Here is a 67,888-nt window from a genome sequence, read left to right as displayed (position 1 = left end):
ACGGAGCCTAATGTAAAAACGGCCACGGGAGGAGCCCCACAAGAAATTACTAAGAATACTTCTGTGTTACTTTAAGTTGCCTTCTTCCTACCCTTTTTGGCGATAGTCACTAGTCACTTTAAGTTGGAAAAAGCTCTAACTGCTCTTACTCCTCTTTTTGTTAAAATTTGTTTAAGGGGACCCTGTAGTTAAAGCCAGAATTAATGGACTACTATACTTGTAAAAGATACCTATATCTAAAAATATTTGAGATCAAAAGCCTTATTAAGACCTAGACTACGTGAAGCTCAAGGGGTGAGGGAATAGGAATAAAATGAAACCCCCCCCAAAGTAAAGACTCTTAGTAATCAGTAGTTAGACTACACTAACAGGAAATGACACTTGAAAAAGTCTCACTCAGCTAAAGTATATTTTGTCAAGCCAGCATGTAGATTTCTCAGTTTTAGTAACCATATAAATAAAATGTTCCAGTTATTGAATACAGTCAGCAATAATCAACCTCAATCCAAAGGACTAGTGACGCATCAAAAATCCAGTCTTCCTACAAAGAAAGGAAATTTCTCCATGGACAGAAAAACATGCACATTCCATTTAACATGACAAGTGTAAAAAGAAGTTGCTTGTTCACTGAGAAAGCAAATAAGTGAAGAATTCAGGTAACAGTTTTGGAAAGCATAAGGACAGAGGGAGAAGAAAAATGATGAGAAGAAGCAGAACTATGAAATAAAAAGACTGTGACAGCAGAGATATTGTTTCAGCAACTTGATCTACAAGAACAGATTTGAGCAAAGACGTTACCTTCATTAGCAAGACATGATTTGAAAATAAGAGAGTCACTGCAAGTTACTGTAAGAAAGCACAACTTTGTTGTACAGTAACTAAGGACAACACCGCTCTTGGGGTGCTGACAAGCAAGATGGGAAGCTCAGGGCTACATCCACGGGCATCATCTTTAAGCAACACAAATTTATAAAGCATTCCTTTCTCTGAAGTAAGATGCTATCAATTCTTTCAGAACCTGGCCCACGACAAACCAATCACGTGGCCAGCTATGTGGCCTCAATGTACTACATGAAAATAATAACTTCTACAGTTACCTAGTTTAACTTCCCTCATTATCACAGAAGCTTTTATCTGGCATATTTCATCTCTGTTTCAACTACTACAGAAGCAAGACAAGAGTAAAAGCTGATCTGCAACATACAAGCACTGCAGAAAGAAATACATTTTAAAAGAGCAATGGGCAAAAATTAGGTTTTTTGTTCTTGTTGTTTCATTAATACATTAGGAGATACTTAGTTAATATTCTGGCTGCCTATCCAATTAAAAATTACAGCACGGACATGGACATAAGGACTACCTATAAATATACCCACCCGAGCAGCGCTGAAGAGAGGAAAACAATGGAGTTAGAAGCCTAACAGAATAAGCGTCTTGAAATGCAAATTAAGGGAATATCATAAAGAAAAAAACCCCACAAACAAACAAAAATAAAACACGCCTAAAAAACAAGCAAAACCAAACAAAATCCCAACCTTTAAACCACTCTGCAAAACAGAGAAGCAAAAAATTCAGCTAATCTCAACTGTGCTGATAGAAAACATTCTGTGGAGCCAGTCTAAAATCATCTGGGGGATTAAGCTGCAAGCCCCTTGGGTGGTATGGTTTAGTGTGACGTGTCCCTGCCCATAACAGGGGGGTTGGAACTAGATGATCTTAAGGTCCTTTCCAACCCTAACCATTCTATGATTCTAAGAAAATTTTCAGGCAGCCAGAGAAACGTATTAATCACTTATCTTGCATTCTCCAAATGTAAAACTTTGCTAATCACATCACATCCGGCCATACTCATAACAATTTCAGATGCATCAGAATACATTTAAAAACTCCAGTGTTAAGCAGAGGACAAGGCACTGAGAAGAGAGACTAATGCTATAAAGCTGTTCACTAGCATACAAGAAGCATGATGATGTTTTTATGCTGCTTCATAGAAAATGTAATTTTCCTACACCATTTGCTTACTGCGGAAAAACCCACAGCGCTTCAGGCTGCTATGAGAAAGCGAAAGGATAATCCCTTAATTTTTTTTCTAGGCTGTCATACATAACTTCAGCCTTGAAAGGTAAAGTAATGCAAGCACAGTAAACCTGGTGAAAGCATACTGAACAACCTGGTACTCTGGAGCTAAAAGAGACAGGACATTCACCAGAGCTCCTCTGGCTCTTAGCATTGGAAGCTGGAGGTAGGAGTCCCAGAGCTCTGGACAGTTCTCAGCACTGACTTAATACTACCATGGACATTAGATTTCTTGCATGGCATAGATAAAAATGCCTATGTACAACTCATTTTCAAATTCATTAACCACTGCACAACAAAGAAGTCTTATATTCTGCAAGATGCACAGCAATATCTCTTCATAAAACCCAACAGAAGCCTTCGCCATTAAAAACAACAAATAAATCATCAACTTACTTTAATGGCTCAAAGAAACTCAGAATTTATGACTTAACTTGAAACTACAGCTGCTGAACAGTAGTTATAAGCAAATTCAAGGCTTTGGTCAGACAACCAAATCAGTTGTAAATTGCACTACTTAAAATGTTTACTTACTCAGCTAAAAAGCTTTAGAGTGTATAATCTGGGAATCTGAAAGTATTTTTCTGGAATGAGAAGTGGGGAGGAATCTTAGATTGGTTTTTTTCACTCTTCTCACGCGTGCTGTGATTCAGTGATACGAAAATCTTTATATATAAGCTTACAGGTAGTAGTGCCTATCGTTTTTACGGTGTAAGGACAAAGCAACTAATCGAAGGAATACTCTGGAGATTTCAGCAGGTTTCTCCAGCCCAGCTTGCACCTATCTCAGATTGAAACCCAATCATGTTGCTTACCAGTGTACACATTCCACTTTACAGTAAGAAGTTAAAACACTTGCAGAGATTTTAAAACGCCCAAGCAACGTAAGGCTCTGAGCTCTATTTCCTGAAGTAGAATCTCATGAATACAAACTCGTCCAGAACAACGATAAAAAAATGGCAAGGAAGAATTAATGCCAGATGTCATCGTGTACCAATTGCACAAATGCATTCATTGTTTCAATCTGATAGTACAGCTACAATTTTCATTAGAATTTAGATTAGTTTTGCCAGAGATGCCAAGAGAATTCTCCGGTGCACAACAGTTTGGTCAGTGAAGATGCACAGCTGTTTCCAGTTTCACACCTACAGAGATAAAAGCACTTTCAAATCTAAAAATACTTATGTGAAAGTCTGAAGCTTCTTCTGGTTTAGGAAGATGTCTGTTACTATTAACCTTTCACTGAAAGGGACCCTCATCCTCCTCCCCCAGGAGGACAGAAGACGACAAAAACGGGTTGGAGGTAAAAAAACCCTTTCACCTTTCCCCATGCAAAAATCAACAAGCAGGTATGTTTCATTAAATTCCTCTTCTTCACAGTTAATGAACTGAAAAAGTGACTGGCACAGATCATATGAGAGTGACAGCCTACTACTCAATTACCCAGATGATTTGCCATCTGACTACTGGATAAAGTTAGGTTGTAGGGGTTAAAACAAATTGTCCAAGTATTCCTGGGACAAAATGTAAGTATCTGACCTATGTTTGACTCAAAGCAAATACATAGTGTTAAAATACCAAAGACTCTGTAAACAGAAAGAATACAAAAGCAGGAAGCATTACTATCACTCTTGCCTCGTCCTAAAATGAAGAGCTGAACATAAGCCATGCCGAGTTCTCTGGCTTTGGGTAGCCTACACTTATCAGCTGAGACTACATCTTTCTTTTGAGACTCTCTGGAGGCTGCATTGTTCCCTCTCCTGCCCTTAGCCTTTTCCCAACAATACTGCACCAAGGCAGAAGCAGCATCTCGCAACTTAAGTCCTTCTTCCCCGTGGCTCTTAACAGTGCTATGAGAGTACTAAACCCTTTCAGTTCAGAGTTTCAAGCATTGCTGCCTCCCACATTGAAGCCTTCTCCCCAGCCGTATTTGTTACATCTATAAAACATCTACCTCCTCATTTTGTACATAAACTACACTGTTTAGATACACTGCAGCATTGCTCTAACATATAGCAATATTAAAAAAGCTGACTATATAAACCGATTACGTCTCACTTGGCAATGTAAACAAAGATCAATTCCTGATCTGAACTGGTAAAAATTAAGATAAAAATAATTCTTTCCCATTTTAAAAAGTAAAGCACTTTAAATTTATTGTCTTTTCCATTTCATCTATACCTTTAAAACCAAAAAGGCTTTTTTTGCATCAACAAACTTATTCTCTTATTTGAATCTTGACTTAACAGTTCTCTTTCTGCAACCACAGACAGAGAATTCAACGACATCTCTTCTCACAGGAGCTTCAGTCACATTCTTCCACCTAAGACAAGAATAATTTCTGGGGCTCAGCCCACAGTGTTAGAGACCTGCTCAGCTCCCACCACAAAACACTTCAGTCAAAAGCTCTGTACACGTAGCAGCTGACATGTAACTGACTCTTGCCAGCATTCAATGCTGTATTAGGGGCTTTAACGCAAGTAAATCTAGATAGACTTCAGCAAGCAACAGTCCTAAGAGATGTCATTTTAAGCAAGAAATCTGACGAACGCATAGCCCACTTGTTCTTTATGGGCTATAGAACACAATTAGTTCTAACTAGCAGTTTCAGCAAACAGGAAATGTAAATGTAATCCTCCTTTTAGATCGCTACAGTGATGTACGTTCTTTATTTCCAGAAAATGAAACACAGCTTTTAGTTCATAATTACAGAGAATTAAGTGGGGTGTAACCTATGGGGCCCACATAGCAGAAAATCCCTTCCACGGCTGCACGTGAATGCGGGAGTCTGAGCTAGACAAACCAAGGGCTCCCCCCAGAACTGTGTCTTAAAGCAAAACAACTGATCATGTACTTTATGAAAGTTATCAAGTGAAAAACCTTAGCAGTTACAACAGCTTGACACAAGGCTTCAGTCTCCAGAAGCCAATGATATCGAGGTAAAAAGTTTTAGTCCTTTGCTACCAAGTCAGGTGGACACTGGAATTTATAAGTTCCTCCTTGCTGTGCAAGCAGGTTTTGGACTGTACCCCTTCAAAAGAAGAGGCAGGATAAGATATGAACCACTGCAGAGCAGGTGAAAGAGTCAGAGGTAATGTTACTCTTTCCTTGTTGCTGGATATGGAGAGAAGAGGCCCAGAAGCACCTTGCCCCAATAAGATGCAAGCACATGGTAAATGGTTTAGCTCAGAGCCCTGAAACCTTCTCATTTTGGAGCAAGCTAATGATATCAGTTACATTTTGCATTTATTGAGAAGAAAAATAACGTTGAAATCAGAGGTCAAAAGTGATTTGTCACAAACTGTTTGGAAAAAAGATGCCTGAAAATATGGAAGGCCTGCATGGAATTTTCCTTCTGTACACAGATGCAGAAGACAGTTGATCAGACCCTTTTGACTTCAGGAGACTATTGCTATGCAGCAAGAAACAATGCAACAGAGCAGATGCTCTTGAGAGTCACCTGCTGCTCACCTAGGAAACTCCTTCATTAATGACAAACTTGACTCATCATATCAGTAATCCATGTTTTTAATACCACCTTTAAGCACCTCTTACCCAGCTTTTAAGGATGACTTTACAAACTGCCACTATCCAAGGATGATGTGAACAAAGATTTTTACATTCCAAGGGCTGGACCCATGTATGCACTACCTCCTCTCAGACACACCCAAAGGCTGCAGCTTAACTCAGTGCTAAAATTACACAGACTACTGTATTAATAGATGAAGGGGAGACTTTTAATTCCCCAATCTAATAAAAAAACCAACCAACGAACCAAGCAGAAACCCAACAACCAGCAAACAAACACACACACACCAACCAAGCCCAGCACCTCTTACCTAGGGAGCTATCCATAGAGCACTAGAAGATACCAGATCAGCAACTGATTTCACTTCAGAGAACCAAAGCAAACATCGTGACTATTTTGTGATGAGCTCTACATTACCACAACATAACACCAGTAACATGTCAGGGTTTAGCACTAGATACTTAAAAACAAAGATTGTTTCAACATTCTTCTTCAGATTATTTTGCTAAAGTCATGACCTTCAAGAACACTGTAGATAGCAATCAGGCAGACATATTTGCCTGAGTACTGCTGCCTGTCAGAGGCCTGGCATAAGCACCTTATATTTAGTTTTTCATTAAGTCTCAATCCTGCAAATATTGATTTTTCATTCTATTCGTCAACTTCATCTAACTCTACTCAGACAATTAATTCCTAAGTCCAGAAACTGAAGAAAGGCTCATTAAGCATCTGCTGAACATTAAGGAAGGCTTCTCATCCTGCATTAAGTCTTATTCTCTCCCATTTTTTTTTTACTTTTCAACATCCACTCAGTTAGCAATTACATATTATTGTGAAAGCAATAACACACACAATTCCTGAAGATGCAACGGACATCAAACTGAAGGCTGTAGAAGTGAACAAGTAAGATACTGTACCTGAACAGAATGAAACCAAGCAACTCAGCAGCTGCCCGCCTCACATGATCATTCACATCACTCAGCTACAAAAGGGAAAACAGGACATTCAGAATGTAGTTAAAACACTTGAGGACTTTGCAACATTTTGAGCCAGGTTAAACATTTCAAGGCAAGTTAATCAGGAAGATAGAATAATTAACAAGTTCATCAGGAAGATACAACCCAAAGAGCGACTTACTAATTCTGATTTTAAATCTGCTCCACTTCGGGCCTGGAATCTGCAAAAAAAGGTAGCCTGGTTGCTTAATAGTTTACTAGGGATGAGTTACAAGACAGCCACCAAAGCAGGGCTGTCATTACCGACTTCAGGGGGACAGGAATTGCCACACGACAGGCTGCCAAAGACAGTATCTGGTAGATGTGTTATTTTCCTTCTTATTCAATATCTGCTATTGAACCACTACTGAACCCTCAAGAACGAACCACCATCCATTTTTAATCATTACAATCTGCTCTGCTCCTTGTTACTGCTCACAGAACTATAGAGAGTAAGCATGAGACTAAAAAATACACAACTAAGCACTTTTGTTCTTGTACTGTTGAAGGTCATATGTGTAACAGAAGGGCGGGATTAATTCACAACTAAACTGACCTTATCTCTGCACAGACTCTCAATGAGAGCATCTGCCTCCTCCATTCTCCCATACATGACCAGAGCAATCCCAACTGCAAGGCCTCGCAAAACCTTCTCATGCTGGGTTTCCTGTGCATAGCCAACCATGTCCTCAATAGCTTGAGCATTTTTAGATCACAACATATCCAGTTCCAGTGCCAAGCCAGCTGTCTCAGCTGCGCAGCACAGAAAAGAAAAAAAAAAAAAAAATCAAGCAAACTCTGTTCCCAAAAGCTGTAAATATTCTATCTAGAAAATCACACAAGAAGTAGGCCAACAGATCAAATAGGAGACTGCTTAAAGACATAGCATGTCTCCCCAATATTGGGTATAATGCCACAGACCAGTCCTGACAGGACCTCTGAATATTAGTGCCATATAACTAAAGAACCATGCTGATCAGGAAAAGGCAAGTAAATAAAACACAGCTAAGGCAACCTATGCTGCTAATAGGAAACCTGAAAAAAACCAAACAAACCTGCACCAAAAAAACCCAGATGCCTGATAAGGCCTCAGATGGTTATTTGCTTTGAAAGCAGAATATTGACCTGTCACTGCATCATCCTGGCATAGATTTGTTTTCAGCAAATCGTACACATCTGGACCTGCTGTCCCCATGGCAGCCAGACCAAAACCCAGGCTGCCACCATGTCAGACAATCTAGAGAAGCATATGCAAGTTTAGTCATCATAAAACCAGGAAAAATACGGCTTCAGCTGAAGTAGACATTTTTCCATCAACATAACGCTGCAAACTTCCAGTCTCAAACCACCCAAAATTCGAAACCATCTGTTAGAAATACCACTTACACCATCTCAGGCAGTAATTCTGATGAAAGAGGCAGAAAACTATAGAAATAGTGGTTCAAAAGCCCATAAACAATGAGTACCACAAGCTTCACACATAGCACAAGACACTTTCTAGCATCTTCAAAGTCTTTCCCCACTGAGTGATTTACGTAAAACCCTAAAACTCTGCCATGTGTAAAAACTGCTGCCCAATAATACTTTTTAAGTAGAAAGGTAAATCAGTAACCCACTTGAACTGTCTACATCCTCTTTTTCCTAACAATGGATACAGGAAATACAATACATTTGCAATAAGATGAGTGGAATCCTTTCACAGAATTTTTAAAGCAGTGTGAAATTCCCCAAAGAGAAGAAGGGAACATGCTGGGAAAATACTAATTTGTTCCTAACTTGAAAATGAGACTTTTTTAGAGATTTACAAACAGTGAGTGCTGAAGTAAAATGATTTTTTTAACAAGTTGCATTAAACCTATTGGGCAGCAGAAGCATTTTGTGGCTTATTCTTTTGACAGCTAAGCCGTAAGAAGTAACAGTCCCTGAATAATGCAGGTCTACTAGCAAAACTAAGTGGATACACAAGGAGTAAGAAAGATGAAGCTAGATTGACTGTCAACTGTTTCCTAAATTGAAAGAATTTCCTAAAAATCTTACCTAACCGTTGAGCAATAGGTTGTTAAAACCAAGCTTTATATTTAAGGCCCAAAAGAAGTGTAAGTACCATACTACTGCCATGGTCTTAGCCACCTCTAACCCTAAACAAGCTGGATACTCCCAACAAAACAAAGGTTCATCACTGAACCCAGTACGTACATAAATACTGGCTTTCTTCAGCTGGTTCAGCAAATAACCAGTGATGTCCCCACCATGGCTATCATGAATGAGAGCCAAGGCATACAGGCCCCCACCTTCCTGGTATGCTGACCCTGGCGAGGTCTCCTTGGGTAGGTCAGCTGCCATTAGCTGCAATGCTTCTTTCTCATGACCCTCTGTCTCCAGCATCCAGCAGGAAGAGGAGATAGTGGGAAGTGAAAGGTGAAAAAGGAGCATATGCACATATTTCACAATGATATTTAAACATATCAGGAGAAAGCAAGTTATAGCCTTTACTTTCTCCACAAATATCAGCCTTTCAGTGCTGCACAGGCAGAAAAGAATCCTTCTGTACTAGGGTTTCATTAACCACGATACACAAGTATTCACCAACCACTTGGTCACTGATTCATGACAAATTTGGCCTGAAGCTACACTAGTTCATTCACTAGACCACCTTAATGAGGGCTGAGACACACAACACAAAGACTTCTTGCTATTTCAAAACAGCTCTAAATATGCCATCTCTGTGCATGAATTTGAAGAAAATGACTACTCAGGTCACGATTCAAACTTATTGAAGCTTACTACAGTAAGGACAGTATTGTCCTAATACCACATAAGAAATATACACCTGCAGTTTTAATAGCTAGGAACTATTGACTCTGTTCAACTCACAAAGGAAGAGAGGATCTAGGAAGAGCCCTTGAGCTGTGTTAGACTACCACCTTTTTGATGCTCAGTAAAACATGCCATAAACCACACCGGGTATCAGAGAAGATAGACTAGATAAAGCACAGCTTTTCCTTTAGTGCAGACACCAGCTTTGTTACAGCCGCATCTTGCAATAGACTCGGTAAACTGGAGTGCAGGCATCTTTCCAAAACCCTATTTCAATGTTTTCAGCACTCACAAGTCAAGCATTTATACTCTACAGAGAGCAATGAACACATTACCCTGTGTATAACACCCAAGCTGGCAACAGCAGTAAACTTAGCCCAGTTAGTGGCCCTGGCCAGCCGCTCCAAATCATCTCTGGAAGATGACAAGAGAAAAGTTCCATACAGTTTTTCATACAGCCTGTTCCTTGTCCTGAAAGAAAGGTTTCCCAGCACTGAAAACATCTTTCAGATCAGAAAAGCAGCTCCAGAAGGCAAGAAAATAACCACATTTCCACTTCACACCTCTCTTCTGTTCACCAGCCCTGATTTTTGGGTGGTCATAATCAACCTCCATGATACTGGTCATCTCAGTGAAAGATGAGAACAACTGCCCAAAATGCAGCCCATCAATTCTCTGGGAGAAACCCTAGTGGAGTTTCTGAAGCTTTCCTCAAATGCCTGATAAGGTTAACCCTGGCATCTGCCTTCCAAGAGTCATTCAGCATTGTCAGTCTCTACCAAAAACAAAAATACATCATCTCCGAAATACTCCAGCTAGCAAACAGAACAAACATTCCTGATCTCTACCCTCCAAACTGCTCACACGGTTAGCAGTCAAATCAAGGCAGTTTGTCAAGAGAGAGAAAGCCAAACAACTCCAGCTTCTTCCCTCTGCCTGCACATTCATTTTCAGATCCTTTGTGTACTCCTGTGTAAGCCTAGTGTTTCACTGACACCCTTTTAACGGTATCAAGCAGAGCAACAATGTTCTTCGAAGACCTCTAAATGACATTAGAGCTTCCTTGCCTAAATTTACCTAAGAGGCTGGTCCCTGGTTGTACCACAATGCATAAAGGAGTTTGCTATAACTGTTGCTGTATGAAACACAGAATTCTGAACTGCATCCTGAAAGAACAAAAACAATCAGTATCACCAATCAGCAAAAGGTATGCCCTCGGCCACTTTGCATGCTTGCCAGTGCACCAGAAAAATGGATTATAATTGTGTTTAATTTAACTGCCAATTTACCTTTAATCAAACTACTAGATAGTTAATACTTTTTAACATATCCTCAACCCATCTTTCCAGTGCAAACCAATCCTTTTGACGAGTTTCTGTTAGAGATGCCATTACTTCAACTGCAGCTTAACTGGAACCCCTCCTTCTGGTTCCCACAACTGAGCACTGCAGTGTGTGTGCTGCTGACATTTTCAAGCCACCCCTGGAACACCATGCAGGATCACTTCCAAGCAGGATCATTCCTAAGACTTAACCAGTAAATGCAAAAATATTTCCCAATACATTTGAAATGCCTCCTGCAATAGATGAGCCTGTTGACAAGCACCCCACCCCCTAACATTTTTGCTGACAATGCGCATCTCTTTTCACATATAAAAAACTTGTCCTATGGTTTCTAATAATCATTTAGCTTAAAAGAGTCTAATTTACCTGTAAGGTTTCATTTACCCACCCTTGAGTAACAACTTACAAAACAAAACGACTTACTCAGTTCACTTAGCACTGCCTACAGTAGTTGATCAGTTTTGTCTTCAATAAGTCAGTATTAGTCTCTCAGCATGCATAAGGATTTCTTCAGCCAAGCTCAAAGTATAGTCTCATGAACACCTCAACCAAGATACCAAGGTACTGTAACCTAGAGTCCTGGCTGACTCAAACACCCCCCAACCAGCAGCATTTGCAACGGATCAGTTGTGGACATAGAGGGTGAGTTCATCTATCTTACTGTCCAGATGAAAATAAACCCACCAAAACAAAAAACAAAAAAGGGATGACTGTGAAGAAAAGGATTAGTTTCTATACCAATAGGAAGAAAAAAAAAAGAAAAACAAAAGAAAACAACATGATAACAGCAGCCTGTCACAAGATCATGCTAACTGTCAGTTCAAACAATGATTATATGGCCTTCTTTGGGTGCAGTCAGCTCTTCTTCAGCCACACATGTTCAAGTTTTACATGTACCCAGGGAGGTCATGCTAAAACATAAGATGATGATGTAAAAGTAGCAACATGGTCAAAACAAACACAGGATGAAACAGATGAATCCAAGACAACTATACCCAAAAAAGCTCTTATCTTTGTGTTTTTGAGAATCACAAGGCCTGTATTGTTGTTGTGTATTAAAAACAAAAGAAGTAACTCAATGGCCATTTCCCCACTTAAAATTTTTAATCATTTTTGAGATCTGGTCCTTCGGCTCTGGGTTCTTTACATACAAGCAAAAAGAAAAAGCATGAGAAACCAACTATGGCTATGTTACAGTTCAGTTCATGAGAAGCCACTCTGGTATGTTCCCATCTCCATAGTCTAAAATCTATTAGGTTTTATGACTAAAAGGACATACTTTCTGCCCTTGCTGCACAATCCCAAACTTCCCAAGCCCCTTTGTGCACAACAGCGCAGGTGGGAGAAGAGAGTCTTTGAAGTAAATGTGTTGTTTCACTGAAAGCAGAAGGATCCGAGCGACATCCAATGTTCTGCAGGCTGATGTTTGGCCCTATAGATACATGCAAGACACAACCAGTTTTGTAGATGTGAACCTGTATTTCGATGGGAGTTTTAATGGAGAGGACCACAAAGCCACAACACTTCACATGACCCCACTGAGCTGCAGCACCATTCTTATGAGCTATAGACTTTATTTAAAACAGCACCTAGTAGAACTAAGTATCTCCAATACATCGATATTTCAAAGCTCTTTGAGAAAGCCTCCTTTTTCTTCATGATAAACAGTTTCCACAGATTAAGTTCCAATTTAAATCCCTTCTGAGCAGGGTGAAAAGTACACTGTAGCATTTTGTACTGACACTCTTAGCCGGTTAGATATCAGCCAAGCATGAGTAGTTCAGCCCTCAAATTGATCCCCTCAATTATTTCTTTATAATCAGCATTCTGAATAGTGGAAGATTAAGCTCAAGAACACTTTCGATCACAGAGTTGTTTCTATGTACTGGTCCCTTGGCACAGTTACCAATGCCAGTGCAGCAGAAACTGATTTAAGACCTTTCCTGTACAAAACCACTGTTTACAAGTTCTTTAATGGGGCAAGAAATTAATATGCATGTTAGAAATGAACTCACTTCCTCCACTACTCAGGGAAAGAAACTAAATAAAAAGCTTCTAACTAGCTGGAGCAGCAATACAGCCACCATGTTAGCTCAAAACAAACTATGTTACTTCAGCATTCCCTCCTGCCATTGCTGCGGAACCACATCAGTTCTATACAGCCACAACTAGACTTGGATTTCAGAAAGAAAAGAAACAATTTAAAGAAGTTAAAAATTGTGTTAAGCTAATTCATCAGCTTAGGTTCTCAACAGCCAATTTCAAGACCTTTCTTCTAGAATGAGTTAATTTAATATGAACGAAAAAAAACCACGCAAGCCACATCTCTCTGACCCCTTCATTTAAATGATGTGGAAGTGCCAATGCAAATCACAAGCAAATATACTCATTGAAACAGTCATGCTGCACTACCATACACACTCGAAGATGGTGCTATAAAACATCCCATTTTATTTTTCTCATCCCCATGGTACATTTCAAAGCTCTTCCTGCTGTACTGATGGTTCTCCTCAGGCCTTTTCTGTCAGAAAATATTCTTCTTTCTTAGTTTTTATAGTCCCATAAGTCTAAAGCAAAACTTAATGCTCAGAACTCCACTATAAGACACAAAAATAATTACTGCATCCAGCCATTTAGTTTTTATTATCTGCAGTAAGAAAAAATAATAAAAATCAGCCATATAATACTTCACAGACAAATAAATAGAGCAAAGAACTCTGAAATATTAATTCCATGCAGACTGTAAAGAACCTGTGCTTTCTATACTTTAGACTTATAAAAGGAGAAATTTATAAGCTAAAAGAATTCTTTTCCCTACTCTCCACCAAAAAGCACCAGTTTTTTAACAGCCTGTACATCCCTAAACAACATAAATATACTGGTTTGGGTTTCTTTAAACCTAGGCATTCAACTTACTTTTTATAAGTACATACACCCAAAAGCACCTTCATATAACTGGAATGTTGGTTCAGTAGCCACTACCATAACCATTATATGCAAAAAAAATTAAATAAAGTAAGAAAAACAAAAACCAAAACCAACTTTGGCCATATTTTCTATGCCTGAGAACATCCAAAGAAGTCTGCTAAGCTTAAAAGCACTCAAAACCACAGCACCGTAAATAAATCCACAGCACAAAAAAAGTTGATTGGCACACGCCCACGTAAATACTAGCAAAGCTTAAAGATTTTAGTTCAGGAAAAAGCATTCCAAAAAACTCAAAAAAACAAAGTAAAAATAAAAGACAAAGCATAAAAACCCCAAAACACCCCACACATCTTACCTTAATGCAAGCCGAGCCCAAAAGAAGCCCAGTGCTTGGAAGCTGTGCCTTATATATCCCAGGCCCTACCCACAGCCCCTCCAGCAATGCCCTGGCCCAGGGCTGGGGGCAATCACTACCTGGGGTAAAAGCAGCCTGACAAGGGACAGCTGGGTTGGTTTTGGTTGGATTTTGCTTTATTGCCTTATCTCTGGCTTTTAAATGTTTGGTTTCTTTTTTGTCCTTTAGGTTTCCATTCAAAGCTCACAGACTGCATAGCTTCAGTTTTATGAAGTCAGGCTGAGAATTATGTTTAGTTTCTGACTGTGTAGGGTTTTTTTAATCTCAGATTCTGGGTTTCGGATTCACAGGAGCTTATTTCCACACAGAGTGGCTCAGACTCCTATGTTTAAGCTGCACAGGTGCTCTAGCTCACACTTAGGTTCAATCTGGCTTTGACTGCCTCACTCATCCACACAAGTCTCACACTGAGACTAACACAGAGTTCTTGGCTCAGACTCGCTCTCCCTTTCTAACTAAATAAAGACATTCAGGTGGTTTAGCCAAGGTTGGGAGCTTTGAAAGAGAAAGAGGGCTGTTACAGAACAGGCCAGCATTGGTGGGTGGGGTGGTGGTGATGATGATGATGATGATGGTGGTGATGATGATGGCCAGCACAGGGTGCTCATGTTGGTTCTTTTGTTTCTTGCAGGTGATAAAGAGGAACTTGGCAGCTGTGGCAAGATCCCAGGATCAGTTTGAGATCCATGGCAGTATAGAAGGTAAGCAGGACTGCTGCTTGGGACTGGAGGGTGGGGGACAAGATCAGGATGGCAGGAAGGGGTTTGAAGTATAGCATGGGGCTGAGGGAAAGGCAGGGGCTATTTTGCAGCATGAGCTTACATGGGTAGGGCAGCTACAGCTTGACTGTTATGGAGTGAGGGTGTCACCCATAACCCTTCCCTCAGTGCTGTGGGTCAGGGGTGGGGCAAACTCCCAGCTGGGATAAAAGAACCCTGACAATCCACAGCTGAGTCTTACTTAACGTGGCTCTGGTTCATTGGCTGCTTCCCAGCTTTAATTTTTGGCTTTTTCTCTGTGGCTCAGACTCCCATTCAAGCCTCAGAGACCACGCAGGGCCCCTCTCACCCAGACTGGCTCTGGCTCAGACTCATGCTCCATTTAAATTGCACAGACACTCTCTGGCTCAGACTTGGCCTCACACTCACTTAGGCTCAATCTGACACTGGTTGGCTCATACATCCACATAAATCTCATACTGATTCTAACACAGAATTTCTGGTTCACACTACTTGGATGAGCCTCCCTGACACAAAGTCACCCTCAGTCTCCAGCTGAAAAAGAACATTCAGATGACTCAGCTAAGGTGAGCCATGCTTGGGATACCCAAGAAACAGCTTCTTTCAGGGAGCTGCAGCTTCTATTTTTCTCTCAATGTCTGCCTGTTTCAGTTTTGGTTTTAGGTGCCACAGGTAACTCGGGAGAGGCGAAGCTGCCGACTGAGGAGGGCTGTGAGAAGGTAAAAGGATTGTCTGCCTGAGGGGTGACTCAGAGAATAACCCGTCGAAGGGTTCACTACTCGTGTTGGTCACTGCAGGTCCTACCTTCTATCTCTGGAGTCAGGTGAGTGTTGGATGTGAGGCAGGGAGGTAACAACACTGGTTGTGAGGGTCACTCACTTTGTGCAGGTACCATGGTTAATTCTCTCTATTGTACCCTAGGTTCTGGAGTGCAGCAGGAGCCCAGCACCCTATTCTGCAATAGATTTGCTAAAGGCAAACATAGTATTAAGAAGGGTAAGTAGAGACACAGAAGTGGTGGGCATCGACAGCTGGCATGGTGGAAGTGATGACCAACACAGCCTGTTCCCTTTTGTTTGTTTGTCTCTGGCACATAATGAAGAGCAACTTGGCAATGGCCGCAACATGGCTGGCATCTGCTGTGGGAGTTCTGAGCACTGCGGCTCCATGGAGACGCATGGCACTATGCATGCTAAGTAGAGGGGGTCCTTTAGGAGGCGAGGGGGTGGGGGACGATGTCAGAATGGCAAGAAGGGGTTTGAGCTGTAGCATTCCAATGTAGTATTTGAGCCAGAATGTCTGAGAACACGCTTGGCGGTGCCTGGGAGGGGAATGGTCAATTTTAGTGTAGGTAGTGCCTCAGAGTTAAATGCCAGGATGAAAAGGTGCCTTTTGTGGGGCTGAAGTCTGGGGTGCTGCGTCAGGGAGAAGAGGTAATGATCTGTGGTGAAACACACAAGGGTGGGAAAGGTGCTGTTTGTTGTCATGGGCCTCTCGCAGAGGGTTTTGCTTTGGCTGCTTCATGCGGTGTCCAGCTTTGGTTCCTAGCCAGAAAGTTCTGCTTTCGAAGTGCCTGGGAAAGTCCTGAGCCTTGGAGACCTCCTTAGATTTGGTTGGGCGCTTCTTGCAACGTGGGCTGGCCCCCTGCGTTGCAATGAGTGTTCAGTTTTTGTGAGTGTGAAAGCCTGAGCCTCATGCTGTGTGAGGGAGGCAGAAGCTCATGCCAGGCAGGTGAAGGTTGCCTGCACGGGGACGCCCGCTAAGGCTGAGCCTGCCACCTCGCACTGCCATGATGATTCTCGGAGCTGGTTTGCTGATGGTCTTCCCAGGGTCCTTGGGCTTGGTAAGATAAGGAAGCATGAGAAGTATCCTTTCCTATCTCTATAGTTTGCCATGTTAAGAAATTAATAGTGAGTTGTTTGCTTGTCTCTGGTTTTGTCTCACCTGGAACTGTTGAACTGTGCAAGGTATGTGGTGCAGTTTTATAATGACAGTGTAGCTGTGTACTCTTGATGAGCTGTGTGAATGGACAGAAGAGCTCGCGCGGGAGCGGCATGCCCGTGGGCGGGATGCTACTGCGCATGCGCGGGATGCTGCTGTAGTACTTTGTATGTTGCAAGACAACAGTAAGGTTTGTCAGTAGAAGAAGTCTGCAGTGTTCTGTTTCATGTTTTGCTTTGTTTTGGTTTGCTTGGCAGTAACATATTTAGCGTCTTCTCTCGTAGCAATGCTAGCAAAGCAGACATGGCTTTACTGCATTTGACTATATTTTTTTTTCCCCAGCAGGGACTTTTAAGCCCGTTGTTCTCATCTTGGTCAGTATGCTGCTCGTACCCGAGTCCTCTGCCTGGCTTTGCCGAGATTCTTGATTCCTGTGTTCTCTGTATCTCATCTTGGGTCTTGTTTCACTGGAGCTCTGTTTGAAGAAAGTTGAAGGATGGAAGAATTCTTGGCTCTTGCTCGTTCAGTGTTGCGGCAAGCTCTCTTTGGGACGCATCTGTCTCACCACCACTGCTCTGAACCTGCTCTGGAGATCTCTATGCCTGTATTGCTGTAAAACTTGTAGCGAGCTCTCTTGCTGCTGTTGAAACTAGGAGGAGTGGTGGCAGTTCCTGCGGTGCCTGTTCTCAGCGGAGTGGCAAATAAACAGCAGCAGCCCTGTGTTCCATCCTTCCCTTTTGTTTTCTTCTTCTCTGCCTGTCTCTCAGTCTCAAGTAGCTGAACCCGTTTGCTATCAGTAACTTTATGACCTAAGAGCATCTATGATGCTAGATTTTCTGTATTGAGACCCTTTGTTATATGTCTATCGTGTAGTTAAAAAGCATGTCTTGTGATTATTTCTATATGTACAGCTGTTTAAGGTCAGTCCTTGTTACGTTAGGCTATTTTGTACTTCTGCATTGGTTCTGAGTAACTTGGGCTTTCTATCTCTATTGATTCCAATCCCCCACAGAGTCCTCTTATGGTGGCCGGTACCACGCTGCGCTGTGGGAGCATCCATAACGGCTTCCCAGACCCATCAAAGGGGTCCTTTTATTGAGTCCAACGCCCGCTGTGGTCCCACTCTGGCAGCCAAAACCACACCGCAGTGGGGGGGGGTCCATCACGGCAGCTCGAAACCCCCTCAGGGGTCCCTTTATTGAGTCTCATCCCCACTGGGCTCCCGTTACAGAGCCACTGAATGGGGCGGGGGGGGATCCATCACGGGGGCCCAAAGCCAGCCGGGGCGCCGCAGAAAGCCGGCCCCAGGCCCTGCACGGTGCAGTCAGCTGCGGCCATGGGGCAGCGCCCGCAGCGGCACCCGAGCGCCACCGGCACCGGGACAGAGGCGTCGATACCGGGGGGGCACCCCAAGAGCAGGCGCCGCTCGTAGCGCACCCCCTGGTAGGTGCAGGCGGCCTGGGGCGGGGTGCCCAGGGGGCTGCGGTACACGGGCTCCTGTGGGGAGAGAGACACGTAGAGCCCTACTGCGACCCATAGAGCCCTACTGCGACCCATAGAGCCCTACTGCGACCCATAGAGCCCTATAGTGACCCATAGAACCCTATAGTAACTCAATCGTGTCCCATAGCACCCAGAGGGCTGCAGTACACAGGGGCAATACTTATAGAACCCTATGGAGCCCTATAGTGACCCATAGAACCCCGTAATGCCCAGCAGGCTGCAGTGCACCTGCTCCTGTGGGGGAGAAATGATGGGGTGAGACAGGGGACACCCCCCCCCATAGCACCCCATAGTAACCTTAGAACCTTATAACAACCCCGTGGCACGCAGTGGACTGTGATACATGGACCCCTGTGGGGGGAATGGATGAGATGGGGACCCCCCCATAGCACCCCAATATCGCCCCCTATCTCCCCATACACCCCATGTCCCCACAGCCAACGACCCCATACGCCCCTGTGTCCCCATACTTCCCTGTGTCCCCGTACCCCCTGTGTCCCCATACTTCCCTGTGTCCCTATACCCCCCTGTGTCCCTATACCCCCCTGTGTCCCCGTACCCCCCTGTGTCCCCGTACCCCCCTGTGTCCCTGTACCCCCCTGTGTCCCCGTACCCCCCTGTGTCCCCGTACCCCCCTGTGTCCCCGTACCCCCCTCCCCCTGTGTCCCCGTACCCCCCTGTGTCCCCGTACCCCCCTGTGTCCCCGTACCCCCCTGTGTCCCCGTACCCCCCTGTGTCCCCGTGACCCCTGCCCCATGGTTTACCCGTGTCCTGCAGTACCCCCCACACGCTGTGGTTGTCACTGCCCGGCACTGGGGGCACTCGTCCTTCTCCAGGGCCACCGTCACGTTGATGGGGCGACATGGGGGGCGCTCGGGAACGGCCACCCCCGCCATGGGGCCCCCCACAAGCAGTGGCCCCTCCAGCCCCATGGCACTGCCGATAGCAATGGGGGTGCCCAAGGCAGTGGGGGTCCCCGTCAGCAGCACCAGCACCAGCACCTATGGAGCAGCCCCAGAAGTGACCCAGAGATGCCGCACCCCCCACCCCACATCTGCCCCATAGATGGGAGTACCCATGGCCTCTGCCTGCCCCATTGATGGGGATCACCCTCCCCCACATCCGCCCTATTGCTGAAGGACCCCATGGCCTCCTCCTGCCCCACTGATGTGGGTGTCCCTGCCCCACCTCTGCCCCATGGATGGGAGTGCCCATCTTCCCCCCCCCCGAGCCCCACAAGTGCCCCCCCACATCCTCACCTGTGGTCCCCCCATCTTGCTGTGGGGCTGCCGCCACTTGGGAGACACGCCCTTTATCTCCCACCCCCACCCCCGCCTGCCCCCCAAGTCAAGGCCGGTCCCCCCCTTCCAACCCCCCCACTGTCCTTCGTGCCCCCGCATGTCCCTGCGTGCCCCCCATTACCCACAACCCCCTGCAGCACCGTGTGACCACCCCCTCCCCCTAATAGTGTCTATTTATAGCCCCATTTCTCACCCTGCCCCCCCCCGTATCCCACTTATGGGGCTGCCCCCCAAGTGTGGGGCAAGCCCATTTGCTGTGGGAGGGTGATGTGGATCTATGGGGCTGGTGCTGCCCGCACACACACAGGCAAATCCCCCCTTTGCCCCCCCATGGTTGGTGTTTATGGGGTGGGGGAGGAGAGGGGGGGTGGGGGAGGGGTGCAGCCGGGCCTGTCACTCACTGCAGCCGCCGCCATGGCCCCGAGCGGGCTCCTGGGGCTGTTGTTGGGGCTGTTGCTGTTGGGGGGGGTGAAAGCAGGGGGGGAACCCCCTCCCCACGGTCACCATGGCAACGGGGAGCAGCCCCATGGCTGTGGGGAAGGAGAAGGGGGATGCCAGGGTCGTCATGGCAACGAGGGGGGTGACGGGGAACCCCCTGGTCACCGGTATCACCCTAGCGATGGGGGGACCCACTGTCACCATGGCAACGGGGAAGGCCACGGCGGTGAGGATGGGGAGCTCCGTTATCACCATGGCGATGAGGAGCAGCAGCATCCTGACAGCAGCAGGGAACCCCCCTCTCATCACCATTGCGACAGGGGAACCCCTCTTCGTCAGCAGCACGGTGATGGAGACCCCCATCATAACCATGGCAACCTGGAGCTCCATCATCATCCTCACAGTGATGAAGACCATCATCATCCCCGCCATGGGGACCTCCATCATCACCATGGCAACAAGGACCCTTCTGATGGTCCCCATGGGGATGATGAAGGCCACAACCACGACAACCATGGGGCGGGGGATGAAGGCTGCAACCTTCATCCTCCTCCTCAGGACCACTCCAGCCACCTCCACGATGATGAAGATGAAGGCCACCATCACCATGGGGATGATGATGAAAGCCACCATCACCATGGCAACGAAGGCCAGCGCCCCCATGGCCACGGTGATCCCCCCAGCTCCAAGGAAGAGGAGGAGGAGGAGGAGGAAGATGATGAGGATGATGATGAAGATGATGATGCCTCCTCCAGAGAGGATGAAGGTCAGGCCATGGGATGTCAGTGGGTGCTATAAGTGGGGGAGCGGGGGGGCACCCCAAATACAGGATAACACCCCCCATTAACAGGGAGGGAGGAGGAGGAGGAGGAGGAGGAGGAGAATGAAGGCCGGTACCGGCCCGGCTCCATCTGCCGCTACTGCACCTTATGCAAGGTAATGGGGCAGGGGGAGAAACTGCACAATTGGGTACAACGATGGGGGGCACCCCAAAAAGGGGGGGGCACCCCAAAAAGGGGGGGACCCCAAAAAGGGGGGGGGAGGAGGCTGAGAACACAAAATGGGGGGTTAAGGGCACTGAAGTGGGGGCTTGGGGCACCAAAGGGGTGCTGGACACCCATGGAGGTGCTGGACCCCCCCTGACCTCCCCATTTCCAGCGCTGCGAGCACTGCACTCACTGCCCCTGCGCCGAGGGGGAGCCCTGTCCGCACTGTGAGGTAACCCCAAACCCACCGCCCCCCCCCCATTACACCCATTTGCACCCCTATTGATGCCCCCCCCGTGCTCCCCCCAGGGCTGCCAGTTCTGTTACCTGTGTCCCCTGCTGTGTGACACGGCCTGCCAGCCCGGTGAGACACCCCCCACCCCAAAACACCCCCTTAACACACCCCAAACCCCCCCATTTCCAGCCCCATCAGGGGGTCCAGAGCCATCCTAAAGCCCCCCCCCCCAGGACCCTCCAGCACCCCAAGAGCCCCCCCCCATTCACTTGAGGGTCTAAACCCCCCCACCCTTCCCCTCTTACCTCCATAGGAGAGTCCAGGACCCCCCCAAACCCCTCCATTCACCCCCATGGGTGGCTCCAGACCCCCCCCATCCCCTCCAGCCCCAAACCCCTCTTACACCCCCATAGACCCCCCCCAACACCCCATAAACCCCCCCAGACCCCACTCCAACCCCTCCCCACCCCCTTTTGGGGGGTCCAACCCCTCCCCAATGCCCCCTCAGACCCAGAGCAGAGTCCAGGACCCCCCCCCCATTTAAAAACCCCTTTCATTCCCATAGAGGGACCTCAGACCCCCAAACCCTCTCTAGCACCCCCCAACAGCCGATAGCTCAGCCAGGGCCCCCCAGCTCTCCTTGAGCCCCATTGGGGTTGTCCCAAAGCCCCCCAAGCCCCCATAAGGAGGTTCAGGACCCCCCTTACCCCCATCCCTGACACCTCCCAACCCCACTTCTCCCCCCCAGGCAGCCTCATGGACGAGCTCTCAGGGGCCTTCCTGCAGTAAGTGCCCCCCCAAACCCTCCCTGCCCCCATTTTGGGGTGTCCCCCCCCCAGTTTAACCCCCTTTGTGCCCCCTGCAGGTCCCTCTCCAGCTTCTTCGAGGTACCAGAGGCCTGAATGGATTTGGGGGGGGTTTTGGGGGACACACACCCATAGCTCCCATTGCAGCCTGTGTGCATAGCACTGTGCCCCCCAGGGCGAGAGGGGGCTGCAAATAAAAGGTCTGAAGTGATGATGATATATGGGGGAACCATGGGGGGGCTATAGGGTGGATGAAGGGGGTCCTGGAGGTTCTGGGGGTGCAGAGGGGGATTTAGGGGGAAGTCGAGGGGTTTGGGGGGAGCCTATAGGATGAAATAGGGGGAAAATGGGGGTGTAGAGAGGGTCAAAGTGGGGTCAAACCCACAACCTCATCATTTGGGGGGGTCCCCCCATTTTTATTAGTTCCATGCACCCCCCACCCCTTCCCCCCCCCCAAAACGAGGCCATTAAAAAGAGGGGGGGGTGGGTCCGAGGGGGGGTGTCACTGTTGTAGGTTCGGGAGGGGGGGACCCCCAACTCCCCCCCACCCCATTCATAGCAGCAGAACTGAAAACACGAGGCTCAAGGGGGCCCCCAAATACCTCCCCCCAAGACCCCATATTGGGGGGGGGTGATTTTGGGGGGGGCTTTGGCAGTCCCCCCATCAGGCTTCATCCATTGCTTGAGGGCACCTGGAAAGAGGGGGGTGAAAAGTGAGGGGGGGGCCCAAACAGCCCCTCCCCCCCCATCCCCATCCCCCCCTCACCGTTAACACGAGTACGTCCGCACCGAGACCCCCTCCCCCCTCTGTGGGGGCAGGGAGTTACCTGGGGGGGGGAACAAGGCGGAATAAGGTCATGTGACACAACCCTGTAGCCCCCCATTATCTCCCCATTACCCCCCATACCCCCCGTATGCCATAAACCCATTACCCCCATATCCCCTCTCCAAGCCCCCCATAAACCCCTATACCCCCTGTATGCCATAAGCCCCCATTACCCCCCATATCCCCTCTCCAAGCCCCCCATAACCTCCTATACCCCCCGTATGCCATAAGCCCCCCATTACCCCCATATCCCCCCGTTACCCCCGTATCCCCCCCATATCCCCCCCCATATCTCCCCCATAACTCACCATCGGGCTGCAGCTTGCGCAGAGGCAGAGGGGGGGTGCTGAGGGGCCCCCCCCGGAAGTTGGGGGGCAGCATCTCGGGGTCAGGGCCCCCCCCACGCAGCTCCTTCTCCCGGAACAGCTTCCGCCAGGAGGGGGAGCGGGTGAAGGGCTTCGACCCATCCTGGGGGGGGAATGGAGGGGTCACACATGGGGGGGAGGGGTCACACACGGGGGGGTCACACACGGGGGGGAGGGGGTCACACACGGGGGGGAGGGGTCACACACGGGGGGGAGGGGGTCACACATGGGGGGTCACACACGGGGGGAAGGGGTCACACACGGGGGGGAGGGGGTCACACATGGGGGGAAGGGGTCACACATGGGGGGAGGGGTCACACACGGGGGGGGTCACACACGGGGGGGTCACACACGGGGGGGGGTCCCCACCTCCTCCAGGCGCCGGTCAGTGCCCGCGCTGAGGAGGGCGCTGAACTCCTTCTCCAGCAGCTGCCGTGCCTGGAGCACAGACACCAGTGACACCAGTAAACACCAGTGACACCAGTGACACCAGTAGACACCAGTGACACCAGTGACACCAGTGACACCAGTGACACCAGTGACACCAGTGACACCAGTGACACCAGCGCCCCCCCAGTGCCCCCACCTGTGTGTTCTGGGTGGGGATCTGCAGCAGCAGGGCCAGGTCGGCCCAGTCGAAGGAGTCATCGAGCGCCAGCAGCGCCCCGTGCACGCCCGAGCCCGGCAGGTGCCGCGCGAACTCCCGCAGCCCCACGCTCTGCACCCACGCGCTCACGCGCTCGTTGGACCAAACCACCACGTCTGGGGGGGAGCGCCCATGGTCACGTGGACAGACCCACGCACACCCCATGGCAACACACACAGTGACCCACAGAAACACCCCCATCACCACCCACAGTGACCCACAGACACCCCCGTGGCGACCCAGAGACCCCCAGGGTGACCCACAGACAACCCCACAGCGACCCACAGTGACCCACAGAAACACCCCCACAGTGACCCACACACACCCCCATGGCGACCCACAGAAACACCCCCACAGCGACCCACACACACCCCCATAGCAACCCACACACACCCCCATAGTGACCCACGGCACGACCCAAGTGCCCCCCAGTGCCCCATACCGGTGCTCTGGGCCTGGCTCTGCCCCCCAGTGCCCCATACCGGTGCTCTGGGCCTGGCTCTGCCCCCCCCAGTGCCCCCCAGTGCCCCATACCGGTGCTCTGGGCCTGGCTCTCCTCCCGCCTCCGCTCCAGCTCCTTGCGGTCGTAGTTGAGGCGCTTCAGGCACATGATGCCATAGTGGAGGCTCACACTGGGGGGGAGGGCACAGGGGATGTGTGGGGGTCCCAGGGGGAGGGCTGGGGTCACACTCAGGGTCATGACCCCGGGGGCGGGTCCCAGCAGCTCCATGGGGTCACCATGGCCGGGGCTGGGGTCACACTCAGGGTCATGACCCCGGGGGGGGGTGGGGGTCCCAGCAGCTCCATGGGGTCACCCTGGGGTCGCATTCACGGGTTCTGGAGTCACCCCAAGTGCCCAGGGGGGTGCCAGGGTCACCACGGGGGTCCCAGTGTGGGGGTCAAGCGCTCACCCCAAGTCTCCTGAGGTCACTTTGGGGGGGATCCCCCCACCCCACAGCCCCTCCCCTCCCCAACTGAGGGTCCTCCATCCCCTTCCCCCCCCTTTGCCCCCCGGTTCCCCCCCCCCAGTGCATTCTGGGGTGTCTCTGGGGGCCCCCCCCGGACCGGTGGAAGGAGTCGACCATCTTGAGCTGCCCCCGAAGCTCCTTCTTGCTGAGGTGATCCAGCATCCGCGCGTCCACCAGGGACTCCATGAAGTAGCTGCGGTACTGGGGCAGCCCCAGGCTGGGCAGCCACTCGTTGCCCACCCACTCGTGGTTCATGTCCCCATAGGCCAAGATCTGGGGACAGGGCCACGTGGCAACGGCAGGGCCACCACCTCCCCGGTGCCACCATGCACCTGACATCTACCCCCGCTAGAGACCTGCCAGGACCTGCCAGAGAGCCTGTATGCACCAAACAGGACCTCACTGGGCTCCTCTATGGACCTGACAGGACTTGGCTTGACTCCTCTATAGACCTGACAGGACCTTCCTGTGGTCCAGCCCACCCAAAACCCTGCCAGGACCCCGTTATCATTTCCTATACACCTACCAGAACCTTAATGTAATCCCCTACAGACCTACCAGAACATTGACATAATCTCCTATAGACCTGCCAGGACGTTAACATAAACCCCTATAGACCTGCCAAGACCTTAAATTAAGCTTCTATGAACCTGACAGGACCTTCCTGTGTCCAGCCCACCCATAACCCTGCCAGGACCCTATTATCGTTTCCTATACACCTACCAGGACCTTAATGTAATCCCTTATAGACCTGCCAGGACATTAACGTAATTCCTTATACATCTACCAGGACCTTAACATAATTCCCTATACACCTGCCAGGACATTAACACAATTCCCCATAAACCTGCCAAGCCCTTACCCTCCTATAGACCTGCCAGGACCTTTCCACCCCCGTTATCCCTTCCAGGACCCCCGGGCACAGCCCCCCCGCCCCCCCCCATTCCCGTACCTGCTCCCAGCTGATCTCTCTGCTCTCCTGGCAGCGGAAGGGGGGGGGGGGCAGAGGCGTTAGGGGGGGGGTCCCGCTCACACCCTCGACACCCCCCCCCAAACCCTAACCCCGCGCCCCCCCCCCTCACCGGTTTGGAGGTGGCCGTCAGGGACTCCATCTCCTCGTGCGTCACCCACACGTTCCCCGAGGACTGGGGGGGGGGCACAAACACGGGTCACAGCCCCCCATCACCCCCAAACCCCTTCAGATGCCCCAAACCCCCCCGAACCCCATAATCACCCCTAAACCCCCTTCCATCACCCCCAAAGCCCCTTCAGATGCTCCAAACCCCCCCCCCGAGCCCCATAATCACCCCTAAACCCCCTTCCATCACCCCCAAAGCCCCTTCAGATGCTCCAAACGAGCCCCATAATCACCCCTAAACCCCCCTTCCATCACCCCCCAAAGCCCCCTTCAGATGCTCCAAACCCCCCCCGAACCCCATAATCACCCCTAAACCCCCTTCCATCACCCCCCAAACCCCTTCAGATGCCCCAAACGAGCCCCATAATCACCCCCAAAGCCCCCTTCCATCACCCCCCAAAGCCCCTTCAGATGCTCCAAACCCCCCTCCCGAGCCCCATAATCACCCCCCAAAGCCCCTTCCATCACCCCCCAAAGCCCCTTCAGATGCTCCAAATCGAGCCCCATAATCACCCCTAAACCCCCCTTCCATCACCCCCCAAAGCCCCTTCAGATGCTCCAACGAGCCCCATAATCACCCCCAAAGCCCCTTCCATCACCCCCAACGCGGGCCCTCGGCCGGTGCCACGGACCCTGGGCGGGGGCTGCGCCGCGGCGGGGCTGGTCAGGGACACCATCTCCTGCACGGCGAGGCGCAGCTTGAGGCGGTGCAGAGCGTGGCTGATGCCGAGCTCCCGCTGCAGCTCCGGCTCCGTCAGCGCCGCCAGCGCCGCGCCGCTGCGCACGCGGGCCCGGCACGCCGCCACGTACCAGGCGGGCATGCCCACCCACAGCTGCGGGGGGGGGGGAACGGGGGCAGCATCACGGTTATCCCCCATAGAGGGATACAGCCACCATGAGGCACGGCACCCCTCTCTCCGCAGAGTGGTACAGTCCACAACATCCGGGTCACTGTTCACTATGGTAACCAAGCTCAACAGCGGGTGCGGTACCCCACCAACATCCAGGTCACCCTGGGCATGCCCACCCGGGACACGAACAAGGGACCACCCCCCCTCCCCAACATCCGGGTCACCCGCACAACCCACCCACAACCGGGGACCGAACATCCGGGTCATCCCATGGCGGTCCGTACCCCGACACCCGGAGCCCTCCGTGCGCTGTGGTGCGCGCTGCCCCCTCCCGGTGTGGTTCCCCCCCCCCGCCCCGTTGGGGTCCCTGGTACCGGCCCCCGCCCTCACCTCCAGCCATGACACCACCGTGGGCCCGTCCCAGGCAGCGAAGGGCAGGCCCTGCCGGCAGGCCTCCTCCAGCAGCTCGTGCCTTGAGGGGGGGGGAGCAAAGGTTGGGGACCCCCATTGCACCCAGGCCCCCCCCAAAGTGCCCCAATTCCCCCCCCCAGCACCCCAAATTCCCCCCCTCACTTTTTCTTGCTCCGCCGGTCCTTGTCCACAGCCCCTGGCAGCTTGGCCAGGCCCAGCGCATCGGGGGGGCCCAGCTCCTCCGAGGGGGTGCCGGCTGCGGGGCGGGGGGGGGGGAGGACACAGGGTGAGAGCCCCCAATGCACATGGGTGCTATGGGGAGGGTAACAGGGTGGCTGGGTGTGGGGGACCCTAGGGGGTGGGGTTGTGGGGTGCCTCCGGCCGTGGGCAGTGTCCCTATGGGGTACCTGGATGGGGGGAACCAGGGTATCCAGATATGGGGGTCCGTTGGGGGGGGGGGATATTGGGACCCTGGATGTGGGGAGTCCATTTGGGGAGCGGGGTGTGGTTATGGGGGTCACCTATATATAAGGGTTCCTATGGGATGAGGACTTGGGGTACCCGGATGTGGAGGGGTCCCTTTGGGGTGGGGGTTTTGGGGCTCCCCTGGGTGCTATGAGGGGGTCCCTATAGGGTGGGTTTATGGGAGTCTCTATAGGGTGCGATGGGGGGATCCCTATGGGATGGGGGTTATAGGGCTCCCGATAGGGTGCTCGGGGGGGTGGGGGTCGCACCGAGGGGAGCCGCGTCCCGCGGGGGGGGGCCGAGCCGCCCCTTCTCCTTCTTGCCGAAGAGGCGCCCGATGGAGGATTTGATGCTTTTCTTCTTGGGGGTCTTGTGCAGGGGGTCCGGGGGGGTCCCGGGGGCCTCGGGGACCAGCCTGGGAACGGGGGGGGGAGGGGGGGCAGCCACCGGCTGCACCCCCCGGCACCCCCAAACACCCCCCCGGAACCCCTCGCATGGGGTGAAAGAGACCAACGAAAAGGACCCCCCCCCGCACCCCAATATCACCCCATGGGACCCCCACCGCCTCAACTTACCCCACCCGTGGCTCTCGCCCCTCTTCCAGCGCCGAGGTGGGGCCTCCCCGCTCCGCTCGGGGGATTCGGGGGGCGCCGGAGGAGTCCCCGGGGCTCGGCCCCTTCTCCTCCCCCCCCCGCGGCTCCTCCTTGGGGACGTGGTTCTGGGGGGAGGGGAGGACACAGGGACGGGATTTTGGGGGGGGGGGTCGCGAAACACACCCCTCCCCCTCCCCGTTTTGGGTGCCATTAATGGGGTTCCCCCATGGGGGGGTGTCACTGACCTCGCGGGCGGGGCTGGGGGGGGCGGGGCGGGGCGTGGAGCGGCCGCTGCTGGGGGGGGAGGGACTGGCCAGGGTGGAGCTGGTGAGGGAGGGGGGCAGCGAGGCCCCGCCCCCAGCCCCGCCCCCTCCTCGGTAGCGCCCAGAGCTCGAGGGGGGGGTCCCGTCCAGCGGCCCGCCCCCGACGCGGCTCTCGAGCTCCTCCGCGCGCAGCTCCGTGCTCTCCTTCTCCTCCTGGATCAGCCTGGGAGGGGGGGACAGGGGGGGCCTGAGCCCCAATGACCCCCATTGCAGACAGGAACCCCCCCCATTGTCCCCATTGACCCCTTTGGGGCAGGTCCCTTGGATTTTGGTGTCCCCATGTTTGGGGAATTCCCCCCCCAGTGATTTGGGGTCCCTACGGCGTCCTTCCCCCCCCCCCCCGATTTCGGGGTCCCCCCCCCCGCACTTGATCTCCTTGTTGATGGCCTCGAGCTGCTCCTGCAGCAGCACCGCCAGCGTCTGCACGTCCGGATGGGCGCCGGGGGACAGGTCCGCCCCCCCCCCCGCAGCGCCCTCCTCGTCCGAGCCCTCGGCCGGCTCCGGAGGGACCCGATCCCAATCCGAGCCCTGCCGGGAGGGGATGGAACAGGGATGGGGTTGGAATGGGGTGAGGATGGGGACAGGGAATGGGGTGAGGATGGGGACAGGGAATGGGGTGAGGATGGGGATGGGGATGGGAGCGGCAGGGGTAAGGGTGAAGGTAAGGATGGGGACAGGGAATGGGGTGAGGATGGGGACAGGGAATGGGGTGAGGACCGGCACAGGGACAGCGACCGGCTCCTGCAGCCGGCGGGGGGTCAGGGTCACAAAGGGACTCGCGGACCCCCCAAAGAACCCCCCCCACACACACACCTTGGTAGCGTCCTCCATGGGGGGGGCCCAGCGCCCCTTGCGTGAGCGGCGGGGGGGGGCGGCGGGGCCGTAGGGCTCCAGGGGGGGGCCCCCGGCGGGGCTCTGGGGGTACCGGAGCTCGAGGGCGCTGCCGGGCAGGGACCTGGGGGGGAGCACGGGGGGGGGGGAGAGCGGCCCGGCCCCCCCAGAGGCACGTTAGGGGGAGTCCCATATGGGGGGGTCCCGTATGGGGGGGGTAAGTGGGGGGGTCCCAGTGGTACCTGGAGTAGGAGGATGTGGGGCGCCCCCGGAGCTGGTCCAGCTCCAGCTGCATCCGCTCCATCTCGGCCAGGAGCTGCTCCTGGGGGGTGTTGAGGAGGGGTCAGTGATGGGGACCCCCCCCCCCAGACCCCCATTGACCCCTCCCAGACCTTGTTCTGCAGCAGCTCGTCCTGCAGCTTCTTCATGTTGGCGATTTCTTCACTCAGTGAGTTCTGTGGGGGGGGATTATGGGGGTTCAGGGGATGGGAGAGCCCCAGAAGGAGCTGGGGGCACCCCCGGGACACCCCAAAGCCCATCACCCCCACCTTCTCCTCCAGCGCTCCCATGCGCTCCTTGAGGTGGAGCTGGAGGCGCTCGTTGGACTCGCTCAGGAGCCGGTCCACGGTCTCCGAGAGCCTCTTGTTGTGCTCATCGTTCATCTTCTCCCGCTGCCGGGCCTGGGGGGAGCCCCGAAACCGGGCAATGGTGACCCCACTATTGACCCCCCAGGGATCCCCCAAATGCACCCCTTGAGTGTGCTCAGCATCCCCCCCCCCAGGTCCCTGTATGGGGGGGGGGGGTCCCAATTGTAGGGGTCCCATCTCGCACCCGCTGCAGCTCCTGGTTCTTCTCCTGCAGTTGGGCCTCGAGCTGCCGGAGCCGCTCCTCGAAGTTCCCATGGCGTTCCTCAGCCTGGGAATGGGATGTGGGATATGGGACATGGGATATGGGATAGGGGGTATGGGACATGGGGTATGGGGTACGGGACATGAGTTATGGGATACGGGGTATGGGGTACGGGGTATGGAGAACATCAGAGCCCCCCCTAAGCCCCCCCAGGCCCCCTCACCCCCGCCGTGTCCCACCTTGGTCAGTGCTGCCACCCTCTGGGCCAGCTGGGCCTCGATCTCGGGCAGGGTCTCAGCCTTCTGCAGCGTCTGCTGGAGCTTGGCCTTGGCATCCTCCAGCCACTCCTGCAGCTGCCGCCCCTTCTCCTCGCTCTGTGCATGGGGGGGCTCAGCGGGGGGGGTCCCCGTGCCGTGACCCCCCCAAACCCACCTCACCCCACCCCCACCTGTCTGTAGAGCGAGTCCTTGCTGGCCAGCTCGTTCTCCAGGCGGTCGTTGGCGTCGTGCAGGGACGTGGCCTCGCGCTGGGCGCTCAGGTACCGCTTCTCCAGCGTGGCGATGCGCTGCTCCATGTCCTCCCGCTGCGCCAGCGCCTGGCAACGGGGGGGGCAGGGACAAGGAGGGGGATGGGATGGGGCAGAGGACACCCCAGGGATGGGGATGGCCTGGAACCAGTCTGAGGGGGGCGCTGCCGTTTGTCCCCATTCCCCCCATTCCCAGCCCGGCGCTCACCTCCTTGAGGTCCCGCTGCAGTTTGGCGCCGCTCTCCTGGGCGCGGGCGAGCTCGCGCTGGGCCGCGGCCGCCTCGTCCTGCAGCCGGGCCAGCTGCCGGCTCATGGCGGCCGCGCGCTCCCGCTGCGCCGCGGCCACGGCGCGCTGCCGGCACAGCGACGCCTCCAGCTCCAGCTCCCGGCGCCGGCCCTCGCCCGCGGCCTGCGGGCAACGGGGACAATGGGGGGGACCCCAAACATTGACCCCCCCCCCCCCCATGGCTATAATAACCCATGGCCGTTCGTACCGGGACAATGGGGGGGACCCCAAACATTGACCCCCCCCCCCCATGGCTATAATAACCCATGGCCGTTCGTACCGGGATGTCCCCATCGCTGGGTGCATCCTCCACGCCGGAACGGCGCCGGGAGAGCTGCTCCCGGAGGGACAGAGCCTGCGGGATATGGATATGGGGTATGGGGACGTGAGGACACCCACCCATGGGGTGGCTCCACCATGGAGACACCCCCTCTGCATTGTCACCCCACCTCCTGGTTGGAGACCTCCAGCTCCTCCTCCAGCACAGCCACTCGCTCCAGAGCCACCCGCAGCCTCTCCCGGACCTGCTGAGGACAGCGTGGGGTGACCCGAGCAGCAGGAGCCTCCCCCTTGGGTGCCTGCACAACCCCTCTGCACCCCCTTTAGACCCCGTGGGAGCCCCAGGGAGCCAGCACCCCCCCCCCCCCAGCGCCCACCTTCTCATCCAGGGCCTTGTGGTGCTCAAAGAGGGACTTGAGGGCTTTGAGCACCTCGACCTCGGAGGAGACGCCAGCGGGGGACTGAGCCTGGCGCTTGACCACCGTCATCCGCAGGGAGCGCTCGTGGCGGGACACCAGGCACTCGAGGTGCTCCAGGAGCAGCTGGGACATGGACATGGGATAGGGGCTAGGGGCTAGGGGCTATGGGATATGGGGTATGGGATAGGGGCTATGGGATATGGGGCATGGGATAGGGGCTATGGGGTATGGGGTATGGGGTATGGGATAGGGGCTATGGGATATGGGGTATGGGATATGGGGTATGGGATATGGGGCATGGGATAGGGGCTATGGGATATGGGATATGGGGTATGGGATAGGGGCTATGGGATATGGGGCATGGGATAGGGGCTATGGGATATGGGATATGGGGTATGGGATAGGGGCTATGGGATATGGGGCATGGGATAGGGGCTATGGGATATGGGGTATGGGATATGGGGTATGGGGTATGGGATAGGGGCTATGGGATATGGGATAGGGTATAGGGGCTATGGGATAGGGGCTATGGGATATGGGGTATGGGATAGGGGCTATGGGGTATGGGATATGGGATATGGGGTATGGGATAGGGGATATGGGGCATGGGATAGGGGTTGTGGGTATGGGGCACAGGCTATGGGCTATGGGGCACGGGCTATGGGGCACGAGGCCTCACCCGGGTGTTGTTCCTCTCGGCTTTGAGCTCCCCGATCTCCTCCTCCCGCTCCAGGAGCTGCTCCCGGCACAGGTTCAGCTCCTTGGTCAGCGCCGCCAGCTCCTGGGGGGCCACGGAGGGGTCACGGCCACACCCTATCTAAACCACGCCCCCAAGCAAGCCACGCCCCCTCCTCTTATCTCCGCCCATCCAACACCGTGGCATCTGGCCCCGCCCCCTCCGTTAGCCACACTTTTCCATTGGCCACAACCATATTACCCCCCACCCCCCGAGTCCCCGCCCCTTCACCTACCGCCCACCTATGGCAGCGCACGTGCCGGAGAAGCCCCGCCCACCTGAGGCAGCGCGCACGCGAGCTGGCGCTGCAGCAGCTCCTTCTCGTGGGCCAGGTCGCGCATGCGCAGCTGCGCCGTGGCCAGCGCGTCCTGCGTGTCCCGCAGCGTGTCCAGGAGCCGCTCCCGCTCCCGCAGCATCTGCACCATGAGCGGCTCCAGCCCCGGCTCCTCGGGCGCGCCCGACCCGCGCCGCGCGTCCTCGCTGATGGTGGGCAGCACCTCGCACATCATCCTGCCTGCGGGACACGTGACAGCACACACGTGACAGCGCCTCGCACATCATCCTGCCTGCGGGACACGTGACAGCACACACGTGACAGCACACACGTGACAGAGCCTCGCACATCGTCCTGCCTGCGGGACACGTGACAGCACACACGTGACAGCGCCTCGCACATCATCCTGCCTGCGGGACACGTGACAGCACACACGTGACAGCACACACATGACAGAGCCTCGCACATCATCCTGCCTGCGGGACACGTGGGGTGTCACACATGTGACAGCATACATGTGACAGCACACATGTGACAGCATACACGTGACAGCACACACGTGACAGCACCTCGCACATCAGCCTGCCTGCGGGACACGTGGGGTGTCACACATGTGACAGCACACATGTGACAGCACACATGTGACAGCATACACGTGACAGCACACATGTGACATCATACATGTGACAGCACACACATGACAGCACCTCACACCTCATCCTGCCTGCATCACGATGGGGTCACTGATCACATCGCCCTGACCCAGAGCCCTGCCTGCGATGGGAGGGTGTCACCAACACACGGCACGAGGGGGTGCAATGGGGGATGTAATGGGGGAGGGCAATGAAGTGCAATGGGGAGCAATGAGGGGGCAATGAGGATGCAGTGGGGGTGCAATAAAGTGCAGTGGGTGGCAATAGGGAGCAATGGGGGGCAATGGAGGGTTTAGGACCTCAGGGTCATGGGTGGGGGGGAATTAAGGGTGCAATGGGGAGTTTGGGGGTGCAATTGGTGGAAAAGGGTAAAAGTGAGGGTGATGGAATCGCACTGGCGATGGAATGGGGGGTGCAAAGAGGCCTGGGGGGGTAACATTGGGAGGTGCAATAGGATGCAATGGAGTGGTCAGTGTGACGGGATGTGGGGCCAATGGGGTGGATGCTGGGGTGCAGTGGGAGGAACAATGGGTGGCTCTACAATGAGGGGATGCTGGGGTGCAATGTGGGGGCAATGGGATGGTATGTGGGGTGCAATGAGGGTCAATGGAGGGGGTTAATGGAAGGGTCAGTGTGGGGGTCAATGGGGATGTCAATGGAGATGTCAATAGGGAGTCTGTGTGGGGATGCTGGGGTGCAATGGGATGATCAATGGGACAGAATGTGGGGTCAATGGAGAGGGTTAATGGGAGGCAATGAGGGATGCTGGAGTGCAATAGGAGGGTAAATGGGGGTGTCAATGGGGAAGCAGTAGGGTGGGATTTGGGATGCAATGGGGGAGGATGTGGGATGCTCTGTAGGATGCAATGGCAGGGGGTGTGATGGGGATGCACTGGGGGAGTGGTAGTGATGGTGATGCTGGGGGTGTGATGGGGATGCAGTGGGGGGGGTGATGGGGATGCTGGGGGGGTGATGGGGATGCAGTGGGGGGGTGATGGGGATGCAGTGAGGGGGGTGATGGGGATGCAGTGGGGATGCAGTGGGGGGAGTGATGGGGATGCAGTGAGGGGGTGATGGGGATGCAGTGGGGGGGTGATGGGGATGCAATGGGGGGGTGATGGGGATGCAGTGGGGGGAGTGATGGGGATGCAGTGGGGATGCAGTGGGGGGGTGATGGGGATGCAGTGGGGGGGTGATGGGGATGCAGTGAAGGGGTGATGGGGATGCAATGGGGGGGTGACTGGGATGCAGTGGGGGGGTGATGGGGATGCAGTGGGGGGGTGATGGGGATGCAGTGGGGATGCAGTGGGGATGCAGTGAGGGGGTGATGGGGATGCAGTGGGGATGCAGTGGGGGGGGGTGATGGCGGTGGCGATGCCGGGTGCGGGGGGGGGCTCAGGCCCGGCTCTTACCTGCGCTGCGCTGGGCGCTGCGGCAGCTCCAGCTGAAGGATGCGGCCCGGCGGGGAGGGGGCCCCGGGGGGGGTCGTTGCCCGTGGCCCGTTCAATCCCGGTTCCAGGCCCCCGCCGCTCCCCGGGCCCGCCCGAGCCCCGCGGCCGCCGCCGGCCCCCCCCCCCCCGGTACAGAACGAGCCCCCCCCCCCCGCGCCCGGCTCCGCAAAGGGTGCGCGGGCCCTTTAAGAGCGGCGCTGACGGACAGCGGCACCCACCAATGGGAGCGCGCTCTGAAGCACAGCGGAGCCTCAAGCCCCGCCCCGTAACGGGGTGGGAGGGGAGAGCGGGAGCGGCGGCTCCAGCAGCCAATGGGAGGAGGAGGGGGGCGGGGCCAGAGCTGGGGTGATGTCATCGGGTGGTAGGGGGGTTGCCATGGAGACAGTGACACTCCCCCACCCTCCTCCTCCCCCCGCGGGTTGCCATGGAGACGGGTCCGTTCCCCGCCCCCCCCGCGCGGTGTTTATGGAGACGCTCCACGCCCCCCCCCCGTGTGTTTCCATGGAGACGAGATCCCCCCATCCTCCTGTCGCCATGGTGACAGCACAACACCTCCCCATCCCCACGGCAACACCTCCCCATCCCCACGGCAACACCTCCCCATCCCCACGGCAACACCTCCCCATCCCCATGGCAACACCTCCCCATCCCCATGGCAACACCTCCCCATCCCCACGGCAACACCTCCCCATCCCCACGGCAACACCTCCCCATCCCCACGGCAACACCTCCCCATCCCCACGGCAACACCTCCCCATCCCCACGGCAACACCTCCCCATCCCCACGGCAACACCTCCCCATCCCCACGGCAACACCTCCCCATCCCCATGGCGATGCTCACGCTCATTGCCATAGCTCCCACCATCCTGCCCAAAAAAAAGGCCCAGAGCACAACACCCGACACATGTATGACACACGCGTGACACACGCCAAGCTTCTTTAAGTAGGAGCCAATAAATACTGTACATGGGGGGGGGCTGCGCCCCATAAATAACCAGTGGAGATCCCGGGGGGGGGGTCCGATGGGGTTTGGGGGTGTCCTACCCCCTCGATTCCAGTGACCTGTGAGGTGCCCAATGGGGTGTCAGTGCTTGGGGGGTCTAAGGCGGTTTGGGGGTGCTGGGGGCTGGGGGCTCACGTGTAGCTGTGGTGCTGGCGCCGGCGGGCGCTGCGCAGCTTCTCGAAGCGCGCCTCCATCTCGTCCAGCACGCGGGGGGTGTAGCGCACCACGAGCTTCACCGAGCCCTGCGCCGCCTTCAGCAGCTCCACCGCGCGCTCGTGCTGCTCCCCCTCCACGCTCTGCGCCCCCGAGCGCCCCCGGCACCCCCCATAACCACCCAATGAACCCCATAACCGCCCAATGAACCCCATAACCACCCAATGAACCCCATAACCACCCAATGAACCCCATAACCACCCAATGAACCCCATAACCACCCAATGAACCCCATAACCGCCCAATAACCCCATAACCACCCAATAACCCCATAACCACCCAATAACCCCATAACCACCCAATAACCCCATAACCACCCAATGAACCCCATAACCACCCAATAACCCCATAACCACCCAATGAACCCCATAACCACCCAATAACCCCATAACCACCCAATAACCCCATAACCACCCAATGAACCCCATAACCACCCAATAACCCCATAACCACCCAATGAACCCCATAACCACCCAATGAACCCCATAACCACCCAGTCACCCCATAACCACCCGGTCACCCCCAGGGCCCTCCGCAGCCGCAAAACCACCCAATGAACCCCATAACTGCCCAATGAACCCCATAACCACCCAATCACCCCATAACCACCCAGTCACCCCCAGGGCCCTCCACAGCCCCACAACCAACCAATGAACCCCATAACCACCCAATGAACCCCCATAACCACCCAATGAACCCCATAACTACCCAATGAACCCCATAACCACCCAATGAACCCCATAACCACCCGGTCACCCCCAGGGCCCTCCACAGCCCCATAACCACCCAATAACCCCCATAACCACCCAATCACCCCCATATACACCCAATAACCCCCCATAGCCCCTCAAGGCCCCCCTTACTCCTCCAACACCCCTCACACACCCATAACCCCCCTAAAACACTCAATAACCCCCCCAGCCACCCCATAACACACCATAGGCCCACCTAAACCCCTCCAATACCCCCATCACCCTTTTAGCCCCCGTAACCCCCTTTCAGCCCCATCACCCCCTTTCAGCCCCATCACCCCCTTTCAGCCCCATCACCCTTTCAGCCCCATCACCCTTTCACCCCCCATCACCCCCTTTCAGCCCCATCACCCCCTTTCAGCCCCATCACCCTTTCAGCCCCATCACCCTTTCAGCCCCCATCACCCCCTTTCAGCCCCATCACCCCCTTTCATCCCCCATCACCCCCCCTTTACGTCCCCCCCCATGGAGCCCCCCCCCTCACCACGCCGTTGACGCTCAGGAGCTGGTCCCCCCGCTTGAGCCCCCCGTGCCGGTCCGCCACCCCCCCCGGGATGACGCGCGAGATGTAGATGGGGGAGTTCTGCTCCTTGCCCCCCATGATGTTGAAGCCCAGCCCCTCCTCGGTCTTGGGCAGCTCCACCACGCGCGGGTGAGCGTGGCCCTCGCTGGCCGCGAACGCAGCCACGGTGGCCTGGGGAGGGGGACAGGAACAGCGGGGGTGAGGGGGGAGGGGGGATGGGAGAGGGGGATGGGGGTGTGGGGTATGGGATATGGGTATGGGATGAGGATTACAGGGTATATGGGGTATGGGATATATGGGGTATGGGATGGGTAAGATATGGGGTATGGGATATATGGGGTATGGGGTATAGGGTAGGATATGGGGTATGGGATATAGGGTATGGGATATATGGGGTATGGGATATATGGGGTATGGGATATGGGGTATGGGATATATGGGGTATGGGATATAGGGTATAGGATATATGGGGTATGGGATAGAGGGTATGGGATATATGGGGTATGGGATATATGGGGTATGGGATAGAGGGTATGGGATATATGGGGTATGGGATATAGGGTACAGGTATATGGGGTATGGGATATATGGGGTATGGGATAGAGGGTATAGGATATATGGGGTATGGGATAGAGGGTACAGGATATATGGGGTATGGGATATATGGGGTATGGGATAGAGGGTACAGGATATATGGGGTATGGGATAGAGGGTACAGGATATATGGGGTATGGGATATATGGGGTATGGGATAGAGGGTACAGGATATATGGGGTATGGGATATATGGGGTACAGGGTATGGGGTGTGGGGTGTGGGGTATGGGGTACAGGGTATGGGATAGAGGGTACGGGGTATGGGATAGAGGGTACAGGATATATGGGGTATGGGTACAGGGAATGGGGTGTCGGGTATGGGGTATGGGTTACGGGATAGAGGGTATGGGATATGGGCTATGGGGTATGGGATGCAGGGTATAGGATACAGGGTATGGGATGTGGGATGCAGGGTATGGGATAGGGGATATGGGATATGTGGGGTATGGGATATGGACACACAGGTCCATGGTGCCAGGGACCAGGGCAGGACCTGGGCACAGCCATCGGCCACCGCGGGGGGGGGGCCAGACGGGAACAGATGGACCCGGGCAGGGGGGATGCAGGCGAGAGACGGGAACAGCCCTGGGCAAAGGGAAGGGGGGGGGCGGGCATTGGGGTCCCTGGGTCAGTTCGGGGGGGGGCTCTGGGATGGTTTTGGGGTGCTCTGGGTGGGATTTGGGGGTACCTTGGCTGTAGCATGGGCCCGGATCTCGGGGCTTCCAGCGATGTCCAGGGTGTCATAGAGCTGCTCATAGACCTGGGGGGGGGAGCGGGGTCACCCTGGTTTTGGGGTACCCAGGGGTCAACCCCCCCACACCCCATCAGGGGGCTTATGATGGGGATTGGGGGGTCCTCAGGGGCAGTGGGGGGGGTTCCATGGGGGGGTATTTGGGGTGCCCGAGGGGGGTTTTGGGGAGCTGTGGTGGTGGTCGGGGGGGGGGGAGGGTTGGGGGGGGTTTGGGGGGGTCTTGGGGCTGTTTTTGGGGTCCCACCTCGCGGATGGCGCAGCAGAACTTGCTCTGCAGGACCCTCTGCAGCGCCTGAAGCTTCTGGGGGGGCAGCTCCCCACTGCGCTGCAGCCGCTCCAGCAGCTCCACCGCCCGCCCCCCGGCGATGGGGTGCATGGGGGCCATTGCACCCCACTGAACCCCCCCCATTGCCCCCCACTGCCCCCATCGCCCCCCAGGTCTCCCCTCACCCCGCTCCAGCCCCAGCGCATCCCCGCTCAGCGCTGCCATCGCTCCGCGCCCCAAGGACACACGCGCATGCGCCGACCCCCCCCCCCCCATTTGGATTGGTTCCGTCCTATGTGGGGAGGGGGGCTCCGACCTCATTTAGTGCCCACCCCCCCCATTTGGGGTTTCCCATCGTATTTGGAAGCTGGGGTCCCTATGTAGGCCCCCCCCCATTGGGGTGCCCCATCCCCAATGGAACGTCCCACTCTGTTTAGGGGGGGATCCCACCCTCTTTGGGGTCGTGTCCCCCCACCCCCATTGGGGTCTCCCACGCCACTCGCGGGGAACCCCCGTCTATCTGGGATGTCCCACTGTACGTGGGGGGTGCCCCCTCCCATTTCTTCGTCCCCCCCCATCCCATTTGGGGCCCATATCCCGCCCCCCAAACTCCTCTTTCCATTAAAAGACCTTTATTTGAAGCACAAAAACGGGGGTTTTGGGGGTTTCAGTTTCGGGGGTTGCCCCCCTCACTCCATGGGGGGCTCCATCAGGTACCCGTTCTCAGCCCCCATGTACCCCTCGGGCGGCGGGAGGGAATCCTGCTGCAGGAACAGCTCGGAGCCGGGGTCTCCCCCCCCGCCCATCGCATCCGGCGCATCCGGCCCGGGGGGCCTCTCCTCCCGCCGGTCCAAACGCTCCCGTTCCCGTTTGTGCTCGCGCTCCGGCCGCTCCCGTTCCCGTTCGCGCTCCCGGCGCCGCTCCCGCTCCCGGTGCCCGCGGCGCCGCTCCCGTTCCCGCTCCCGGCTCTTGTCCTCCCCGTCCCCTTTGGACCCCAGCCCGTCGGGGGGGCCGGGATCGGGAATGCCGCCCATCCCCCCGCCGCCCCCCAGCTCCTCCATGGGCTCCATGGGTTCGAGCCCTTCCTCCTTCTTGTCGCGATCCCGGTCGCGATCCCGTTTGCGGTCGCGGGAGCGGCTGCGGCGCTTCCGGTCGCGCTCCTTGCTGCGGTCCCGGCTCCCGCCCCGCTTCCGCTCCCGCTCTTCCTTCTCGCGGCTCCGCGTGCGGCGCCGCCGGTCCCGGGAGCGCGAACGGCGCCGCTCCCGTTCCCGAGAACGCTCCCGGCGCTCCCGCTCCCGCTCCCGTTCCCGGTCCCTGCGGGAGAGACCACGGGGGGGGGGGGGTCAATGGGGGGGGTCCTGACCCCCCCCCTCCTGGGGCTGCCGTAGGGGGGCCCGGCCCCGCACTCACCGCTCGTCGTAACGGGAGGTGTCGTCCCTGCCCGAGTGCCGGATGTTCACATCGGCGCCTCCTCGGCGGGTACCCCCCAGGCCGCCCCCTGCAACAGAGCCCGCATCAACGGGGGGGTCCTAGGGATAACACTGGGGGGGGTCCCCCTTATGGATATGGGGGGGTCGTTATCGTTACCCAAGCGCCGGGGTCTCCATCCCTTCACCGTGCGCCCCCTTTCCACATCCACCAGCACCCGGCGGCCGTCGATCTTCTTCCCATCAGCGTGTTTATAGGCGGCTATAATGGGGGGGGGGCACAGAACAACAAAAGTGGGGTGCGGGGGGGGGACAAACGAGGGGTTAGTAACGAGGGGAGCTGCCAGCCCGCCCCCCCCTCCCCAAAGTGGTACCACCCCCCCCTCCTCCCCCCTAAAACCACCCCCCCACACACTCAAAGGCATCATCAGCATCAATAGGACCAAGGGCTGCGGACGCCCTGGGGGGGGAAAGGGGGTGCCCCCCCCCAAATACACGGCTGGAAAGGAAAGAGGTTAAGGACAACTTGCCCCCCCCCCCCGCATAAACCCGTGCCATGGAACTGCGGGGGATGCACCCCCTTTACCTTCACACTGACCCCCCCCACGTTGACTTGGGGGGGGTCACCCCTTTACCTTCACACTGACCCCCCCATGTTGACTTGGGGGGGGTCACCCCTTTACCTTCACATTGACCCCCCCATGTTGACTTGGGGGGGGGTCACCCCTTTACCTTCACACTGACCCCCCCTCATGTTGACTTGGGGGGGGTCACCCCTTTACCTTCACATTGACCTCCCCATGTTGACTTGTGACCTCCCCCATGTTGACTTGGGGGGGGTCACCCCTTTACCTTCACACTGACCCCCCCTCATGTTGACTTGGGGGGGGTTCACCCCTTTACCTTCACACTGACCCCCCTCATGTTGACTTGGGGGGGTTCACCCCTTTACCTTCACACTGACCCCCCCTCATGTTGACTTGGGGGGGTTCACCCCTTTACCTTCACACTGACCCCCCCTCATGTTGACTTGGGGGGGTTCACCCCTTTACCTTCACACTGACCCCCCCTCATGTTGACTTGGGGGGGTTCACCCCTTTACCTTCACACTGACCCTCCCCCCCACTTGCATAAGGCCCCCCCATGTTGATTTGGGGGGGCACCCCCAATGTTACCTTACCTGCATCTCCCCCATACCACACTCCCCCCAACCCCCCCCTATGACTCACAATAGGGTGGACGCAGCCCCCCCAAACTCCCCCCCCGGGGTAACCGATGATGGGGGGGGCGGGTCCGTGTGTCCCCCCCCTCGGCTTGGGGGGGTCAAAGAACCTTCCGGAAGCTCCTGGTCCTGGACAGGCGCTGGGGCCTTACCTGAGACCCATCACCCCCCAACCCCCCCCCAAAAACCACCCCCCACACACCCATGGGGGCTCCCCCCCACCCACTGGGGTCCCCCCATACATTCCGCCCCATAGGGATGGGTTGGGGGGGCTCGGCCCCCCCTTAAATCCCCCTCCCCCCCGTCACTGGGACTGGGGGGTTTGGTCCCCATACCCATAGGGGGGCTCAGCCCCCCCCAAACCCGACCCCCCCCCCCATTATGGGTGCTGCCCCCCTCCATAGCAATGCTGTAGGCCCTACACAAACATCATAGGGGGGCTCCCCCCACTGATCTATTTCTGGGAGGCCCCAATTGAGCTATTTGGGGTCCCCCCATTGATCTACTTCAGGGGGTCCCCAACTGACCAATTTTGGGGGTCCGTCATTGATCTGTATGGGGGTGTCTCCCCATTCAGCTACTTTGGGGGGGCCCCATTGATCTACCCCCCAACTGATGTATTTTCGGGTCCCCACTGATCTGTATGGAGGTCCCCCCATTTATCTCTATTAGGGGGCCCAAGTAATCTACTTTGGGGGGTCCCCAATTGATCTCTTTTTGGGGTCCCCCCTATCTATTTGGGTTCCCCCATTGATCTATTACGGGGGGTGTCCCCCAGTAGATCTCTTATTAAGGGACTGGTGCCATGAGCACCGCCCCACCCTGGGTCCCACATGGGGGGGGCCCACTCACAGCCCCCCCCTCCTTCCTCCATGGGCCGTACCAAAGGGCAGTGGGGAGAAGGGGGTCCTACTTGCTGCCCCCCCTTCCCCATTCACTTCAATGGGTGTGAGGGGGGGCTCCTTAGGGCCCCCACCCAAAAGAGGGGCCACACGTCCCCACCTCAGCAGAGACTGAGGCCGTGACCGTGTTAAGAGGAGGGGGAATGTTCCAGAAGGGGTTTAAGCCCTGTTTGGGGGGGGAATGAGGTGAAGGGGGCTAAGAAAAGCCCCCCCCCCACCTCCTAAAGTGGGATTTGGGTTCTTTTGGGCGGGGGGGGGCTCATAAAAAGCCAAAAAGGGGGGGGTGGTGATGGCACCTCTCTCATCCCGGCTGTGCTGGGATGCGATGGGTGCATCCGCATGTCCCCCCCCATCCAAACCCTGTTGGTGAAGGGGGGGGTTATTGGGAAAGGGGGGGGTCCTCAGAACCCCCCCCCCGCCCTTCCTCCCCCCCCTCTCCGTGTATTTTGGGGTGTTGTGGGGGGGTTAAAAAGGTGTCTTACCAACATACAAACCCTTATACCAACCATACACTGAGGTGTTGGAAGGGGGAGCACTAGGATCAGCTGCAAGCCAGCAGTGGCAAAAGCCATCACAAAGGTGGCTGCAGTGACAATAAAACAGTGTTAATACAACCCCGGCCGGCAACAGGCGTCCCCCCCGGTCCCCCCCCCAGCCACACACACACACACACACATGCGAGCACACACACACACACACACACACACGCACACCCGGTACCGGACATGGGGACGCGACAACCGCGGGTGTTGGGGGGGGACAGGGTGAAGGGGGGGGAAGGAGAGAGCGGCGCTTCCCGGAGCCTCCGACTGTTGGTGGTCACTGCCTGTTGTTGCATTGGCTGGGGGGGGTGGCCGCCTGTTGCCTCAGGCGCTGCGTTATCCCCTTGCCTTCAACTGGAACCTTGTGGCCGCCTGTAGCTCTGACCGCCTGTAGCCGCAGCTCTCTCTAGCTCTGCCTGTTGCCTTGGCTGCCTGTAGCCTCAGCTGCCCGGAGCTGTGGTTAACTACAGCCTTTGGTACCTGTAGTTCGCCCGACTGCAGCCTCGGCTGCTTGTAGCTCTGCCAACAACCTGTAGCATTAACTGCCTGTCTCCTTGATTAACTGTAGGCTTGGCTACCTGTAGCCTTGGCCACTGCTTACAGCTTTGGCTGCCTGTAGCCTCAGCCGCTGCCTGTTGCCTTAGATAACTATAGCATCGCCGCCTCTAGGCTCAGCTACCTGTAGGTTTGGCTGCCTGCACTTAGGCCAACAGTAGCCTTGGCCACCACCTGTAGTTTGGTTGCCTGTATCTTGGCCAGCCCTAGCCATGGCTGCCTATAGCTGCACCACTGCCTGTAGCCCTGGGCTGTAACCTCAGCCAATGCCTGTAGCTGGTCAAGCACTTGGACCTGGGCTACGTGTACCCTTGCTCGCCTATACCTTAGCCACTCGTAGTCCTATCTGCCTGGAGCCTCGGCCAGCACACGCAGCCCTGGCCACCACCTGCAGCTCGGTCAACCGCCTGTCACCTATAGCACGGCCGCCTGTAGCCCCAGCCGCCTGTAGCCTTGGTTGCCTACAGCTCCGCCACCAGAAGCCCTGGCCGCCTGTAGCTCTGCCTGCCTGGAGCTCGGCCGCCTGTAGCCTCGGCTCCCTACAGCCACGGCTGCCGGTGGCCTGGAGCTCAGTCACCCGGTGCCTCGGTCGCCTGTAGGTCCTCCCCGCCTTGTACTTACCTGCCAGAAAGCCCAGGCCCCGCAGGACCCCGAAGGGGACGCGGGGTTGTGCTTAGAGAGGTTGGACATGCGGTTGTAGGGGGGAAAGGGGCGCTGCGGGGGGGGTACTCACAGTGCATGTCCCGCTCGTGCTCGTACTCGATGAAGGCGTAGCCACGGGGCTTCCCGGAGCGCTTGTTGTACACCATGTAGATCTGCACAGGCCGCCAGTGTCACCCCATGGGGTGGGGGGGGCTGCTGGGGGGGGGGTTCGGTATTGGGGGGGGGGCTCACCCGCTTGATGGGGCCGTACACCTCGAACTCACGGCGCAGCTTGGACTCGGTCGTGTCGTAGTTCTGGGGGGGGGGACACCCCAAAATGGGGGGGTGGGGGTCAGGGGAGCCTCATAGATTGGGGGAGCCCCATAGATTGGGGGAGCCCCATAGCCTGGAAGGACCCCCCCCCAGCACTCACCACTCTGGCTACAAAGAGGGTCTTGAAGGCGTCTCCTTGAGCATTGGGGTCATTGTGTGGGTCCCCTAAAGGGCCAAAACGGTGGTTCAGGGGGTTAGAGGAACAAGGGGGGGGTCAGAGAACATGGGGGGACTACCCCTACCCCCTGCCCCATAGAACCCCCCCAGCCCCATAGAACCCCCCAACTTACACAACTTGAGCTCGCTCTCAACTTCCTGTTGCCTTCGCTCGATCTTCTCCCGTCTCTGTTTGGGGGACACACACAGATATGGGGCACCCCCACACCCAAACAACCCACATCAATGGGGGAGCTCCAAAACTAACTGGGATCCACTGAAAGCAATGGGAAAAGAACCAGCCTCATAGAGATGCCTTGAAATGAAGAGGGGAATGATGCTGAGAGCTGGGGACCCGCCCATCACCCCCAGCCCCATAGCAAGGGGGTTGTGTCCCACAGCCCCCCATTTGGAGGGGTTTGCTTGTACCTTCCTCTCCATCCGCTCCTCTCGTGTCTCAGCACGGGTCGGGGGGGGCGCATCTCGGGGGTCCTATGGGGAGATGGGGGGTGAGTTATGGGGCAGGGAAGGGTCGGGGGGGGTGGGGGGAGGTTGTGGGGCTCACCTCGAACTCCCGGATATAGGGGGCGATGCCGCTATAGGGCTGGTTGTGGTGCTTCTCATGGGGCAGCTTCTCGAGGGGAGGCAGGTAGGGGATGGGGTCCCGGGGGGCGAAGAGCGCCAGTAAATTGGGGGGCAGGAACTGAGTCATCTTGGGGGAGTCTGGGGGGGGGGGGAAGAGAGGGTGAGGAGCAGCCCAAGACCCATGGATGCCACCCCCAGACCCATGGATCCCACCTGGACCCAGAGACCCCCCCACACCACTGTGAAACCCCCTTGAATTGCCTCATCCCACCACATAGGCCCCCACTGGGACCCCCTGGAACCCCACAGCCCCACATTGGGACCCCCTAGAGGCCCACAGGCCCCCACAGATGCACATTGGGACCCCCTGAAACCCCATAGGCCCTCATAGCCCCACACCGCCCCCCCCCCAGGCTCTATAACCCCCCAAAACCCCACATCAGACCACCCCCAGACCGCATAGGCCCCCATAACCCCACACTGAACCCCCCAGACCCACACGGGCACCCCATAGGCCCCCACAGCCCCACATCGCCGCCTCCATAGGCCCCTACAGCCCCATATCGGCCCCCCCGCCGATAGGCCCCCACAGCCCCACATCGGCTCCCCCCCCATAGGCCCCACAGCCCCACACCGGCCCCCCCCCAGACCGCATAGGCCCGCATAACCCCACATTGAGCCCCCCCAGACCCACACGGACACCCCATAGGCCCCCATAGGCCCCACCCCCCCCCAGCTCCACAGCGCAGCCTCCCCCCGCCCCCCCCCGTTCCCCACGGACCCCCCGGGCGCTCGCGCTCCCTCCGCCCGCTCGGGCCAGGCCGCTCCGCGCGCTCTGCGCATGCGCTGCAGCGGAGCGGCGGCGGGAGCCGGAAATGGGTGCGCGCGCGGGGCCGGAAGGGGCGGGGCTTCACGGGACGCAGCGCGGCGACGCCGGCTTGGTGACGAGGCCACGCCCCCCTTCCGTCGCCATAGCAACCGGGAGGCCACGCCCCCTCCGTCGCCGGGGGGGGGGGGTGTCGCCATAGCAACCGAGGGGGGAAACCACCCCTTGCCAACCCATAATAATCAGGGTGACACCCCCCCCCTTGCCATTGCCATAGGAACCAGGGTGACAGCCTCTGTTGTCGCCATAGCAACCGCGGTGCTCAAGCTTCTCTGTCCCATTGTAACCATGGTGACATTCCCCGTTATTACCATAGCAACCAGCGTGTCACCCCATAGCAACACCCCCTCGTCACCCCATCATAACCAGGGTGACAACGCCTTGTCATCACCATGGCAACCAGCACATCACCCCCTTTTCACCCTGTAACAACCACCCTAGGAACCAGTGTCACAGCCCCCCCATCATCCCCATGGCAACCAGTGTGTCACCCCCTCCCTGTCCCATACCAACCAAGGTGACCCCCCCCCCATTACTCCCCTCTATAGCACCCGCTGTGACCCCCCCTGTGCCATGGTGGGGGGGTGACAACCCCCATCCTCACTGGGGACAGCGGGGGGGGGGGCAGGGCTCCGGGTGTCCCGACACCCCCCACCCCCCCCCCGACCCCGTTATTTTTAGCCCGCGGGGGGGAACCCGACACCGTTGGGGCCACCCTGTTTACGGGACAGCGGCGGCGGCGGTGGGGCAGGGACACCCGGTGACGGGGACAGGGACACCCGGTGACAGGGGCTGGGGACAGCGGGAAACGGGGGGGGGGGACACAGACGACACCCGGTGATGGGGGGATAGGGGTTGGGGACAGGCAGCGGCAGGGGTTGGGGGCACCCGGTTGTAAGGGGTAAGGGTTGGGGACAGGGACAGGGACAGGCGGGGACAGGGGTTGGGACAGGGCCTGGGGACACCCGTGGTAGGGGATAGGGGTTGGGGACACTCGGGTATAGGGTTGGGGACACCCGGGGAAAGGGGGGGGACGCCCCATGATAGGGGACAAGGGTTGGGGAGAGGCAGGGACAAGGGCTGGAGACAGAGCCATAGGGGACACCCGGTGACCGGGGTTGGGAACAGCCCTCAGTGACGTGGGGCGGGGGGGGGGGGACGGGGACACCCGGTGACAGGAGCCCCACAACAAGGAGGGGGGGCCTGGAGGGATCGGGGGGGATGACAGAGGGGGGACCCCAAAGGGCCTTGAGGGTCCCCCCATAGCTGGAGGGGTTCCCAACCCCATAGAGCCCTTAAGGACCCCACAGCCACCTCCAAGAAGCTCCCCCAACACCGCAGAGCCTTGAAGGACCCCCAAGGAGCTTGAGGGTTCTCCAATGCCGTAGAGCCCTAAAGGACCCCAAAACTTCCTTCAAGAACCTCCTCCCTCCAACCCCATAGACTCCCAAAGGACTTTAAAGGTCCCCCAAATCCATAAACCCCTGAAGAAGCCCCCCAAGACCCCCTCAAGAGCCCCAAATCCACCTCCAAGAACTTTCTCCAACCCCACAGACGCATTAAGAACCTCCAAAGAACACCCAAGGCTCCTTCAAAGACCCCAAAAGGACCTTCCAGAACCTTCTCTGACCCCATAAACCTTGGAAGAACCCCAAAAGAACCCCCCCAACCCCCTTCTGAACCCCATCAGGACCTTCCAGAACCTTCTCCAACCCCATAAACCTTGGAAGAACCCCCCCAAACCCCTTCTGAACCCCATCAGGACCTCCTCCAACCCCATAAACCTTGGAAGAACCCCAAAAGAACCCCCCAAACCCCTTCTGAACCCCACCAGGACCTCCTCCCACCCCATAAACCTTGGAAGAACCCCCCCAAACCCCTTCTGAACCCCATCAGGACCTTCCAGAACCTTCTCCAACCCCATAAACCTTGGAAGAACCCCCCCAAACCCCTTCTGAACCCCATCAGGACCTCCTCCAACCCCATCAACCTTGGAAGAACCCCCCCAAACCCCTTCTGAACCCCACCAGGACCTCCTCCAACCCCATAAACCTTGGAAGAACCCCCCCAAACCCCTTCTGAACCCCATCAGGACCTCCTCCAACCCCATAAACCTTGGAAGAACCCCCCCAAACCCCTTCTGACCCCCCCAGAACCTCCTCCCACCCCATTACCCCCCCAGCCCCCCAACCTCCCCCTGCCTCCGGCCATGGGGGAGCCCCTGGGCTGCTGCGAGCGCGTCGCCATCAACGTGGCCGGGCGCCGGTTCGAGACCCTGGGCCGGACGCTGCTGCGCTTCCCCGACACCCTCCTGGGGGACCCCCGCCGGCGCTGCCGCTACTTCGACCCCCAGCGCCGCGAGTACTTCTTCGACCGGCACGTGGGGGCCTTCGGCGCCGTGCTCTACTATTACCAATCGGGGGGGCGGCTGCGGCGGCCCCCGGACGTGCCCCTGGACGTGTTCATGGAGGAGCTGCGCTTCTACCAGCTGGGCGAGGAGGCCGAGGGGCGCCTGCGCGAGGCCGAGGGCTTCCCGGTGGAGGCGGCCGAGGCGCTGCCGAGGGGGCGGCTCCAGCGCCGCGCTTGGCTCCTGTGCGAGCACCCCGAGAGCTCGGTGGGCGCCCGCGCCGTGGCGCTGCTCTCGGTGCTCATCATCCTCGTGTCCATCGTGGTCTTCTGCCTCGAGACCCTGCCGCAGTTCCGGCCCGGAGCCGAGGGGGCGCTGCAGGTGAGACGGGGGGGGGGGGGTGTGGGGGGGTGGGGGTGTCCCCCCCGGCTTCGGCCTCGGCATCGTGGGCGTCATCGTCCTCATCCTTGTGGGCGTCAGTCCACCACCATCATCATCATCATCATCATCATCACGGTCATCATCTTCCTCCTCGACATCATCATCCTCATCCTTGTGGGCGTCAGTCCACCACCACCACCATCATCATCACGGTCATCATCTTCCTCCTCGACGTCATCATCCTCATCCTTGTGGGCCTTGGACCACCACCACCACCATCATCATCATCATCACAGTCATCATCTTCCTCCTCGACGTCATCATCCTCATCCTTGTGGGCGTCAGTCCACCACCACCACCATCATCATCATCATCACAGTCATCATCTTCCTCCTCGACGTCATCATCCTCATCCTTGTGGGCATCAGTCCACCACCACCATCATCATCATCACGGTCATCATCTTCCTCCTCGACGTCATCATCCTCATCCTTGTGGGCGTCAGTCCACCACCACCACCACCATCATCATCATCACAGTCATCATCTTCCTCCTCGACGTCATCATCCTCATCCTTGTGGGCGTCAGTCCACCACCACCACCACCATCATCATCATCACGGTCATCATCTTCCTCCTCGACGTCATCATCCTCATCCTTGTGGGCGTCAGTCCACCACCACCACCATCATCATCATCACAGTCATCATCTTCCTCCTCGATGTCATCATCCTCATCCTTGTGGGCGTCAGTCCACCACCACCACCACCATCATCATCATCATCATCACGGTCATCATCTTCCTCCTCGACGTCATCATCCTCATCCTTGTGGGCGTCAGTCCACCACCACCACCACCATCATCATCATCACAGTCATCATCTTCCTCCTCGATGTCATCATCCTCATCCTTGTGGGCGTCAGTCCACCACCACCACCATCATCATCATCACAGTCATCAGCTTCCTCCTTGACATCATCGTCTTCAGTGCCATTGGCACCGTTGTCCTCATCCTTGTGGGCCTCAGCCCACCATCATCACCACAGTCATCATCTTCCTCCTTGACATCATCATCTTCATCGTCACTGGCACCATTATCCTTATAGGCCTCAGCCCCACCACCATCATCATCATGGTCATCGTCTTCCTCCTCGACATCATCATCTTCCTCCTTGACATCATCATCCTCATCTTCAGCATCACTGGCACCATTATCCTTATGGGCCTCAGCCCCACATCTTCCTCCTTGACATCATCATCTTCATCTTCAGCATCACTGGTACCGTTGTCCTTATCCTCAAGGGCCTCAGCCCCACCATCACCGTGGGCTCCATCTTCCTCCTCGACCTCATCATCTTCATCCACACCTTTTTGGTCCTCAGGCTCGTTGTGCCCATCATCTTCACCCTCACCACCCTCCTCCTTGTGGTCCTCAGCTTCACCACCCTCATCTTCTTCTTCCTCCTTCTCCTCCTCTTCATCAGCATCAATCTTCTCCAGCTCAATCTTCTTCTTCCTTCTCTTCTTTTTCTCCCTCCCAGCTCCTCACCCTCCTCATCCTCATTCTCCTCCTCCTCCTCAGCAGCAGCATTGTTCCTCCAGCCTTCATCCACCCATTTCTCTTCCTCCTCCTCTTCTTCATCTCCATCAACTTCCTCTTCCTTTTCCTGCTCTTCCTTGTTATCCTCCTCTTCCTCTGGGATATGGATCCATAGGGCTGGGTGCTGGATCCATGGGTCCGGATGGGCTCCAAAGCCCATTAACCCATAGTGGGTGGTGGACCCAAGCATCTGGGTGGGCTTTAACCTCCATTATCTCACTCTGCATGGTGGATCTAGCATCTGGGTGGTGGATCCATGGGTCTGGATGATGGATCCATGGGTCTGGATGATGGATCTAGGGTCTGGATGATGGATCCATGGGTCCGGATGATGGATCCATGGGTCTGGATGATGGATCCATGGGTCTGGATGATGGATCTAGGGTCTGGATGATGGATCCATGGGTCCGGATGATGGATCCATGGGTCTGGATGATGGATCCATGGGTCTGGATGATGGATCCATGGGTCTGGGTGGTGGATCCATGGGTCTGGATGATGGATCCATGGGTCTGGATGATGGATCCATGGGTCTGGATGATGGATCCATGGGTCCGGATGATGGATCCATGGGTCCGGATGATGGATCCATGGGTCTGGATGATGGACCCATGGGTCTGGATGATGGATCCATGGGTCTGGATGATGGATCCATGGGTCTGGATGATGGATCTAGGGTCTGGATGATGGATCCATGGGTCCGGATGATGGATCCATGGGTCTGGATGATGGATCCATGGGTCTGGATGATGGATCTAGGGTCTGGATGATGGATCCATGGGTCCGGATGATGGATCCATGGGTCTGGATGATGGATCCATGGGTCTGGATGATGGATCTAGGGTCTGGATGATGGACCCATGGGTCTGGATGATGGATCTAGGGTCTGGATGATGGATGCATCGGTCTGGATGATGGATGCATGGGTCTGGATGATGGATCCATGGGTCTGGATGATGGATCCATGGGTCCGGATGATGGATCCATGGGTCTGGATGATGGACCCATGGGTCTGAATGATGGATGCATCGGTCTGGATGATGGACCCATGGGTCTGGATGATGGATCCATGGGTCTGGATGATGGATCTAGGGTCTGGATGATGGACCCATGGGTCTGAATGATGGATGCATCGGTCTGGATGATGGATCCATGGCTCCGGATGATGGATCCATGGGTCCGGATGATGGATCCATGGGTCTGAATGATGGATCCATGGGTCTGAATGATGGATGCATCGGTCTGGATGATGGATCCATGGGTCTGGATGATGGATCCATGGGTCTGGATGATGGATCTAGGGTCTGGATGATGGATCCATGGGTCCGGATGATGGATCCATGGGTCTGGATGATGGATCTAGGGTCTGGATGATGGATCCATGGCTCCAGGTGTCTGTGTGGTGGACCTCTGGGTCTGGATGCTTCACCCCCCCCTCTATATCCTAACCCCCATCTCTCTCTCTCTCCCCCCCCAGCCCCACTCCACCCCCTTCCCCAACACCACCTCCTCCCCATCGCCGTCCCCTCCGTCCCGCAGCAGCCTCTCCGACCCCTTCTTCGTGGTGGAGACCATCTGCATCTGCTGGTTCAGCCTGGAGCTGCTGGTGCGCCTGGTGGCCAGCCCCAGCAAGGCGGCCTTCTTCCGCAACGCCATGAACCTCATCGACCTGGTGGCCATCGCTCCCTACTTCGTGGCGCTGGGCACGGAGCTGGCGCGCCGCGGCGGGCTGGGCCAGCCGGCCATGTCCTTGGCCATCCTGCGGGTGATCCGCCTGGTGCGGGTCTTCCGGGTCTTCAAGCTGTCGCGGCACTCGACGGGGCTGCAGATCCTGGGCCAGACGCTGCGCGCCAGCATGCGCGAGCTGGGGCTCCTCATCTTCTTCCTCCTCATCGGCGTCGTCCTCTTCTCCAGCGCCGTTTACTTCGCCGAGGCCGAGGACGCCGCCACCGCCTTCACGTCCATCCCGCAGGCCTTCTGGTGGGCCGTGGTCACCATGACCACCGTGGGCTACGGGGACATGGCGCCGGTGACGGTGGGCGGGAAGCTGGTGGGGTCCCTGTGCGCCATCGCCGGCGTCCTCACCATCTCCCTGCCTGTGCCCGTCATCGTCTCCAACTTCAGCTACTTCTACCGGCGGGAGCTGCGCGCCGAGGAGAGCGGGGACTTCCAGGCCGCGCCGCCCTGCCCCCACCACCCGCCCCCCCCCGACAGCCCCGGCATGGGCGGGGGGAAGGGGGGCAACGGGGTGGGGGTGGGGGTCGGGGGGGATATGGACGGGGAGGCCCTGGGGGGAGGCACGAAGGGGTGGGGGGGGGGGAGGTTGGTGACGGAGGTGTGAGGGGGAGGGGGATGGGGGTGGGGGGATGGGGGGATGGGGAGCGAGGAGGTGGGGGAGGAGCAAGGGTGAGCGAGGGTGCACGGGGATGTGCAGTGGTGCATGGGGACGTGGGGGGGCACGAGGAGGTACGATGGTACACAGGGAGGTACGATGGTACACAGGGAGGTACGATGGTGCACAAGGACATACGATGGTGCACAAGGTAAATGGGGGTGTACAAGGACATACAGCGGTGCATAGGGATGTGTGGGGGTGCACAAGGATGTACAATGGTGCACAATGACATATGATGGTGCACTATGGCATATGATGGTGCACAAGGACATACAATGTTGCACAGGGACATACAATGGTGCACAAGAACATACAATGGTGCACAAGGACATACGATGGTGCACAAGGCCATATAATGGTGCACAAGGACATATGATGGTGCACAAGGACATATGATGGTGCACAAGGTAAATGGGGGTGTACAAGGACATACAGCGGTGCATAGGGATGTGTGGGGGTGCACGAGGATGTACAATGGTGCACTATGGCATATGATGGTGCACAAGGACATACAATGTTGCACAGGGACATACAATGGTGCACAAGAACATACAATGGTGCACGAGGACATACGATGGTGCACGAGGACATACAATGGTGCACAAGGACATATGATGGTGCACAAGGACATACAATGGTGCACAAGGACATACAATGGTGCACAAGGACATACAATGGTGCACAAGGATAACTGAGGGTGCACAAGGACATACAGCGGTGCATAGGGGCGTGTGATGGTGCACAACATACAAAGGTGCACGACAAGAAGTGAGGGTGCACGAGGATGCTGGATGGTGCGCAGGGACATATGGGGGTGAATGAGGATGTACAGTGGTGCACAAGGACATACATTGGTGTGCAAGGATAAATGAGGGTGCACAGGGACATACGGTAACGCATGAGGGTATACAAGGGTGCACAAGGACACGTGATGCTGCACAAGGACACGTGATGCTGCACAAGGACACGTGATGCTGCACAAGGACACGTGGTGTGCACAAGGGCACGTGATGTGCACAGTGCGGGGCCGAGGTGGGGCGGGCAGGGGGGCACAAGGACCCCGAGGACAACGCTATGGGGGGGGGGGACGACACACCAGGACCCGGTCCCTCGTCCCTTGTGTCCCGCCCCCGGCACCTTCCTGTGTTTCCCCCTCCGGAACCCGATCCGAGGGACCGCGGGGCAGGGGGGGCAATAAACATGGTGGCACCGGATGGCGGCTGAGGGGGGGGTCCTTGTGCATGGGGGGGGGCAAGGACATGGGGACACCTGTGTAAGGCCGATGTGGCATTTCCGGTCTATTGCCGGTCCATTTCCGGCTGTCCCGGTGCTCGGATCTACCAGGAGCTCCACCGCCAGAGGGCGGGCTGGCTCCATCCCCAACCGGAAGGGGCGGCCGGAAGTTGCGTTAGCGCTACCCGGAAGTAGCGCAGTGAAGAGAGCAGGGGCTGGTGCCGAGGAGTGGACCCGAGCGTGTCATGTGACCGGAAGCGGAGGCGCCGCGGCCGGGTCACTTCCGGCGGGCCATGGTGCGGTGCGAGCTGCGCGGAGCGGCCGGACCGGTGCCGCTGCCCGATGGCGAGGCCGTGGTCGTGGGGAGGGGGCCGCGAACCGGCGTCACCGACCGGAAGTGCTCCCGCGGACAGGGTGCGACTGGAAACCCCCCCCCCCTACCCAGGACCCCCGGTTACATCCGGGTATCACCGCGACCCCCTCAAAGGCCTCAGCCCCCCCCATAGCCCGCAGCGGGGGGTCTCCGGGAGCCCCGTTTCTTACCCCCTCCCCTTCCGTTTGCAGTGGAGATCGTGGCCAACTACGCTGAGGGCACGGCCCAGGTCACCCAGGTGGGGCCTGGGGGGGTTGTAACGGGGAGGGGGGGGCATTTTGGGGGGTCCGAGGCCAATTTTGGGGGCTGCACATTGGTTTGGGAGGGGTTAAAGCCAGTTTGGGGTTGCTTTGTTATGGGGGGGCATTGTTATGGAGGTCCCCCCTTTAATGCTTCCCCCATTCCCTTACAGCGTGGAGTGAACCCCACCTCGGTTGGGGGGGCCCCGCTGGGCCGGGGGGGTTGCGCCACCCTGCGCCCCGGCCAGACCCTCTGCTTGGTCAATGGCCTTTACCCCTTCGAGCTCCACTTTGAAGGTGCCCCCAAGCGCCCCCCCTCCTCCCCCTCCCCACCCAGGGGGGGTCCCCCCAACCCTTCCCCTTCCCCCCCAAAGCGTCCCTGCCCTCCCCCCGCCGATGCTTGGAGCCAACATGGAGCCCTCTTGGTCTTCACCCCCCCTGGCGTCGTCCCCAGCTCCCGGGTGAGTCTATGGGGGGGGGGGGTGCTGCTCCTTCAAGGGGGGGTCCCCACACTCTTGGGACCCCCCCTTAATGGGGGTCACCCCCTAAACCCCCCCCAGATCGCGGGTTTTGACCTGGACGGGACCCTCATCACCACCAAGTCGGGGAAGGTGTTCCCCACTGGCCCTGAGGACTGGAGGTGAGGAGGGGGCTGGCGGGGGGTCAGATTTGGGGGACCCCCCTCGTGTTTGTGCATTCATTGACTCTCTCCTCCCATAGGATTCTGTACCCGGAGGTGCCCAGGAAGCTGAAGGAGCTGCAGAGAGAGGGGTATAAGGTAAGAGACCCCCCCCAAACCCCATTGAACCCCCCCAAACCCCACTGACCCCCATTGCATCCCCCAGATCGTCGTCTTCACCAACCAAATGGGCATCTCTCGGGGGCGCCTCAAGAGCCCCCAGTTCAAGGCCAAGGTGGAGGCTGTGACCCAGCGCCTGGGGGGGGCCCTGCAGGTCAGTGTGACCCCCCCACACTGGGACCACCCCCCAAGGGCTTTGGGGACCCCCCCTCAAAGCTCTCTGACCCCCCCCCAGGTGCTTGTGGCGACGGGGCCAGGGCTGTACCGGAAACCAGTGCTGGGGATGTGGGATCATCTGTGCCAGGAGGTGCTGAGGGGGCAACGGGGGGCACTGGGAGGTGCTGGGAAGGGGTTGATGTGCACTGGGATGGACTGGGAAGGGGTTGAGGGGCACTGGGATCGACTATGAAGGGATTGGGGGAAACTGGGATGAACTGGGAAGGGATTGGGGGGCACTGGATGGACTGGGAAGGGATTGAGGGGCACTGGGATGGACTATGAAGGGATTGGGGGGCACTGGGATGAACTGGGAAGGGATTGGGGGGCACTGGGATGGACTGGGAAGGGGTTGAAGGGCACTGGGATGGACTGAGAAGGTATTGGGGGCACTGGGATGGACTGGGAAGAGATTGGGGAGCCCTGGGCTAAACTGGGGCTCACTTGTTTGGGCTCTCCCACAGGCCAATGGGGACGTGACGGTGTCAGTGCCCGACAGCATCTACGTGGGGGGTGAGTTGAGGGAGGGGGGAACCCATGGGGGGAACCTGGGGGTGTTTTCGGGGTATTTTAGGGTGTTTTGGGGGGGTTCCTCCCCCCAACCCCCCCTTTTCCTGTCCCCCCCCCCCCAGACGCCGCTGGACGCCCCCAGAACTGGGCCCCCGGGCGCAAGAAGAAGGATTTCTCCTGCAGCGACCGATTGGTGCGGCCCAAAATCCCCCCAAAGCAGCCTGTTTGTGACCCCTGACCTCTGCTTTGTGCCCTTTGACCCCAGTCCATGCCCTTTGACCCCCCAGTTCGCCATCAACGCTGGGCTCCGGTTCCACACCCCAGAGGAATTCTTCCTGGGCTGGGCCCCGGCACCCTTTGACCTGCCGACCTTTGACCCCGTGAGTAACCCCATCCACCAGGTGATCCCTGACCTTGACCTTTGCTTTCCTGACCTTGACCTTTGACCCCGCAGCGGCAGCTTGACCCCTCAGCACCACTCTATGACCCCCCCGAGGAGCCCCTGCTCAGCTCCAGCCCCGAGGTCGTGGTGGCCGTGGGGTACCCTGGGGGTGAGTGCCCTCTGACCCCACCCATGACCTCTGACCCCTAACTGACTCGTGACCCCAACCTGACCTTTGACCCAGCGGGGAAGTCGACCTTCCTGAAGACCCATTTTGTTCCCGCGGGATACGTCTACATCAACCGGGTCAGTGTGGTCATGTGATCCCCCCCCCCCCACGTGACCCCCACATGACCCATGTGTGACCCCATGTCATGTGACGCCCCCATAGGACACGCTGGGCTCCTGGCAGGCCTGCGTTGCTGCCTGTGAGGCCGCCCTGGCTCAGGGCCGCTCCGTTGCCATTGACAACACGAACCCGGACCCTGAATCGCGACAGAGGTGATGGGGGGGGGGGCCCAGAACCACCCCTGACCCCATAGAACCCCTATGTGACCCCATATGACCTCGTAGATCCCCTAGGTCACCCTATATGATCCCATAGAACCCCTATGTGACCCTGTATGACCCCATAGAACCCCTATGTGACCCCATAGGACCCCTATGTGACCCTGTATGACCCCATATGACCCCTATGTGCCCCTGGATGATCTCATATAACCTCTGTGATCCCACACCCCCAATTCTGTATGCCCCCATGACCTCATATGACCTCTGTAGCCCCATATAACCCCTTTATGATCCCATATAACCCCATAGGACCCATAGATGACCCCACGGAACCCATATATGGCCCCCTATGCCCCCAGGTACGTGGCCTGTGCCCGCGCCGCTGCCGTCCCCTGCCGCTGCCTCCACTTCACAGCCAGCCTGGAGCAGGCACAACACAACTGCAGGGTAGGGGGGGGCTGGGGGCCGAACCCCCATTCCCACCATGGGGTGTGGGGGGGTTGTGACCCCTCCAACCCCCCCTGAACCCCCCTTTGTGGGTCTCCCCTTTCACTCCCCCCCCAGTTCCGGGATATGACCGAGAGCGGCCACGTCCCCGTCACCGATGTTGTGCTCTATGGGTACAGGTGAGGGGGAGGGGGGGATGTGGGAGTGGGGGGAGGGGCATTGGGGGGGTTCAGAGCTCTCATTCCTGCCCCTCCCCCCCCAGGAACCGGTTCGTGCCCCCCTCCCTCTCCGAGGGCTTCTCCCGGCTCCTGCACATCCGGTTCCTGCCGCACTTCCGGGACCCGCAGCGGCGCCGCCTCTTCCTGCAGTTCAGCGCGGGATGAGCCCCGCCCCCTCGAGGCCCCTCCCCCCAATAAAGATCAAAGCAACCGCCTCCAAACGAAGGTTTCATTCATACAAACGGGGGTGGGGGGGGGTCACGGTGTTTCCATGGTTTCGCTCTCTGCAAGAGGGGGGGAGGGGGGGGTCAGGGGGTCACCTGCCCCACCCCCATGTCCTGACCCCCCGCTGACCCCACAGAGCCCCTCCCCCCCCGGACCCCTCATTGCTCACGCAGCTCGTTGAACAGGAAGGCCTCCTGGTACTCCCGCATGTACTGGGTGGAGCGGGACTCGTCCAGGAACAGGGAATAAACGCGTTTGATGTCCTCGACCTGCACCTCCCCCCCCTGCGGGACACGGGCGTGGGAGCCCCAAAACCACCCTAAATACCCCCAAACAGCCCCAAAACTGTCCCAAAATACCCCCGAACAGCCCCAAAACCACCCCAAAATAACCCAAAACAGCCCCAAAACCACCCCAAAATACCCCAAAATCACCCCAAAATACCCCCAAGCCACCCTAAATACCCCCAAACCGCCCAAAACCACCCCAAAATACACCCAAACCGCCCTAAATACCCCCAAACCACCCAAAACCACCCCAAAATACACCCAAACCGCCCTAAATACCCCCAAGCAGACCCAAAACCACCCCAAAATACCCCCAATCAGCCCCAACCCAGCCCAACATCACCCCAAACCCCCCCCGTACCCCTCTGCTCCGCCCCACGGCTGCCCCACAGCGCCCCACCTGCCTCTTCCTGGCCACCAGGCTGGCGGCGGTGATGAGCTGCATGGCGTAGCGCAGGGACGTCTCCAGCCCGATGCGCGTCAGCACCGAGTACGCGTCGTCCGTCATCTCCACGTCCTCCTCCTCGCACCTGGGGCACAGGGAGCTATGGGGCAGGGGGAGCTATGGGGCAGGGGGAGCTATGGGGCACGGGGGGCTATGGGGCAGGGGGAGCTATGGGGCACTGGGAGCTATGGGGCACGGGGAGGGAGCTATGGGGCACCAGGAGCTATGGGGCACAGGGAGCTATGGGGCATGGGGAGCTATGGGGCACGGGGGGCTATGGGGCAGGGGGAGCTATGGGGCACTGGGAGCTATGGGGCATGGGGAGGGAGCTATGGGGGACCAGGAGCTATGGGGCACAGGGAGCTATGGGGCACGGGGGGCTATGGGGCAGGGGGAGCTATGGGGCACGGGGAGGGAGCTATGGGGCACCAGGAGCTATGGGGCACAGGGAGCTATGGGGCACAGGGGGGAGCTATGGGGCACGGGGAGCTATGGGGCACGGGGGGGAGCTATGGGGCACGGGGAGCTATGGGGCACGGGGAACTATGGGGCACAGGGGGCAGGATCTATGGGGCACGGGCAGGGCGCTATGGGGCAGTTCTGCCCCCCCACCGTATCTTGAGGATCTGCTTGGTCTCCTTGTCGCTATAGGGCGCCGTGGAGATGATCAGGAGCCGGTCCAGGAGGTCGATGGGGAGCCCGTGGGGGCTCTGGTAGTTGGTGCCTCTGATCCTGTCAATGCAGGTCAATGGGGTCAGTGGGGTGCAGTGGGGTTCAATGGGGTTCAGTGGGGCTCCATGGGGCGCCGTGGGTACCGGGTGATGCCGCGGTTGGTGGCCATGATGAGCACGGGGGCCAGGTCGCTCTCCAGGGCCCGGTTCAGGAACGAGAAGCACTCGATGTCCAGCATGTGAACCTCATCGATGAACAGCACCTGCGCAGTGGGGCAGGCTGTGGGGCAGGCTATGGGGCTGCCCCACTGCGCCCCATTGAACCCCATTGAGCCCCATTGGGCCCCACTGAGCCCCATTGGGCCCCACTGCTCACCCCCGGGATCACTTCGGCCTTGCCCTCCTCGCGCCACTCGGCCACCTTGGCGTTGATTTGCTCCCGCACCTCAGCCTTGATCTCGCCGGTGTCACCTATGGGGGTACAGGGGGAGCTATGGGGCGGATGTGGGGCGGATGTGGGGCTGGTTATGGGGGGATAAGGAGGGGATAAAGGGGCTTATGGGGGTAGCTATGGGGTGGATGTGGGGCAGATGTGGGGCTCGTAATGGGGGGATAAGGAGAGGATAAAGGAGCTTATGGAGTGAGATATGGGGGATAAAAGGGGCTATGGGGGAATCTTGGGGTGTAATGGGGGATAAGGAAGGATAAAGGGGCTTATGGGGTGAGATATGGGGGATAAAAGGGGCTATGGGGGAATCTTGGGGTGTAATGGGGGGTAATGGGGAGGATAAAGGGGCTTATGGGGGGAGATAGGAGGGATAAGAGGGGCTGGGGGGGTGTAAGAGGGGAAAGGGCTATGGGGGGAACCTCGGGGTGTAAAGGGGGTAATGGGGGGCGGTTATGGGGTATGGGTAAAGGTGCTCATGGATTGGGTTATGGGGGGCAAACAAGAGGAGCACAAGGGGTCAGGAGCTCGGGGGGGCCCCAGCAGCCACTTGTGGGTCCCAGTTGTGGGTCAGGCTCCCACTTGTGGGTCCCAGTTGTGGGTCCCGCTGTGGGTCCCGCTGTGGGTCCCAGCTGTGGGTCCCGGCTCTGGGTCCCAGTTGTGGGTCCCAGCTGTGGGTCCCAGCTGTGGGTCCCGCTGTGGGTCCCAGTTGTGGGTCCCAGCTGTGGGTCCCGCTGTGGGTCCCAGTTGTGGGTCCCAGCTGTGGGTCCCGCTGTGGGTCCCAGTTGTGGGTCCCGGCCGTGGGTCCCAGTTGTGGGTCCCAGCTGTGGGTCCTGCTGTGGGTCCCAGTTGTGGGTCCCGCTGTGGGTCCGTACCCGAGAAGAGGGCGAGGAAGCCCTGGGTGCGGCTGTTGATGACGTCGATCTCGTGCAGGGACACCGTGTGCACGACCTCCTTCCGCTTCTGCAGCTCCCCGTCGGGGCACTGCACGAACTTGGTCTGGGGGGGAGCAGAGTCAGCCCCAGACCCACACCTGCCCCATAGGTGCTCCAGATCTGCCCCACAGCTGCCCCATAGGTGCCCCACAGCCGCCCCACACCTGCCCCAAATCTGCCCCACAGCCACCCCACAGCTGCCCCACACCCACCCCACACCTGCCCTACACCCGCCCCATAGCCCCACCTGTGCCCCCATGGCGTCGTAGTCCCGTGCCCTGGTGAAGGAGCGCCCCAGCTTGGAGATCTTCCCAGTGGCCTTGTCAATGGTGATGACGTCCCTATGGGGGCAATGGGGTCACGTGGGGGGGGGGTGGTCCCCATTTCGGGGCATCACAGGCAATTTTGGGGTATCTCCCCCCAATTTGGGGTGCCCCCCCCCACTCACCCTGCCTGCACCTTCTCCTTGGTCAAGGACTCGATCATTTTGGTGCCCAGGTCATAAATGGTCTCCATCTCCGTCGTCTTCAGCGTCAGCTTCCCCACTTTGGTGCCCTGGGGATCCCCATGGATTTGAGAGGTCCCCAAGGCATTTTTGGGGTGAAAAAGGGGGATTTTGGGGCGGTTTCGGGGCTCTCCCCCACTCACGGTGCCGGTGGCGGGGCGGTCGATCTGGATCTCCACCACTTCCCCTTCGATGATCTCCGTCTCCTCCCTGCAAACCCCCCCCCCAAAATCAATGATGGGAACCCCCAGAAAGGGGTTGGGGGACCCCAAAATGGGTGCGGGATGGCAATAATGGGGGTGGGAAGGTCAAAACTGGGGTGTGGGGACCCCAATAATGGGAATGGGGCCCCAAAACCGGGTGCGAGGACCCCAGAAATGGGAGTTGGGCTCCAAAACCGGGTGTGAGGACCCCAAACCCAGGTGTGAGGACCCCAAAATGGGAGTGGGACCCCAAACCCGGGTGCGAAGACCCGAAAACCGGGTGTGTGGACCCCAGAAATGGGTGCAAGGACCCCAAAATGGGTGTGAGGACCCCAAACCCGGGTGCAAGGACCCCAAAACCAGGCACAAAGACCCCAAACCCGGCTGTTTCCCCCCCCAGTGGGGTCCCGGTGGTGCTGACCGGATGCGGACGCCGATGGAGCGCCGGAAGGCCTGGGTGAGGGCCTCGGTGCGGCTCATCTCCAGGGAGAAGATCTCACTGCCCGCAATGGCCGTGAAGGGGGTGTCGGCTCCCAGCGCCTGCGCCATTCCTGGAGGGGGGGGTCAATGTGGCAGACCCATAGCGAAGGGGGTGCAGGGAAGGGGGGTTTCAATGGGGCAGACCCATAGCGATGGGGGTGCAGGGAAAGGGGGGGTTTCAATGGGGCAGACCCATAGCGATGCAGGGAAGGGGGGGGGTTCAATGGGGCAGACCCATAGCGATGGCGGTGCAGGGAATGGGGGGTTTCAATGGGGCAGACCCATAGCGATGGCGGTGCAGGGAAAGGCGGGGTTTCAATGGGGCAGACGCATAGCGATGCACGGAAAGGGGGGGTGCAATGAGGCAGACCCATAGCAATGCAGGGAAAGGGGTTTTCAATGGGGCAAACCCATAGCAATGGCGGTGCAAGGAAGGGGGTTTCAATGGGGCAGACCCATAGCGATGCAGGGAAAGGGGGTATCAATGGGGCAGACCCATAGCAATGGCGGTCTTGCCGGTGCCGGGCTGGCCGGCGATGAGCACAGCTCTGCCCGCGATCTTCCCCTCCTTGATCATCTCCAGGATGACGCCGGCGGCGCGGCGGGCGCCCAACTGTCCAACCATGCCTTGGGATACCTGGAACACCGGGAATATGGGGGGGGTGGGGGTTTGAACCCCAAAACCCAAACACCCCCCCCTTATAACACCCCAATGGTACCTGCCGAGGCTCCAACGCATCATCGAGGCCTAGGCCGCGGATGTGGGAATGCGCACCTAAAGAGAACAAATTCAGGGTGGAAAGCCCCAAAATAGCAAGAAATAAACCTAAAATAGAGGAGGGGAACCCCCCAACACTTCGTTTTGGGGGGCACATAAAGGGGGACCCCCCCCCCCGTTTGAAGCAATGGGACCAACCAATGCGCTCGATCCGCGTCACGTCCCGAACCTCCGGCACCTTCGGGGTCTGGAAGGGGGGAAATGGGGGTCAAAAGGGGGGGACCTCAAACCTCAGCCCCCCCAAAACCCCTTTAATCCGCTATGGGCCCCCCCAAAACCCCTTTAATCCCCTATGGGCCCCCCCCGCCCCGCACCGTTGTTGCCATGGCGCCGTCCCGGCCCGCGCGCCCCTCGCGCTAGCCGGAAGTGGGAGGAGGAAAGGGCGGGGCTTATGGCGAGGCCGCTCTGGCAGCGCCGCTCGATGGTGCGCGGTCCTCCAAGGCGGGGGGAGCCCCGTCGGAACGGGTTGTGTCCCCGGCCCCCGAGCTGCCCCATAGATAGTGCACAGCCCCATAGATAATGCACAGCCCCATAGTCCCAGTCTCCCTAATAGATGCCCCCCAGCCCCATCTCCCCCATAGCTGCCCTATGGTGCAGCCCGTGCCCCATGCCCAGCCCCAGACCTGCCCCATAGGGATCCCACAACCCCATAACCTGCCCCATAAGTACTTCATAGATCCCCTTACCTCATAGCTGCCCCATAGCCAGCCCCATGGCACTCTCTATAACCACTCTCATACCCCCAGCCTGACCCACAGATGCCCCTTAACTACCCCATAGCCTCCCCACATCCTTCCCCGCCGGGGGGCCCCCCAATCCCCTCCCCCACAGTGGGCGGAACCAATCCGCTCCATCCCCCCCCCCCCATTGTGGGCCCCTCCTGTTGCCCCTTTAAGGCTCCCCTCGCCCCTTTAAGCTTTCCCCCTCCGCTCCAGGGCCCCCCCCTCCAGTCGGCACCCCTTTGCCTCGCCTCGTCCAATCAGCGCCGGGAGAGGGCGGAGCCTCGGCGGAGGGGGCGGGGCCCGAGGGGCGACGGGGGGCGGGAGGGGTCAGTGCGCGATCGGCTTCGGGAGCGCGGGGAGGTGAGCGGGGGGGGGGGGGCAACGAGGGGACCCCCCCGGGATCCCCCAATAGCACGTGACCCCCCCAGGGATCCCCCAAACGGGAGGGGGAGACCCCGGGGGCCCTTCTATGGGGGGGGGCTATGACCTGGGGGGCACCCATGGGTGCTGGGGGGCTCTGGGGGGGTCCAATGGGAGGGGAGGGGGGTTCTAAATGCAGCCGGGGGCGGGTAAGGAGGGGGGGTTATTGGGGTCAAAGGGGGGTTATTGGTGAGTCGGGGGGGTCTATGGGGGGTGTTGGGGGTTTATTGGAGTCTATAGGGGGCGTTGGGGTGTTATTGAGGTCTATGGGGGGTGTTGGGGCGGTATTGGGGTCTATAGGGGGTGTTGGGGGGGTTATTGGGGTCTATAGGGAGTGTTGGGGGGTTATTGGGGTCTGTTGGGGGGGTTATTGGGGTCTATAGGGAGTGTTGGGGGGGTTATTGAGGTCTATGGGGGGTGTTGGGGCGGTTATTGGGGTCTATAGGGGGTGTTGGGGTGTTATTGGTGTCTATAGGGGGTGTTGGAGGGGGTTATTGGGGTCTATAGGGGGTGTTGGGGGGGTTATTGGTGTCTATGGGGGATGTTGGGGGGGTTATTGGGGTGTATAGGGGGTCTTGGGGGGCTGTACCACTGCAGGGGTGTTTCCATGTGCAGGGGGAGCCCCTATGGGTGACCCCCCCCTGTTTCTGGGGTTCCCCCCCCAGGCGCGATGCCGCTGTCCCGCAGCGTCTCCGTGAGCTCCCTCCCGGGGCTGGAGGAGTGGGGGGGCCCCGGTGCCCCCGAGAACGTCGTCCTCTTCGAGGTGGCCTGGGAGGTGGCCAACAAGGGTGAGCACCAGGGGGACCCCCCCCCGAGCCCCATAGGAACTTATGGGACCCCCCAACACCCTCCAAACCCCCATAGCACCCCCCAGGACCCCTAACCCCCCCCATAGGCCCCTATGGGACCCCCCTAGCAGGGGGTCTGGGCTATCCCATCATGCTTAGAACTGAGGGGAGGGGCCAGAGTGCCCCAGGGGACTCTGGGGTAGATGAGTGGGATTCCCTGAGGCATTGTGGGATGTGCCCCCCCCCCCTCCAGGGCAGTGTGGGTTGGTCCAGGTCCCGGTGCATCATGGGATACTCTGAGGCCTACTGACCTGGGGGGATGCGGCCAGGCCCCGGTGCATTGTGGGATCATGGCAGCCCCCATTGAGTTGTAGTCTAATGGCTGCCCCTGATGCATTGTGGGATCATGGCGGCTTCCAGTGTACTGTGTGCGCATGGCATTCCCCATTGCATTGTGGGATCATGGTGCCCCCAGTGTACCATACACCAGTGGCCCCCCAAGTTGCATTCTGGGGTCATTGTGGGCCCCAGTGCAGTGTACTCTCATGGCCCCTTCCCATTGCATTGTGAGATCATGGTGGGCCCCATTGTAGGCTAATGGTGGCCCCATTGCATTGTGGGCTCATGGCGCCCCCCAGTGCCCGCAGTCTCATTGCTGCCCTGTTGCATTGTGGGCTCATGGCGGCCCCCGTGTGTCCCCCCCGCAGTGGGCGGCATCTACACGGTGCTGCAGACCAAGGCGCGGGTGACGGCGGACGAGTGGGGCGAGAGCTACGTCCTGGTGGGCCCCTACGTGGAGAGCAGCGTCCGCACGCAGGTGGAGCTGCTGGAGCCGCCGCAGCCGGCGCTGCGCCGCACGCTGGCCGCCATGAACGCGCAGGGCTGCAAGGTGGGCCCCGCACCCATGGGTGCCCCCTCCCCTCCCCCCCCACGCTGGCCGCCATGAACGCGCAGGGCTGCAAGGTGGGCCCCGCACCCATGGGTGCCCCCTCCCCTCCCCCCCTTCCGGGTGCTGCCCTCCCCTCCCCCCCTCACCGGGGCTATTTTTAGCTCCCTCCACCCCCAGCTCCCATTACCGGGAATGTCGGGAAAGGTCACCGCTTCCCCTCCCCCACCCCCTTTCCCCACCCCCCCAAACCAGGCGCTGGGGAGCAAAGTGGGGGGGGGCATTGGTTGCGTTTTGGGGTGCGTTTCACCCATTTTGGGCCTGTTTTAGTAGTGTTTTAGTAATTTTGCTCATTTTGGGGGTGTTTTGCCCGATTTGGGGCTTATTTCACCCATTTTGAGGTTGTTTAACTTATTTTGGGGTTATTTAGGTTGTTATGGGGCTGTTTTACCCATTTGGGGGATATTTTGCCCGCTTTGGGGCTTATTTCACCCATTTTGGGGTTATTTTATCAGTTTTGGCGTTATTTTACTGATTTGAAGAAATTAGTCCGATTTTTGGATTTATTCCACCCATTTGGGGGTTATTTTACTCATTTGGGGTTACTTAATTTAGTTTTAGTGATATTTCATCTGTTTTGGGGACATTAAGCCATTTAGGGATGCTGAGTGCTCCGGGTACCACTTTAGGGATGCAGGATGCTAAAAGGAGCCCCACTGAGGGATGCTGAGTGCTCTGGGTACCACTTTAGGGATGCAGGATGCTAAAAGGAGCCCGATTGAGCGATGCTGAATGCTCTGGGTACCACTTTAGGGATGCAGGATGCTGAAGGGACCCCACTGAGTGCTGCTGAGTGCTTTGGGTACCACTTTAGGGATGCAGGATGATGGAGAGGACCCTATTGAGCACTGCTGAGTGCTCCGGGTACCACTTTAGGGATGCAGGATGCTAAAAGGACCCCCACTGAGGGATGCTGAGTGCTTTGGGTACCACTTTAGGGATGCAGGATGCTAAAAGGACCCCATTGAGCGCTGCTGAGTGCTCCGGGTATCACTTTAGGGATGCAGGACGATAGAGAGGACCCCATTGAGCGATGCTGAATGCTCTGGGTACCACTTTAGGGATGCAGGATGCTGAAGGGACCCCACTGAGTGCTGCTGAGTGCTCTGGGTACCACTTTAGGGATGCAGGATGCTGAAGGGACCCCATTGAGCGATGCTGAGTGCTCTGGGTACCACTTTAGGGATGCAGGATGCTGAAGGGACCCCATTGAGCGCTGCTGAGTGCTCTGGGTACCACTTTAGGGATGCAGGATGCTGAAGGGACCCCATTGAGCGCTGCTGAGTGCTCTGGGTACCACTTTAGGGATGCAGGACGATAGAGAGGACCCCACTGAGTGATGCTGAATGCTCTGGGTACCACTTTAGGGATGCAGGTTGCTAAAAGGAGCCCCATTGAAGGATGCTGAGTGCTCTGGGTACCACTTTAGGGATGCAGGATGCTAAAGGGACCCCACTGAGTGCTGCTGAGTGCTTTGGGTACCACTTTAGGGATGCAGGATGCTGAAGGGACCCCATTGAGCGCTGCTGAGTGCTCTGGGTACCACTTTGTGCTGCCCAGGCCTGGGTGGGAGCTGCTCCATGGGGCCCTGTTGGGTGCAGGTGCACTTTGGGCGCTGGCTCATCGAGGGCAGCCCGGCCGTGGTGCTCCTGGACGTGGGAGCCACTGCCTGGAGCCTGGAGCGCTGGAAGGGGGAGCTCTGGGAGAGCTGCGCCATTGGGGTGCCCTGGTACGACCGCGAGGCCAACGACGCCGTCCTCTTCGGCTTCCTGGTGGCCTGGTTCCTCGGAGAGGTGCGGAGGGGGGCCCAAGGGGGTTTATGGGGTCCACAGTGGGGTTTATGGGGTCCCAATGGGGTTTATGGGGTCCACAGTGGGGTTTATGGGGTCCACAATGGGGTTTATGGGGTCCCAATGGGGTCTATGGGGCCCAAAGTGGGGTTTATGGGGTCCACAGTGGGGTTTATGGGGTCCCAATGGGGTTTATGGGGTCCACAGTGGGGTTTATGGGGTCCACAATGGGGTCTATGGGGTCCACAGTGGGGTTTATGGGGCCCGAAGTGGGGTTTGGGGGCTCCGTGAGGTGCTTTGGG

At 57.5% G+C, this 67,888-nt stretch overlaps 7 protein-coding genes across 10 annotated transcripts; 3 read left to right on the top strand and 4 right to left on the bottom strand.

Annotated features, from left to right (window-relative positions):
* Positions 1–22,815: 22,815 nt before the first annotated feature.
* Positions 22,816–35,112, bottom strand: PPFIA3 (PTPRF interacting protein alpha 3). 4 transcript variants are annotated; one of them, XM_061370937.1, is made up of 29 exons: positions 34,905–35,106; positions 32,844–33,079; positions 32,509–32,610; positions 31,788–31,952; positions 31,581–31,655; positions 31,412–31,486; positions 31,054–31,254; positions 30,768–30,914; positions 30,559–30,693; positions 30,302–30,385; positions 30,019–30,150; positions 29,863–29,925; positions 29,713–29,792; positions 29,453–29,579; positions 29,007–29,167; positions 28,562–28,802; positions 28,299–28,441; positions 27,993–28,138; positions 27,421–27,514; positions 27,238–27,319; positions 26,629–26,829; positions 25,941–26,003; positions 25,811–25,837; positions 24,956–25,131; positions 24,425–24,522; positions 23,831–24,006; positions 23,614–23,682; positions 23,188–23,347; positions 22,816–22,880 (listed from the first exon to the last, which is right to left on the bottom strand). In XM_061370937.1, the coding sequence occupies exons 2-29, from the start codon at positions 33,072–33,074 to the stop codon at positions 22,822–22,824; spliced, it is 3,513 nt and encodes a 1,170-aa protein (XP_061226921.1). In that variant the 5' UTR covers positions 33,075–33,079; positions 34,905–35,106; the 3' UTR covers positions 22,816–22,821. The 4 variants fall into 4 exon arrangements, 3 of the variants coding, with proteins under 3 accessions (XP_061226921.1, XP_061226919.1, XP_061226922.1); XM_061370935.1 differs by having other exon boundaries at positions 29,453–29,594; positions 34,905–35,105; XM_061370938.1 differs by lacking the exon at positions 25,811–25,837 and having other exon boundaries at positions 29,453–29,594.
* Positions 35,113–35,951: 839 nt separating this feature from the next.
* On the bottom strand, positions 35,952–39,181 carry LIN7B (lin-7 homolog B, crumbs cell polarity complex component). The gene is made up of 5 exons (XM_061370940.1): positions 39,026–39,181; positions 38,719–38,790; positions 37,397–37,606; positions 36,083–36,243; positions 35,952–36,006 (listed from the first exon to the last, which is right to left on the bottom strand). Exons 1-5 carry the CDS (start codon positions 39,164–39,166, stop codon positions 35,985–35,987), a joined length of 606 nt encoding a protein of 201 aa, XP_061226924.1. The 5' UTR covers positions 39,167–39,181; the 3' UTR covers positions 35,952–35,984.
* A 521-nt stretch (positions 39,182–39,702) lies between these two features.
* On the bottom strand, positions 39,703–46,288 carry SNRNP70 (small nuclear ribonucleoprotein U1 subunit 70). The gene is made up of 10 exons (XM_061370939.1): positions 46,192–46,288; positions 45,391–45,548; positions 45,255–45,317; positions 44,960–45,014; positions 44,770–44,834; positions 44,589–44,651; positions 44,428–44,509; positions 40,634–40,735; positions 40,457–40,544; positions 39,703–40,360 (listed from the first exon to the last, which is right to left on the bottom strand). Exons 2-10 carry the CDS (start codon positions 45,535–45,537, stop codon positions 39,736–39,738), a joined length of 1,290 nt encoding a protein of 429 aa, XP_061226923.1. The 5' UTR covers positions 45,538–45,548; positions 46,192–46,288; the 3' UTR covers positions 39,703–39,735.
* A 2,197-nt stretch (positions 46,289–48,485) lies between these two features.
* Positions 48,486–52,965, top strand: KCNA7 (potassium voltage-gated channel subfamily A member 7). The gene is made up of 2 exons (XM_061370933.1): positions 48,486–49,045; positions 52,102–52,965. Exons 1-2 carry the CDS (start codon positions 48,506–48,508, stop codon positions 52,963–52,965), a joined length of 1,404 nt encoding a protein of 467 aa, XP_061226917.1. The 5' UTR covers positions 48,486–48,505.
* Positions 52,966–54,544: 1,579 nt separating this feature from the next.
* On the top strand, positions 54,545–58,116 carry PNKP (polynucleotide kinase 3'-phosphatase). Its single transcript, XM_061370932.1, has 16 exons — positions 54,545–54,666; positions 54,817–54,863; positions 55,038–55,325; positions 55,425–55,504; positions 55,585–55,642; positions 55,710–55,817; positions 55,899–55,970; positions 56,344–56,392; positions 56,512–56,582; positions 56,677–56,769; positions 56,844–56,940; positions 57,016–57,077; positions 57,163–57,272; positions 57,641–57,728; positions 57,846–57,907; positions 57,991–58,116. Exons 1-16 carry the CDS (start codon positions 54,546–54,548, stop codon positions 58,109–58,111), a joined length of 1,527 nt encoding a protein of 508 aa, XP_061226916.1. The 5' UTR covers position 54,545; the 3' UTR covers positions 58,112–58,116.
* Positions 58,117–58,187: 71 nt separating this feature from the next.
* On the bottom strand, positions 58,188–63,290 carry RUVBL2 (RuvB like AAA ATPase 2). Its single transcript, XM_061370934.1, has 15 exons — positions 63,235–63,290; positions 63,059–63,107; positions 62,862–62,917; positions 62,638–62,779; positions 62,084–62,213; positions 61,603–61,669; positions 61,403–61,509; positions 61,202–61,295; positions 60,895–61,018; positions 59,951–60,045; positions 59,719–59,837; positions 59,516–59,635; positions 58,859–58,988; positions 58,341–58,455; positions 58,188–58,230 (listed from the first exon to the last, which is right to left on the bottom strand). Exons 1-15 carry the CDS (start codon positions 63,244–63,246, stop codon positions 58,205–58,207), a joined length of 1,386 nt encoding a protein of 461 aa, XP_061226918.1. The 5' UTR covers positions 63,247–63,290; the 3' UTR covers positions 58,188–58,204.
* A 592-nt stretch (positions 63,291–63,882) lies between these two features.
* On the top strand, positions 63,883–67,730 carry LOC133221767 (glycogen [starch] synthase, muscle-like; the record flags this gene model as incomplete). Its single annotated transcript, XM_061370941.1, has 4 exons — positions 63,883–64,002; positions 64,728–64,850; positions 65,558–65,739; positions 67,398–67,730. Coding segments are annotated over exons 2-4 (633 nt in total), but the record flags the coding sequence as incomplete, so codon positions are not given.
* Between the last annotated feature and the right edge of the window lie 158 nt (positions 67,731–67,888).

Source organism: Neopsephotus bourkii, unplaced genomic scaffold (genome assembly GCF_033783945.1).
Source record: "Neopsephotus bourkii isolate Nb327-2 ecotype Australia unplaced genomic scaffold, CSIRO-AGI_Nbou_v1 NB_1545, whole genome shotgun sequence".
NCBI classification, from domain to species: Eukaryota; Metazoa; Chordata; class Aves; order Psittaciformes; family Psittacidae; genus Neopsephotus; species Neopsephotus bourkii.
Note: the sequence above shows the minus strand (reverse complement) of the source record. Positions and strands in the feature narration are given on the sequence as shown.

Coding starts and splice junctions, on each gene's coding strand:
- PPFIA3 (XM_061370935.1), bottom strand. CDS start 33,074: ATGATGTGCGAGGTGCTGCCCACCATCAGCGAGGACGCGCGGCGCGGG. Junction 31,487..31,580: donor TGGAGGTCTCCAACCAGGAG/GTGGGGTGACAA, acceptor CATATCCCGCAG/GCTCTGTCCCTCCGGGAGCA. Junction 27,515..27,992: donor GCGGGACGCGGCTCCCCTCG/GTGCGACCCCCA, acceptor CCCGCCCCGCAG/CCGGCACCCCCTCGGAGGAG.
- LIN7B (XM_061370940.1), bottom strand. CDS start 39,166: ATGGCCCCCATGCACCCCATCGCCGGGGGGCGGGCGGTGGAGCTGCTG. Junction 37,607..38,718: donor GGGCCCATGCTACAGCCAAG/GTACCCCCAAAT, acceptor CCCCCTCCCCAG/GCCACCGTGGCTGCGTTCGC. Junction 36,244..37,396: donor TCCTGAGCGTCAACGGCGTG/GTGAGGGGGGGG, acceptor TCGGGGGCGCAG/AGCGTGGAGGGGGAGCAGCA.
- SNRNP70 (XM_061370939.1), bottom strand. CDS start 45,537: ATGACTCAGTTCCTGCCCCCCAATTTACTGGCGCTCTTCGCCCCCCGG. Junction 45,015..45,254: donor AGGAGCGGATGGAGAGGAAG/GTACAAGCAAAC, acceptor TCCCCCAAACAG/AGACGGGAGAAGATCGAGCG. Junction 44,835..44,959: donor TGAGAGCGAGCTCAAGTTGT/GTAAGTTGGGGG, acceptor TTGGCCCTTTAG/GGGACCCACACAATGACCCC.
- KCNA7 (XM_061370933.1), top strand. CDS start 48,506: ATGGGGGAGCCCCTGGGCTGCTGCGAGCGCGTCGCCATCAACGTGGCC. Junction 49,046..52,101: donor TGAGACGGGGGGGGGGGGGT/GTGGGGGGGTGG, acceptor CTCCCCCCCCAG/CCCCACTCCACCCCCTTCCC.
- PNKP (XM_061370932.1), top strand. CDS start 54,546: ATGGTGCGGTGCGAGCTGCGCGGAGCGGCCGGACCGGTGCCGCTGCCC. Junction 55,326..55,424: donor GCGTCGTCCCCAGCTCCCGG/GTGAGTCTATGG, acceptor AACCCCCCCCAG/ATCGCGGGTTTTGACCTGGA. Junction 57,078..57,162: donor GATACGTCTACATCAACCGG/GTCAGTGTGGTC, acceptor ACGCCCCCATAG/GACACGCTGGGCTCCTGGCA.
- RUVBL2 (XM_061370934.1), bottom strand. Junction 59,838..59,950: donor AGGCCGAAGTGATCCCGGGG/GTGAGCAGTGGG, acceptor CCCACTGCGCAG/GTGCTGTTCATCGATGAGGT. Junction 58,231..58,340: donor CTTCCTGTTCAACGAGCTGC/GTGAGCAATGAG, acceptor CCCCTCTTGCAG/AGAGCGAAACCATGGAAACA.